Source organism: Drosophila miranda, assembly GCF_003369915.1.
Source record: "Drosophila miranda strain MSH22 chromosome Y unlocalized genomic scaffold, D.miranda_PacBio2.1 Contig_Y1_pilon, whole genome shotgun sequence".
In the NCBI taxonomy this organism is placed as follows: Eukaryota; Metazoa; Arthropoda; class Insecta; order Diptera; family Drosophilidae; genus Drosophila; species Drosophila miranda.
The window spans coordinates 18,382,329-18,454,417 of record NW_022881603.1 but is presented as its reverse complement, the minus strand read 5'-3'; the positions used below and the strand labels follow the sequence as shown (position 1 = coordinate 18,454,417).

General features: G+C 43.4%; 1 protein-coding gene across 1 annotated transcript; it reads left to right on the top strand.

Annotated features, from left to right (window-relative positions):
• Positions 1-51,387: 51,387 nt before the first annotated feature.
• LOC117192023 (prominin-like protein) lies at positions 51,388-55,091 on the top strand. The gene is made up of 8 exons (XM_033396742.1): positions 51,388-52,154; positions 52,220-52,348; positions 52,421-52,613; positions 52,693-52,837; positions 52,890-53,037; positions 53,099-53,439; positions 53,505-54,619; positions 54,686-55,091. Exons 7-8 carry the CDS (start codon positions 53,810-53,812, stop codon positions 54,899-54,901), a joined length of 1,026 nt encoding a protein of 341 aa, XP_033252633.1. The 5' UTR covers positions 51,388-52,154; positions 52,220-52,348; positions 52,421-52,613; positions 52,693-52,837; positions 52,890-53,037; positions 53,099-53,439; positions 53,505-53,809; the 3' UTR covers positions 54,902-55,091.
• Positions 55,092-72,089: the final 16,998 nt, after the last annotated feature.

The following is a 72,089-nucleotide window of genomic DNA, read 5'->3' as shown; positions in this document are numbered from 1 at the left end:
AGACAGGAACAAGATTTGTTCGTAGAGTTTGTGGCGAGGATAAAGATAAGAAACTCATGCGTGGAATTGTTTAATGAATATAAAGGCATTTGCATGTCAAGTATTGACGAAGTTGAGAAGGAGTTTTCAATTGATGTTGGTCATCTCAGTCAAGCACATGCTAGAGAGGTTAGGGTAGGAAAGTACCAACCTCAGAGAAATGTAGAAGCGCCGATAAAAATGAAAATTGTATTAGTGGATGAGATACCAGTTTTCCAGCATCCGAGACGATTACCGTTGCGTGAACAGGAAATCGTGGACAAGCAAGTGGAAGAGTGGTGGGCTCAGATGATTATAAAGCCAAGTACATCGGAGTATGCATCACCAGTAGTGTTGGTACCCAAAAAGAACGGTAGCAAGAGACTATGCTGTGATTACCGAAAGCTGAATGAGAAAATAGTTCGCGATAACTTTCCAATGTCACATATGGATACAGTGTTAGAGAAACTGCAGGGTGCAAAGTATTTCACCACGTTGTATTTAACGAATGGTTTTTTCCATGTGCCTGTAGAAGTCGAGTCTCAAAAATATACGTCTTTTGTGACTCAGAATGGTCAGTTCGAATTTTTATATGTACCATTTGGAATTTCTAATTCTCCAGCGGTGTTTACCAGATGTATAATGGCTGTGTTGAGAGATTTGGTAAAGAATAATGAAGCAGCAGTCTATATGGATGACGTTATTATTTGTAGTAAAGATATAGAAGAGGGTTTGTTAAAGTTGAGAAAAGCACTGAAGATAGCGGAAATGAATGGGCTACGTATAAATTGGAGAAAGTGTCAGCTGTAACGACAAAAGGTTAATTTTCTGGGGTATATAATAGAAAAGAATACGATAAGACCAAGTGATGAGAAGACGAGGGCAGTCGAAAAGTTCCCAGTGCCAGTTGATAAAAAAGCAGTGCAGGGTTTCATAGGATTGACTTCTTATTTCCGAAAGTTTATTGAGGGTTATGCTGTTATTGCAAAACCAGTGACAGATCTGCTGCGGAAGGATGTTAAATTTGAATTGAGGGAGATACATCAGGTTGCGTTTGAACAACTAAAGGTAGCATTGATTAGTAGACCTGTTTTAGAAATATACAACCCGAAGTTGGAGACAGAAATCCATACTGATGCATCAAAATGGGGGTATGGAGCCGTGTTACTGCAAAAGAGTTTGGAAGACAGCCAATTCCATCCAGTTCAATATATGAGCCGTAGGACTAAGCCATGTGAAGAGAAATATCCTGCTTATGACCTTGAGGTTCTGGCAATTATCGAAGCTTTAGCGAAATGGCGTGTATACGTTTTGGGTATAAAGTTCAAAATTGTCACAGATTGTAATGCATTTACAATGACGATCAAAAAGAAAGACGTTCCTTTGAGAGTAGCACGTTGGGCCATGTACCTACAAGATTTTAATTATGTTATAGAACATCGCTCAGGAACGAAGATGAGGCACGTTGACGCGTTGAGTCGTGTATCTTGTTTTATGGTGACCGAAAGTATAGCTCATCGTTTGAAAGAAGCTCAGCTAACCGACGATTGGGTTAAGGCTGTTAAAAGTATTGTGGAGGACAAGGAATATGAGGATTATTATATTCAGAATCAGATTTTGTTTAAGGATCCGGATAAGGAGCTCATCGTAGTACCAGCTCAGTTGGAAAATGAGATTATATCAATAGCACATAAGCAAGGACATTTTTCAGTTAAAAAGACACAAGATATCATTGAAAAGTCGTATTATATTCCGAAGTTAAAAGACAAAGTATGGCGCGTAATAAATAGTTGTGTCGAGTGTATCATTGTCAATGAAAAGACAGGAAAACGTGAGGGTTATTTGCAACCAATAGACAAGGGTGATAGGCCGTTACAAACGTATCACATTGATCACGTTGGACCAATGGAAATGACTAAAAAACAGTACAATTATATACTGGTTGTCGTTGATGGATTTTCTAAGTTTGTTTGGTTATATTCTACACGTAGTACAGGTGTTGAAGAGGTCGTTAAGTGTTTGGAAATTCAGGGGACTAGTTTTGGTAATCCGAACAGAATAGTGACGGATAGGGGTGCAGCGTTTATGTCCAATTTGTTTCGTGAATATTGTGAGAGAGAGAAAATACAGCATTTAATGATTGCCACAGGCGTTCCACGTGGGAATGGTCAAGTCGAAAGGATGCACAAGATAGTGGTGCCTATGTTGTCGAAATTGTGTCAGGGTAATTCCGGTAGTTGGTATAAGCATCTAGGAAAAGTACAGCAAATGATCAACAGTGTTGAGCCGCGAAGTACCAAGGTAACACCTTTCAAGATATTGACTGGGCTAGACATGCGTATAGGAATGGATCCAAAAATAAAAGAAATATTGGAAGAATCACTTATCGAAGAGTTGAATAAGGACCGCGAAAAAATTAGAAAGGAAGTAGTTGAAAACATTGCACGGTTACAGCAGGAAAACAAGAAGAGTTTTGACTTAAAAAGGAAACTAGATAGACAGTATGAGGTTAATGAGCTAGTAGCTATCAAGCGTACTCAGTAAAAGGAAAGTATCTAGGGCCGTATAAGGTGGTTAGGGTAAAGAATCATGGAAGGTACGAAGTCGAGAAGATTGGGGATACTGAGGGTCCCTATAAGACCTCTACAGTTTCAGAATATATGAAACCTTGGCTAGACCCATCCGAGGCGAATGGTCCGTCAGGACAGCCGAATGTAGGAAACGAAGGAAAGAGAGAGAAACGAAGCGGTCGTGTTTTCGTCGTGTCGTCGGGATAGAGCAGTAATCGGCTCTGAGAGAGCCGATAGCAAGAGAGAGAGATCAGTCAGTTGTCAGTTCGGCCACGCATCAGACGTACACGCATATAATTAGTCACAAACATACTTGTAAAACTTGGAGCTGTTATAATTTTTAGTCCAACATACTTATCAAATAAATGTTACTCGTTGCCATCAAGCAACTTAAACTACTACATTGATGTGTGCCTGAAAGACCAATCGCCGATTATTGAATCTGTTTTCCAACAAATCTAATGCCACAGCATAATTGCCATCTGAGATTTCCAGCGACCGAACAGTCTCCAATGCCGAATCCCGCAGACAGGAACGCAAATGCTGGAGCTTTTCTATGTTTGTTAAGTCCGGATGGCTGTCGATGATGGTGGCAAACATTGAATAAAAGTCCGTCCAGTTCGCATACCCGCCGCTAAACGTCGGCAATTGTATAGGAGGCAGGGATGGTACTTGTCTACGGTGAGGTAGAAATTGCGAGCCGGCAAACTCAACCGTAGTATTTCCTCCAGCCAAGGTAGAATGAAACGGCATGCGGCCGCTACTCTTAGCCATTTCCCTCATAATCGCCGCCTTCAGCGAGCTTGCAAGTGACTCAAAAATGTCACACAAACCACTGTGAATTTCGCTTCGATCCAATTCCTCAAGCTCGCCGTGAAACATCTCAAATTTGCTGATCAACTTCTCGACTTGCTCGTGCTTTACCACGAGCATGTAGTAGTCACAGTCTGACGACTCATTCTGCCAAGCGGTAGCTAACCTTTTCATGTTCTCGCATAATTCCGTTGACTTAAGCTTCAAAAAAGACACCCTGTTTTGCTCACTGGTCATTGGAATTTCGTTAGCAGCATTAATTTCCATGGTAGCGGCAGCGTTAGCAGAAAGACCAACGTCTCTAGCGGGAAGATGATCGCAAAGAGTAACACGAGCAATAGACGACAAGAACCGAGCCCAGCAAGCGAACAGCTATGTACGAAATGTATATACAAAGGCGACCGGTGTAAGAAACGTTTCTTGCGGGAAGATGACCGAAAAGAGAAGCGCAAGCCAACAGCTCCGTGCACTACCGAATATGCAGGGGAGGCCGGTGGATATATGTATGGATAACTTATGTGGTCGATGACACTGGTTGAGATGGCAATTAGTTAAGATCTTTGAATGCTATATTAGTTTGTGATTGCACCGATGGATTATTTATTGCACAATCACGTCGGGGTCACCAAATGTTAAGCTATTAAGCGTTTTTAACAACTTTTGCAATTTGAAGTAAATGAAAGTCGAGAGGCTGTTTATAATTCACAATTTATTTGCATATGTAAACCAACTTATCGCGTATGTGCATATGGGGATGATTGGGGCAAACGATTGATGCAAGGATGTTAGTCCAATAGCTGCGACGATTAGCTCAAGACTGCCCATGCAAGGGCTGACGGGCCAAATTGCCGGGCCCTATGCAGCAAGCTTAGACGCGAGCGAGAGCGTATGATAGCCCGAAAGCGTTAGAGCTGCTCGGGGACGCTGTTAAGCCGAGTCCGAGAGATTGCGACATAAGGAGACGAAAGAATTCCTCTGCATGCGCATATGCGGTAGTAAATGATCTTTGCAGTGGGGGCATTGGAAACGACAACACCAAAATGCATTTCCTTTGGGCCGCACCACTGGCAATAATCTAAAATATTTAATCTGCTTGACCCGACATACTCCCCCCGTTGGGGCCTGACTTTCAACAGCATCTTTAAGGGGCAGCAGGCACAGCTTGTTGACGGCGCGCTTGGAGATTCCAGATGACGTCTTCAGCACAGCAACTCGGGCACCGCCATCTCGTCCAGGCAAAAGCTCGACCACTCTCGCCAGTGGCCACTTCATGGGAGGAAGATTCTCATCCTTGACAAGAACCAAAGCTGCGACTGCTAAACTAGGCTTCGCAGTGCGCCACTTTGAGCGCTACTGCAGTGACGTTATGTACTCCTCCTTCCACCGGGACCAAAAGAGCTGCTGCAGGTACGAAACGCGCTGCCAGCTGTCCAGGCGATCGAAGTTTAGCTGCGTGACGTCAGGCTCAGCGAACGAAGCAGGAGGGCCACCATTCAAGAAATGCGCTGGAGTTAGAACATCTAGATCGGCAAGGCTCTCTGAAATTGAAACTAAAGGTCTTGAATTAATCACTGCCGTGATGTGGCACAACAGCGTCCGCAGCTCATCAAATCCAAGAACCGAGTTGCCTATCGCACGGTAGAAGTGGTACTTGGCCGTCTTCACTGCAGCCTCCCATAGACCACCAAAATGTGGGGAGCGCGGAGGAATGAAATGCCAGCCTATAGCCTCGACCAAGCAAAAATCCAGCAGCGCCTTCTGATGGTCATCGCTGAGGACCAGGCGCTTCAATTCCATCAGCTCATTCTTAGCGCCGACAAAATTGGTTGCGTTGTCTGACCAAATTTGCCGCGGCTTCCGTCTGGTACATATGAAGCGCTTTAGTCCATGTAGAAAAGCAACTGTGGATAAGTCCTTTATAAGCTCCAGATGAACAGCCTTGGTAGCGAAAGAAATGAAGACGCAGACGTAGCACTTGATTGGAGCCTTTTTGCGTGCCTCCGGTTTGTATAAATACGCCCCACAGAAGTCCACGCCTGTGATCTCAAAGGCATGAGAACCATCGAGCCGCTCTATTGGAAGATCCGCCATAATATGCTCCAATACCCTGGGCTTCAGTCGAAAGCATCTTACGCACTTGTTTACTGCCTTGTTTACCGTCTTCCTCCCCCAATAGGCCAATATTGGGATCGAATTAGTCCAAGCAAAGCTCGAGGACCAGCGTGCAGATTCCGCTCATGAAAATGGGAGATTATTGCAAGAGTCAGTGGATGGCTGCTGGGCAAGATGATGGGATGACGGCCATCAAAATCCAACGAAGAGTTTTTCAGTCGACCATCTACCCTGAGAAGTCCAAACTGATCCATGAATGGCGATAACGATGCGATTGAGCTTGATGAGGAGACTGCTCCCCTTGCCCGCAGTGACTTCATGTCTTCCCATAGCTGAGTACGCTGGACTAGTCGTAGCAATACCTGGGTTCCATGTTCAATGTCTGAGACACTGAGTCGGGGCGCTGAATTCGGTTGCAAAACTTGTGAATGTATCCGAAAACGCGTTGCAAAGAAGCAAATGAATTCGCATACTTGGAATCAGCAATAATGTCCATGTAGGGCGATTTGACCAGATGAGCCTTCCGACGAAGTTCAAGGGCTGGCTTATCAGGTAGCACAGTGGGTGGCTAGTCATCTGAGGAGCCGCAAAGAAATGGAGGACCATGAGCCCAAAGAGGTGACTCATTCAGCTCAGTCGGATGAGCCCCTCGAGACAGAATGTCGGCTGGGCTTAAAGCTGTGGGAACATAGCGCCATTCCATTTTTTCGGTCATTTCCTGAATCGTTGACTCTCTATTCGCAACAAAAATATTAAATCTTGACGGCTCGTGCCGAATCCAAGGGAGCGCAACGGCAGAATCACACCAACAGTAACACCTTCCCTTGAATACATTCATTCCAGCTATCTCAGATATGAGCCTAGCCAGCAACTCCGCTCCACAAAGCTCCAACTTTGGTACTGTAAGTGTCTTCAAAGGAGCCACACGAGATTTGGCACAAAGTAAGTGACTGCTGAAATGCTGACCCTTGGACACGACATAAATGCATGCACCATAAGCCTCGATGCTGGCATCGCAAAATCCGTGAATTTCCAGCGTAGAGTCTGGCCGAGGAAATTCAAGTCGACGAATCTGACCAAAACTGGTGCATATTTCCTGCCAGTGCGACTGGAAGGCTTTCATCCCAGGACAACTTCTCTTGGCACAAACGCTGGAGAAAGATTTTGGATTTAGTAATTACGGGACCAGCTAGTCCGAGAGGATCGTAGAATCGCGCTATGGATGACAAAACAGAGCGCCTGCAGGAATTCAAAGAAGATTGAAGGGCCGAGAACGAAAATAATAGTAGATCAGAAACCGGATCCCACGAAAGTCCTAAAGTTTTAGTCACATGGCTGCCATCGTCGAACTTCAAAAATGTTTCCTTGTCCTCTTCCGGAACTCCATCCAGCACAGCAGGGACGTTCGAACACCATTTCCTCAATCTGAACTGACCTCTAGACAAAATTCCAGTAGTTTGCTCCCGAATCCGGATAGCCTCCTCCTGCGAGCTGGCTCCAGATATCAAGTCATCCACGTAGAAGTCACGGCGAAGGATTTCAGCTCCAACTGGAAACGCCATCTGCTCGTCTATTGCCAACTGATGCATCGCTCGCACAGATAGATAGGAGGCAGGCTTCGTCCCATAAGTAACGGTGTCCAATTGAAACACACGCAAGTCTTCTACCCTGGAGTTTCTCCACAGAATACACTGCAAGTTGCTATCCTCGGTCGAGACTCTTACACAACGATACATCTTACAGATATCTCCCGTAATCGCAACGGCGTATGACCGAAATCGAGCAAGAATATGAAACAGTTTGGGTTGTATTACGGGACCAGCCATTAAAACGTCGTTCAGGGAATATCCAGATGAGGTTGAAGCGGATCCATCAAAAACGACGCGAAGCTTGGTCGTAGAACTATCTTCCTTCATGACGCAATGGTGAGGCAAAAAATATCGGCAGTTGCTGATTGACTGGGTAGGAACCTGAGACATATGGCCTAAATCAAGGTACTCCTTTATAAATGCTGCATACTGAGATTTAACATCAGGGCGACGATCTAACTTTCCCTCAAGGGTCAGGAATCTACGAAGCGCTTGATTGTAAGATTCTCCAAGGAGATCCAAATTATATTTTGCTGGCAGCCGAACACAATAATCGCCTTTATGTAGTCGACGGAAATGCTGCACAAAGTGGGCTTCACAATCTAGCTCTTCTTTGGTAGACTTTATTATTGGTTCGATGCAATTTTCTACCTCCCGAAACCTCCGAAGAAGCACCTCAAGCCGATCCTCTGGACTATTATCCTCAGCAGCTACGGCCCGAGCGCGAGAGACCATCAACGAGGAACCTTTTAAACGCGAACAACTTCCAGACACGACCCATCCCAAGCGCGTTTTCTGAATTGAAGGCAATCCTGGCAGTAGCTTGACCTGACCAACACACAGGAGCTCGAAAAACAGACTTGCGCCAATTAGCAGATCGACGCGCTGCGGCTTATAAAACTCCGGACCAGCTAGTGGTATGTTAGATGGAATGTTGCAGTTTTGAGTGTCAATTCCAAAGCTTGGCTGTCGATCGGTTATGCTAGAGGCTACAATGGCAGTGATGAGAGTTGAGTAATCCGATGAGCGAGAGTGCAGGCTAACGTTGACCGAAAATCCATCCGTGACGAAGCTAGAGTCGCCTATTCCCGAGACTGCAGTCGATGATTTCATTTTTCTAAGCTGAAGCTGATTCGCGAAACGAGAAGTTATTAGATGCAACTGGGAGCCGGAATCCAGCAACGCTCGGCAGGGAACTAAAACTCCGGAACGATTTTTGACTAAGACCGTGGCCGTGGCAAGTAAAACAACACCATTCCTGAGATCTTGGGCAATAAGGGCAGACGAGGTAGCCGCTGAAGTAGAGGGCGCAGTGGTCTGCTCAGACGGCGTAGACTCAGACAGTGCAGACTGAGATGGAGTATACGGCGCTGATTTCCCTTGGACTGCGGTATCTTCAGGGCTACCAAAATAAAGGAGGGTATGGTGTCTACCCCCGCAGGTACGACAGTTGCTCGAGGTGCACTGAAGGAATCGATGCCCTGTTCTGAGACAATTTATACACAACGAAAGCCGCTTGGCTTCTTTATGGCGATTTGTGGGGGACAGCGCTTTAAACTTCAGGCAGTGCTGGACCTCGTGAGCACCATCGTTGCACAGCGCGCAGCGTGCTACGGTTTGGTTCGTTGTAACCAATGTGGACCTAGAATTATTATGCTTTCTACTTCTGCCCACCTGATTGCTCAACGCATAGCTTGCCATAGAAAAGTCCATAGCCTCCAATGATCTGCATCGCTGCTCCAAGCACGAGGCCATAGATTCCCACGACGGAATTAAGTTTGCGAATGCGGGGTCGTTGAATCGTTCCTCCCACTTCTCTTGGCCCGCTGGATCCAGTTTTCGGAGAATTTCCTGCACGACGATGCATCCTGCGATCTGCTCAGTGGTGCCCAAACCCGGTGATAGGTTGCGGTGTGAATTGAACTTGTCTGAAAGCTCCCGAAGCATGACCACTGACCCAGGTTCCACAGCCTGGAGCGCCAAGATCTCATTGATGTAGGAAACGAAGGAAAGAGAGAGACACGAAGCGGTCGTGTTTTCGTCGTGTCGTCGGGATAGAGCAGTAATCGGCTCTGAGAGAGCCGATAGCAAGAGAGAGAGATCAGTCAGTTGTCAGTTCAGCCACGCATCAGACGTACACGCATATAATTAGTCACAAACATACTTGTAAAACTTGGAGCTGTTATAATTTTAAGTCCAACATACTTATCAAATAAATGTTACTCGTTGCCATCAAGCAACTTAAACTACTACAAATTGGGGGCTCGTCCGAAAATAAGCCCAAGACAACAACATTTGCAAGTGAGATTTGTGCGTGTATTTGGAAATTTTGGCGAACACGTGACTGGTGACACAAGAGATCGGTCGCGGTGCGAAATTGAATTGCAGTCTGGCCTATAAGTGCGAGAGAGACACTTGTCGAAGAAGGCGTATTAGTGTGAGCAGACATTCAAGAGAGCTGGAGCGACAAAACTACGGCAGACGGCAGCAAACACAGCAAGAATCAAAACCTTCGTTGTTGTTGTTGTGCATTGCGTCTGAGAGGCTAGAGCTACAAGGAGACAAGCGGCACAGAGACGACAATCTGAGCGCGTTCGTTCCAAAGAGAGCAGAAGCGACAAAACGACGGCAGACGGCAGCAAACACAGCAAGAATCAAAACCTGCGTTGTTGTTGTTGTGCATTGCGTCAAAGAGGCTAGAGCTACAAGGAGACAAGCGGCCCGGAGACGACAATCTGAGCGCGTTCGTTCCAAAGAGAGCAGAAGCGACAAAACGACGGCAGACGGCAGCAAACACAGCAATAATCAAAACCTTCGTTGTTGTTGTTGTGCATTGCGTCTGAGAGGCTAGAGCTACAAGGAGACAAGCGGCACAGAGACGACAATCTGAGTGCGTTCGTTCCAAAGGAAGCAGAAGCGACAAAACGACGGCAGCAAACAGCAAGAATCAAAGAACATTGATTGTTGTTGTGTTGCACTGCGTCGGACGGAGACTACAACTACAAGAAGAGACAAGCAGCAAGGAGACGACCATTTTGTAACAGCAAAAGCAGCGACGATTCGGGAAGCGACAACGAGTTAACGGCGAACAGCGAGAGCAAGGCAAGGCAACAAAGAGAGGACGGCAACAGCGACATCGACAGGCAAGCGAGATCTGGATGTGGTGGTGTGTGTGCGTCAAATTTGGAGTCTGGAAAGTTCTGCGCAGAAGCGAGAGTTAACAAGGGTAAACCCATAGTAAGGTGAGCGTTAACAGAGAAGCGATCGTTAACAGTGACGACTTTAAAGGCGTTTTCGGAGTCGATGTTAACTGGAAAATTGTTAACAGTCCAGCAGTAATAAGGTTGTTTAAGTTGATTTAATTACATTTTCTTAGATATAAGCTAATATCAATTATTTTGTATTTAAATCGTCACGATGCAAGTTGAAGAGATAATGACACTGAGAGTCGCAGATTTGCGAGAGAAGTTAAGAGAGCTTGCGTTGCAGACGACGGGACGAAAGCGCGATTTGCAAGATAGACTATTAATACATCACGGCTTTCCAGTTGAGGATGAAGAAGAGTCAGAGAATGAGTCCGTAGTAACAGCAGTGGATGATACCGTAGCAGTTCAACCAGGTACGCGACAGGCAGAGTATAAATCTTGGTTTACGCTAAAAGAAGTGGAAGGTAGTGTGTCACAATTTTCTGGTTCTAATAACCCCGACATCAATCAATGGATAGAGGAATTAGAAGAATGCGCAGCTACTGTTCAATGGAGTCAATTACAATTACTCATTTATGCCAAGCAGTTGTTAGTTGGTGCAGCAAAATCTTTCGCTCGTAGTTTGCGTGATATTCGTAACTGGAATTCGTTGAAGGCAGCTCTGTTGGATGAGTTTAGTGTTAAACTGTCGTCCGTAGAAGTACATAGAATGTTGCAAAAGCGCCAGCAGAAAAAAGGAGAGTCGTTGCATGAGTTTTTGTATGCGTTAATGGAGATAGCCAAGCCAATTAAACTAGATGATGAGAGTTTAATCGAATATTTTGTGGATGGTATACCAGACGCTAGGGCAAGTAAGGCAATGCTGTACCAAGCTAGAAACTTAAAGGAGCTTAAATTTCAGATCGATGTTTACCAGAAAGCTAGAGGCGGATCCAAGTCGATGAGTAAGAATTGGCCGCTGAGTAATAAAAGTGAGAGTTCGGTGAAAGGGTCGATGGCAGAGATTTTTAGGAAATGTTTTAAGTGTGGAGACAAATCGCATTTGAGGAAAGATTGTCCTAAAAATGATTTTTGTTGTTTCAAATGTGGCCAACCAGGACACCGTGCTGCAAGCTGTAATGTCAAGGTCGAAACCAGACAAGAAAAGAGATCGAATACGAACATTATTCGAGATGAGGAAGTCGTTGATAAGCCGTCAGGTATTTTCACTCCATCAGGTTTGGAATTAAAGGATATTAAGTACGCGAATTTGGTATTCCAAGGTTTGATTGATACTGGAGCAGATTTGTGTTTAATTCGCAGGAGGGTATTTTTGAAATTTGGAAATCTTGAACTGATCGGCCAGGAGAAATTTTTAACAGGTATTGGAGATAGTCAAGTTGTAACTTTTGGTAGCTTTTCGATACCAGTGAAAATCGATGAGATTGAAATGGAGGTAGAATTTCATGTCATTCCAGACGAGGATATTGGTTTTGAAGCCATTTTAGAAAGGACTATTCTGGATCATGTGGACATGCAAGTTTCTAAGACAGGAACAAGATTTGTTCGTAGAGTTTGTGGCGAGGATAAAGATAAGAAACTTGATCAGGTAGCATCGTCCTCATGCGTGGAATTGTTTAATGAATATAAAGGCATTTGCATGTCAAGTATTGACGAAGTTGAGAAGGAGTTTTCAATTGATGTTGGTCATCTCAGTCAAGCACATGCTAGAGAGGTTAGGGTAGGAAAGTACCACCCTCAGAGAAATGTAGAAGCGCCGATAAAAATGAAAATTGTATTAGTGGATGAGATACCAGTTTTCCAGCATCCGAGACGATTACCGTTGTGTGAACAGCAAATCGTGGACAAGCAAGTGGAAGAGTGGTGGGCTCAGAAGATTATAAAGCCAAGTACATCGGAGTATGCATCACCAGTAGTGTTGGTACCCAAAAAGAACGGTAGCAAGAGACTATGCTGTGATTACCGAAAGCTGAATGAGAAAATAGTTCGCGATAACTTTCCAATGTCACATATGGATACAGTGTTAGAGAAACTGCAGGGTGCAAAGTATTTCACCACGTTGTATTTAACGAATGGTTTTTTCCATGTGCCTGTAGAAGTCGAGTCTCAAAAATATACGTCTTTTGTGACTCAGAATGGTCAGTTCGAATTTTTATATGTACCATTTGGAATTTCTAATTCTCCAGCGGTGTTTACCAGATGTATAATGGCTGTGTTGAGAGATTTGGTAAAGAATAATGAAGCAGCAGTCTATATGGATGACGTTATTATTTGTAGTCAAGATATAGAAGAGGGTTTGTTAAAGTTGAGAAAAGTACTGAAGATAGCGGAAATGAATGGGCTACGTATAAATTGGAGAAAGTGTCAGCTGTTACGACAAAAGGTTAATTTTCTGGGTTATATAATAGAAAAGAATACGATAAGACCAAGTGATGAGAAGACGAGGGCAGTCGAAAAGTTCCCAGTGCCAGTTGATAAAAAAGCAGTGCAGCGTTTCATAGGATTGACTTCTTATTTCCGAAAGTTTATTGAGGGTTATGCTGTTATTGCAAAACCATTGACAGATCTGCTGCGGAAGGATGTTAAATTTGAATTTAAGGAGATACATCAGGTTGCGTTTGAACAACTAAAGGTAGCATTGATTAGTAGACCTGTTTTAGAAACGTACAACCCGAAGTTGGAGACAGAAATCCATACTGATGCATCAAAATGGGGGTATGGAGCCGTGTTACTGCAAAAGAGTTTGGAAGACAGCCAATTCCATCCAGTTCAATATATGAGCCGTAGGACTAAGCCATGTGAAGAGAAATATCCTGCTTATGACCTTGAGGTTCTGGCAATTATCGAAGCTTTAGCGAAATGGCGTGTATACGTTTTGGGTATAAAGTTCAAAATTGTCACAGATTGTAATGCATTTACAATGACGATCAAAAAGAAAGACGTTCCTTTGAGAGTAGCACGTTGGGCCATGTACCTACAAGATTTTAATTATGTTATAGAACATCGCTCAGGAACGAAGATGAGGCACGTTGACGCGTTGAGTCGTGTATCTTGTTTTATGGTTACCGAAAGTATAGCTCATCGTTTGAAAGAAGCTCAGCTAACCGACGATTGGGTTAAGGCTGTTAAAAGTATTGTGGAGGACAAGGAATATGAGGATTATTATATTCAGAATCAGATTTTGTTTAAGGATCCGGATAAGGAGCTCATCGTAGTACCAGCTCAGTTGGAAAATGAGATTATATCAATAGCACATAAGCAAGGACATTTTTCAGTTAAAAAGACACAAGATATCATTGAAAAGTCGTATTATATTCCGAAGTTAAAAGACAAAGTATGGCGCGTAATAAATAGTTGTGTCGAGTGTATCATTGTCAATGAAAAGACAGGAAAACGTGAGGGTTATTTGCAACCAATAGACAAGGGTGATAGGCCGTTACAAACGTATCACATTGATCACGTTGGACCAATGGAAATGACTAAAAAACAGTACAATTATATACTGGTTGTCGTTGATGGATTTTCTAAGTTTGTTTGGTTATATTCTACACGTAGTACAGGTGTTGAAGAGGTCGTTAAGTGTTTGGAAATTCAGGGGACTAGTTTTGGTAATCCGAACAGAATAGTGACGGATAGGGGTGCAGCGTTTATGTCCAATTTGTTTCGTGAATATTGTGAGAGAGAGAAAATACAGCATTTAATGATTGCCACAGGCGTTCCACGTGGGAATGGTCAAGTCGAAAGGATGCACAAGATAGTGGTGCCTATGTTGTCGAAATTGTGTCAGGGGAATTCCGGTAGTTGGTATAAGCATCTAGGAAAAGTACAGCAAATGATCAACAGTGTTGAGCCGCGAAGTACCAAGGTAACACCTTTCAAGATATTGACTGGGCTAGACATGCGTATAGGAATGGATCCAAAAATAAAAGAAATATTGGAAGAATCACTTATCGAAGAGTTGAACAAGGACCGCGAAAAAATTAGAAAGGAAGTAGTTGAAAACATTGCACGGTTACAGCAGGAAAACAAGAAGAGTTTTGACTTAAAAAGGAAACTAGATAGACAGTATGAGGTTAATGAGCTAGTAGCTATCAAGCGTACTCAGTATGGTACTGGATTAAAGCTAAAAGGAAAGTATCTAGGGCCGTATAAGGTGGTTAGGGTAAAGAATCATGGAAGGTACGAAGTCGAGAAGATTGGGGATACTGAGGGTCCCTATAAGACCTCTACAGTTTCAGAATATATGAAACCTTGGCTAGACCCATCCGAGGCGAATGGTCCGTCAGGACAGCCGAATGTAGGAAACGAAGGAAAGAGAGAGAAACGAAGCGGTCGTGTTTTCGTCGTGTCGTCGGGATAGAGCAGTAATCAACTTCTCGACTTGCTCTTGCTTTACCACGAGCATGTAGTAGTCTGACGACTCATTCTGCCAAGCGGTAGCTAACCTTTTCATGTTCTCGCATAATTCCGTTGACTTAAGCTTCAAAAAAGACACCCTGTTTTGCTCACTGGTCATTGGAATTTCGTTAGCAGCATTAATTTCCATGGTAGCGGCAGCGTTAGCAGAAAGACCAACGTCTCTAGCGGGAAGATGATCGCAAAGAGTAACACGAGCAATAGACGACAAGAACCGAGCCCAGCAAGCGAACAGCTATGTACGAAATGTATATACAAAGGCGACCGGTGTAAGAAACGTTTCTTGCGGGAAGATGACCGAAAAGAGAAGCGCAAGCCAACAGCTCCGTGCACTACCGAATATGCAGGGGAGGCCGGTGTATATATGTATGGATAACTTATGTGGTCGATGACACTGGTTGAGATGGCAATTAGTTAAGATCTTTGAATGCTATATTAGTTTGTGATTGCACTGATGGATTATTTATTGCACAATCACGTCGGGGTCACCAAATGTTAAGCTATTAAGCGTTTTTAACAACTTTTGCAATTTGAAGTAAATGAAAGTCGAGAGGCTGTTTATAATTCACAATTTATTTGCATATGTAAACCAACTTATCGCGTATGTGCATATGGGGATGATTGGGGCAAACGATTGATGCAAGGATGTTAGTCTAATAGCTGCGACGATTAGCTCAAGACTGCCCATGCAAGGGCTGACGGGCCAAATTGCCGGGCCCTATGCAGCAAGCTTAGACGCAAGCGAGAGCGTATGATAGCCCGAAAGCGTTAGAGCTGCTCGGGGACGCTGTTAAGCCGAGTCCGAGAGATTGCGACATAAGGAGACGAAAGAATTCCTCTGCATGCGCATATGCGGTAGAAAATGATCTTTGCAGTGGGGGCATTGGAAACGACAACACCAAAATGCGTTTCCTTTGGGCCGCACCACTGGCAATAATTTAAAATATTTAAGCTGCTTGACCCGACAGATACCTATGCTAGTTCTTGTGTACAGCACCAGATTTTCGGGTAAATGAACTTTAGTATTATGCATACTGTACAATGGCACTCGCGTTATGTTTGTTGAGCTAAACCTCTTTCTATATACATAGATACGATATACTATACTATACTATAAAATTAAAAAAATATACATACCGATCCACAAAATCGAACCGAACAAACACAAGAAATCATGTAATTACGAGTATGTATTTATGTATGTTTAATTAACGTTTAACAGCCGAGTGAAGAAAATAAGTCAAAGAAAACAACAACCAAATCGGACACCTATTGTCTTACCTTTCCCCAGCTGTGTTTACTCGAACTGAAAGACTCTTCTTCCTTTCCAGACTCGTCTCCAGATAAATAAATCCGTAATCCCGTCGCACAAAACACTGACAATGCGCTACGCGTTGGGGATCGTGTTCTTGAGACTCTGCTTGGCTGTTCAGCGAAATGGAACGGCCTCCTCACCACCCAAGCCCCCAGCAGCACAATCCATATCTCTTCCCGATTCACTTGGGCGAGCTCCAGCGCCATTCAGACCGGCTCCAAGACTCACCAGAAGACCCCAGTTGCACTGAAAGCAACGAGACGTTTATCAGTTAACCAAAGACCGAGCCTTAGACGGACGACACCAAAACCAAGATCTCAACCAATGCGCACAACCAGAAGATCCTCAGTAGCCACCACCACAAGACAGGCGATTCCCAGCATCAGAACGACAAGGTCTCCCACAACTGCCATACGGACAACGCGGACGTTTCTGATTTGGTCGCGAATGCCCACAAGACTCTTACCGACGCGACCGAACGTACGACCTACAATCCGTCCAACCTTGAGGACCAGATCACCGATCCGTCCACGGGTGCCATCCAATGGTCCAATGGTTCCGAAAGTGCGTCCATCCCAGCCAACAACCCCAGCACGGGCCAGATCTCCTCTGAAGTCCACAACAAGGCGTTCGGAATTCATATTCAAGGAGCCGACAGTTGCGCCCTCAAGAGCTTCCACAAGCTCACTTGTTCCAGGAACAACGCGACCCACAAGGACTCTCGTATTTTTGTTCCCCGACCGAACACCCATCACAGGCAATACCCCAAGGACACCCACGCACCGTCCAACAACTGGCATTTCAAAAGGCAATCGATTGATTGGATAAGCCAATGAAAGCCAGTAGATGTTCTGGACTCAAGGGATATAAGGATATGTCATCTTAAAGCCTTCTTCGTGTGTGCTTCGCTTTCAGAGTGGGAATCACGGTATCTACATACATATATACTGGGTCATCACGCGATGTGGAATTCTTAGTAACTTTTCAAACCCCGACACATGACTGTAACTTTTCATTTCATTCTCTTTTAAAAGTGGACTGGAAAAGTCATATAAATAAAAAATGAAGGTGATAAGTACATGCCTCAGGAAATACTCTGTATTCATCATCATCCTATATCCAAAGGATTCAATATAAAAGATACTTACGATTCATTGTGGATCAATGGATGGTTTTTTCTGCAACCTGCACATGACGACGTGTGTATCCAAAGTGCCAGCTTACCTCTGTTCCTACAGCTAAGTGGTAGGTGGAAAAAAATAGTTGTGGCATTCCGGAAGCGCTTCAAGTTTGGCCAAGCTCATTCGTCTCTGCGATTTGTTGGCATTTCAACGGGCTGACGTGCTGGCCGGTTGGCCTCGAAGGGGGGCGGCTGTGGGATTGAGGGTGGTTCTGTTGGCTCTGGGGGCGTGGCGCATTGCCTGCTCATGCAATGATAAATGAAGTTTTAGTGGCTTTTGACCCATTTAATAAATTGTTAAAGTTGAAAAATGTGCAAGAATATTGCAAAGTTGCTCGCTCTCCCTATTCTTTCCCCTTCTCTGGAACTGCCCTCTCCCCATTAATTTTTATACCCGATACTCAAAATGAGTATTGGGGTATATTAGATTTGTGGTAAAAGTGGATGTGTGTAACGTTCAGAAGGAATCGTTTCCGACCCCATAAAGTATATATATTCTTGATCAGCATCAATAGCCGAGTCGATTGAGCTCTGTCTGTCTGTCCGTCCGTCTGTCCGTCTGTCCGTCCCCTTCATCGCCTAGTGCTCAAAGACTATAAGAGCTAGAGCAACGATGTTTTGGATCAAGACTTCTGTGATATGCCACTGCTACAAAAATATTTCAAAACTTCGCACCGCCCACTTCCGCCTCAACAAAGGACGAAAATCTGTGGCATCCACAATTTTAAAGATATGAGAAACCAAAAACGTAGAATTGTAGAGAATGACCATATCTTTAAGACTGCGGAATCTGAATTGGATCGTATTATTATTATAGCCAGCATCAAGAAAACAATTTCATTTTTTCTCGCCCTGTCTCTCTCTAACACACACGTAGCATAGGCGGCTTTGCTTAGAGTAAAACATTAGCGCCTAGATCTCAGAGACTACAAAAGCTAGAGCAACCAAATTTGGTATCCACACTCCTAATATATCGGACCGAGACGAGTTTGTTTCAAAATTTCGCCACACCCCCTTCCGAACCCGCAAAGGACGAAAATCTGGGGATATTCAAAAATCTCAGAGACTATTAAGGCTAGAGTAACCAAATTTGGTATCCGCACTCCTGTTATAAGAAAATATAAAACGTGTATCTCAAAATTTTGCCCCACCCTTTTCCGCCCTTTCTATCAGATTGCTGAATCTGGATCAGATCAGATCATTTTTATAGCCAATAGGAACAAATCAATTTGCAGTGGCTACGCAGCGCCCGACGTCACGCTCAGACTGATTTTCTGTCTCTCTCGCACGCACTCTTTGTCGTGTCGTTTAATATTAGCGGCGTCTGCCGGAGGAGAGCCATACTGACTTAGTATCGGGTATAACAGTAGAGTTGCGGTGTCCGCAGCAACTCACAACGTTCCCCCTCGTTATACCCGATACTCAAAATGAGTATTGGGGTATATTAGATTTGTGGTAAAAGTGGATGTGTGTAACGTCCAGAAGGAATCGTTTCCGACCCCATAAAGTATATATATTCTTGATCAGCATCAATAGCCGAGTCGATTGAGCCCTGTCTGTCTGTCCGTCCGTCCGTCTGTCCGTCTGTCTGTCCCCTTCAGCGCATAGTGCTCAAAGACTATAAGAGCTAGAGCAACGATGTTTTGGATCCAGACTTCTGTGATATGTCACTGCTACAAAAATATTTCAAAACTTCGCCCCGCCCACTTCCGCCCCCACAAAGGACGAAAATCTGTGGCATCCACAATTTTAAAGATATGAGAAAACCAAAATAGCTGCGATGATTAGCTCAAGACTGCCCATGCAAGGGCTGACGGGCCAAATTGCCGGGCCCTATGCAGCAAGCTTAGACGCGAGCGAGATCGTATGATAGCCCGAGAGCGTTAGAGCTGCTCGGGGACGCTGTTAAGCCGAGTCCGAGAGATTGCGACATAAGGAGACGAAAGAATTCCTCTGCATGCGCATATGCGGTAGCAAATGATCTTTGCAGTGGGGGCATTGGAAACGACAACACCAAAATGCGTTTCCTTTGGGCCGCACCACTGGCAATAATTTAAAATATTTAAGCTGCTTGACCCGACAGATACCTATGCTAGTTCTTGTGTACAGCACCAGATTTTCGGGTAAATGAACTTTAGTATTATGCATACTGTACAATGGCACTCGCGTTATGTTTGTTGAGCTAAACCTCTTTCTATATACATAGATACGATATACTATACTATACTATAAAATTAAAAAAATATACATACCGATCCACAAAATCGAACCGAACAAACACAAGAAATCATGTAATTACGAGTATGTATTTATGTATGTTTAATTAACGTTTAACAGCCGAGTGAACGATAACACACTGGGCATTGATAAATGCATTTTAAATTGGCTTTTTTTTTTTTTTTTTTTTTTTTTTTTTTTGGTGTGTTATCGGTCAAGTCTAGTATTTGCGTGGTATTTTTTGGTGATACCACATGTCAAGGGGAATTATGGGAATGGCAAATAGATTGGGAAGAAGAGGACGGAAAAAGGTTAAACTAATCAGAAACTACGAAAAATATACAATTAACTACAGAAAAAACTTTATTAATTTACAAAAACTTAATTCTAATATCACAGGTAAGTAACTAAAACTATGGACAAACTATCTACGGACATGCAAAACTACAGAAACAACAGAATTGACATCTACAACAAAAACATTGATGTAGACAATATAAAATAATCGATAATTTACATACATTTACAACATATAAACATATTAATTATATCTATTTTATTTCTAACAGGAGGACAACTACAACGAAGCACCAGCGGGCATAACAAACGCAATGCGAACATTACGCTGTATACCGGCCGGCTCTGTTGTCCCCCTGTGTGTTGTTTATTGGCTGGGGTTGAGTTTGCGTTGGCGTGCATCGTGGGCAAAGATGGTGTTGATGGCAAGCGGCTCTGGTCCGGCCGCGCACGCTGCATCTGTCTGGTGGAGATGGCGCATCCAATCGAGTGGCACTGGTCCGGCCACCCGAGATGCGATCGTGGAATGGAGTGGCATTGACATCGGTGTGTGATGCCAACGATTTGTGTTATTGGCCGCATCCAAGTGGCTGCTGGTCCGGCCACCAGGATGCGTTGTCGATTTAATTGTTGGCCGCATCCGAGTGGCACTGGTCCGGCCACCCAAGATGCGCTGTCAGGTGGATTGGCCTGGCCTCCTCGGCCACGTTCGACGTCGGTTTTATTTGCGATTTTTGAGTGGCTGCTGGTCCGGCCACCCAGGTGAGGAGGTGTTTGTTTTGGCGTTTGATTTCAATTTATGTTTATCTGCAGGTACCGTCGGCGATTTGGATGTTGTTGCTGGCGACCCTTGTCTGGTTTGTGTTGGCGTAAGAACTGCAGGTGAGTATTTTGTGTGTTTTTATCGGCAGCCTCTCTCCTGGTTCTTCTTCCTTTGCAGGATTTGCTGGCGTCCGGCGGCTCAACACGGCCATCCCGCCCTCACATAAATGGCATGAGAGACGGGTGTGACCCAGTGGAGCGGCAACAGGCGCCAGCATCTGCGTCGTCGTTGGAATGGCAGCTGTCTTCTTGGAGTGGCGTGACGTCATGATGGTGTGGTGGCAGCGTCATCAAAAGGGGCCTCCTTTTCCTTCCCTTTGGCAGGAAATTGTCAATGTTGGTGGCGAGGCAGCCTCTTGATTATCAGCTCTGTCTGGTGATTGGCAGGTACGTGTGATTTTTGAGTGTTTTGGCCGTTTTTCGTTGGTGTCCGTATTGACGTCTTTTTTCTTTGTTGCAGTGGCTGTCTCTGGATCAACGATTGGGCGCATTAACAGGCACCGCCCGATCGCATGCTTTCGCTTGCGCTGCCGATTTGGGCCCTCCACACTTGGCCCAGACCCTCCAGATCGTCGAATGGATCGTGGTCGGTCCACTCGTCGTCATCATCGTCATTAATTGCTTCGCAGTCCATATCGGGTTCGGATTCCGATATGGCATATGGCGTATCGCATTTAAGAGTTTTTGGCTCAGTAGCGATAGCTCTAGATAAAACAAAGAAATCAAAGTTCGCACAGAAAGGCTTAGAGTATATAATGGTGGGCTACTCGGATACGGCCAAAGCATACCGTTTGGTCAGTAAAGAAACCAGGAAACTCGTAGAGAGTAGGGATGTCATTTTTGTAGAACCTGAAGGGGGCAAACTAGATGCATCACGTTCCAATGACATGGCATCAATTCAGGTTCAACAAAACCAGGACTATGAACCCGAAATGGATAGCGAGCAATTTAAAGATCCAGAAAATGAGCCAGAAAATCAGGAGGAGATTAGGTCTAGTAATGACATTCTTGTAATTCCAGAACCAATAAGAGGACCAGGACGCCCAACCATAGTACGGACGGGGAAACCAGGGCGACCAGGGAAGCAGTATCATATGCTCAATGCGATACTGGCAGCAGACGTACAAGTTCCACAAAACTACGCACAAGCTGAACGGTCTACTGAAGGCGCGATATGGAAAGCATCAATGAAGGACGAGCACGTGGTCGCTTACTAAATTGCCTAGCGGGAAAAAGTCCAGATGGGTTTACGCAGTTAAGTCCAATCCGGATGGAAGCGTGAACAGGCTCAAATCACGTCTGGTGGCGAAAGCCACCGCTACGGGATCGACTACAAGGAAACATTGGCACCAGTTGTACGCCACGCAACTATCAGGTTGATAATTGCACTTGCAGTCGAACATGGTCTCCACCTACATCAAATGGATGTTGTCAAGGCGTATCTCAACGGCGAATTGGAAGATGAGGTTTTTATGAGACAACCTGAGGGCTTCATCAGCGAAGTTCACCCAAATCACGTTTTGAGGCTTCACAAAAGTATATATGGCCTAAAACAATCAGGAAGTGTGGAACTCTACGTTGGATGCAACGCTGAGACGCATTGGTTTTATAGCAGCAGCATTGATGTGGTTGCAAGCCTATGCAATACTTTTTAGGTATTGAGGTGAAACGTGAAGGCAGTACGGGTGCGATTTCAATCAGCCAACGGAAGTATATTAGAGAGTTGCTCGAAAAGTACAATTTGAAAGATTGTCGACAGACGTCCACGCCTCTTGAAGCTGGTTACCAGGTGGCATGCAACAAAGAGGACTGCCGCAGGGTCGACATCACATCGTTCCAAAAGCTAATTGGAGAGTTATCTTATCTTGCTGTTATGACTCGTCCGGACATTGCGCATTCGGTGAACAAATTAGCACAACGTAACAAGGATCCTCATTCCGAGCATGAAGCGGCAGCCAAGCACATCCTTCGATATTTGGCAAAAACTATCGACTGGGAGATATGCTACACAAAGCAAGGAAAGGCAATTGAGTGTTTTGTTGATGCAGATTGGGCAAGTGATATGACGAACCGAAAGTCATTCACTGGCTATGTATGCATGTTGGCAGGAGGAGCGGTTTCTTGGGAGTCAAGAAAGCAATCGACGGTTGCCCTCAGTTCCACGGAGGCAGAGTACATAGCCTTATCATCTGCAGCAAAAGAGGCGATATACTTTCGCAGCCTACTGATTGACTTGAAGCTGATGTCCAAGGAGTCAGCTATTCAGATGTACGGCGACAACATTGGAGCACAGCAGCTTGCTAGAAACCCCATGTTTCATGCACGTACAAAGCACATCGACGTCAAGATACATCATATTCGAGAGGTTCTCAAGAGAGGTGAAGTCAACATTTCGTATCTGCCAACCGATGAGATGATAGCAGATGTCCTCACAAAGAACTTAGCCAAGGTTAAGCACCATAAATTTGTATTCGCATTTGGTTTAAAAGATCGTTTATAAGTGCTTGACATGTTATTGAATATTAGTTAAGTATATTTAAAGTTTGTAAACATGCGTTGTGTTGAGGAGGAGTGTTCAAAGTGACCGCTACGATAATAAGATATTGATCTCTAACAACACTGCGCATGTGCCCTGCTGCATATCGATGTTCTCATATCGATATTCTTCTTTCGGCGTCTGTCTCTTGCGTATGTTACTCGGAAGCACATATAATTCTGTATACTGATCTTCTGCTGTCTTACAAATAAAATAACTTTAACACTTATTGATTTAATAAGTACAAATTTGATTAATTTATAGCCGAAGTAAAATAACATTATCAATATCAAAATGATTAAAAATAATGTTGTTAATGGTAAGGCCGTATTACCTAATGTTATAAGGGAATTTAGGTTAGGTTAGGTTCAGGCGGTAGGCTGGGGGAGTGATGAAACCCTCCCAAGCTCACTTGGACCTGTAGAAGGTCCGTTGTGGTGCCGCATGGGCGTGTGCCCCTTCCCTGTGCCTAAAAACCGTGGAGAAACAGGCTGTTGCAAATTAAGGGCAGTCCCATCCGGAGGCTTGGATGAATCTGGACAAGGTCCCCGGTTTGATTTCGGACAGGTCCGAAATGTCTGTGAGGAAAGCGGCCCCGAGAATACGAAGACGACGATTTCCAAGGGCCGGGCAGTGGCAGAAGAAGTGGGGGACCGATTCCTCCTCTTCCTCGTCACGACAACTCCTGCAGAAGTCGTTATGAGGGATTGACAGTCGAGAGGCATGACTGCCGATCTGCCAGTGTCCCGTAATGGCTCGAGTAACTGCAGAGCACTGTGCTCTGCTGAGCCTATACAGCTCGGCTGAGCGCTTCTTCGATCGATATGGCCATATCAATCTTGAGATTTTACAGGAAACGGTTTGCTGCCATCTCCTATTGGCATTTTGCTCGAACAATTCGTGCGTGAGGAGCCTGCACGTAGCCAGAGGCATCGCTACCTGCTTCCTCTCCATAAGGAGAGGAATTGTAGTACCCTGCCTTGCTAGCTCGTCGGCGGCGTCGTTCCCCTTGATGTCCCTGTGGCCTGGGACCCATATAAGGAAGAGGTCTAGCTGATCTGCGATCTCGTGCAGAGATCTGCGGCAGTCATTTACAGTCGCTGAGTTCGACGATATTGAGCCTAGAGCTTTAATAGCTGCTTGGCTGTCCGAGAAAACGCACACTAAGTGCGTGTCTAGAAGTAGTTTGGAGACGATGGAAATGGCCTCCTTGATGGCTACAACCTCCGCTTGGAACACACTGCAGTGGTCCGGGAGCCAGAAGCAATGACTGATGTTCAGCTCGCTGCAGTAGACTCCGCCTCCCACGCGGCCGTCTAACTTTGAGCCATCAGTGTAGAAAATAACCGCATTTGCGGGTCCTGGTTCGCCCATCTCCCAGTCCTCCCTAAGTGGGATTGATACCTGGAAAGGCGTCGAGAGGTGATCACTAGGGACACAATAATCTGTCCTCTCTGGTAATTGCGGGTGTCTCGTCAGGATTCCCGAGTGCCCAACCGCGGACGCTTTCCACAGTCTGGCTTCTCTCATTCTGAGTGCGGAAAGTATTGCCACTTTCTTTCCCATGAGATCTATGGGGAGGAGGTCCAGCACAGTATCCAGGGCTTCCCCTGGAGTAGTGCGTAGCCCGCCAGTTGTGCATAGCTCTGCCATGCGTTGAACTCTGCTGAGTTTATTGAGGCATGTCCTTTTGTCTAAGGCTGGCCACCATACTACCGCTCCATAGAGCATGATCGGTCGTATGATGGTGGTGTAAAGCCACCGAACTATATAGGGGGTCATTCCCCATCTTAGTCCGATGGCTTTCCTGCAAGTATAGAGGGCTACTGTGGCCTTCTTTACTCTATCCTCTATGCTCAATTTCCAATCGAGCTTTCTATCGAGGATTATACCAAGATACTTGGCGTTGTTGCTGAAGATTAGCGCTTCCCCACATAGTCTTGGGGGAATCAGTGCCGGAACTTTGTACTTCCTAGTGAAGAGCACCAGTTCCGTTTTAGACGGGTTGACGCCTAGACCGCATTTGTCTGCCCATTTTGACATCTTCATGAGTGTGCTTGTCAGGCACTCACACAGCGTCTGCGGGAATTTACCCGAGAATGCTATAGCAACATCGTCCGCATACGCGGACGTATCGTATCTTTAAAAATGTGGATGCCACAGATTTTCGTCCTTTGTGGGGGCGGAAGTGGGCGGGGCAAAGTTTTGAAATATTTTTGTAGCAGTGACATATCACAGATGTCTGGATCCAAAACATCGTTGCTCTAGCTCTTATAGTCTTTGAGCACTAGGCGCTGAAGGGGACGGACGGACGGACGGACGGACAGACGGACGGACGGACGGACGGACGGACGGACAGACGGACAGACAGACAGGGCTCAATCGACTCGGCTATTGATGCTGATCAAGAATATATATACTTTATGGGGTCGGAAACGATTCCTTCTGGACGTTACACACATCCACTTTTACCACAAATCTAATATAACCCAATACTCATTTTGAGTATCGGGTATAAAAATTGTGTATCGTCGTCACAGGCATGGCAAAAGCTAAATAAAATTCACAGGCCAAGCGGACCAGCAAGGGTAGTGCTTTTAATTAAACAATTGTTGACGTTAAAAATGTCGGATGGTATAAGTGCACAGGAATATTTGCGGAAATTCCAGGCTTTAGCAGAGGTCAACATAAAGGTTGATGAAAAGATCTTATCAGTTGTGTTGCTAAATGGTTTGCCTAAATCGTATGAAAGTTTTGTTGTTGCGATTGAGACGCGAGATGATTTGCCGAGCTTGAGCATGCTAAAAATAAAAATTTCTGAAGAAGCGAATAGGCAGGAAGATAGCATTAGCAAGGAAATTACAAGTAGCGCGGAACTACACGTCAGTTATGACAACAACAATTTTAAGAAAAACTTTAAGAAGGGCAAAAAGTGTTTTAAATGCGGAAAGGAAGGGCATTTTAAATCGGAATGCCGTGCTAAAAGCAAGCAGGAAGGAGCAAACAACAAGGGCGCAAACAGTAAAAGCGGGGAAAGATTGGGTACAATGCTTTGCGTAACCGAATATGCTAAAGTGGAACCAGAAAAATAAGTACCAATCCTAAGTTTAGCTAAGCCAAATGACCAGATGTTAAATGCATGGTGCATAGACAGTGGCGCAACGGCGCATCTATGTTGTGACAAGGAACGCTTTGTGTCGTTCACGGAAGATAATCAAAAAGTATTTTTTGCCGGCGGTAAAACACTTATTGCTGAAGGGCATGGAACTGTTCAAGTAAAGTTCGGTGATAGATCCGTTACGCTGGAAAAGTACCAGATTATCTTGGTACCAGATTTGCAGTACACAAAACTATTAAAACATGGAAAAAAAAGTTGTGTTTGAGAAAAATCAAGCGATGATTTTTGAAAACGGAAAAATAGTTATAAAGGCACATCTGGAAAATGGATTGTTTATGGTTCAGGACAATCAGGAAAAGTGTATGAACATTGTAAATGTTGAGGCAGATGCATTCAAATGGCACAATAGGTTCGGCCATGTACATTTTGACGCATTAAAGGAAATGGTTAACAAGGAGATGGTAATAGGTCTCAAGGGCATATACAAGCCAAAACAAGTGTGTGCAACATGCGCAAAAAGTAAAATTTGCGTGCAAACATTTCAATCGAGCACAAACAGGTCAAAGGGCGTTCTAGACTTAATACATACTGATGTATGCGGTCCAATGTAAAAGCAGTCAATGGGAGGCAATCGATATTTCGCCACATTTATTGATGATTGTTCAAGATATGTATCAGTAAGTTTCCTAAAAACCAAAGATCAGGTTTTCGAGGCTTTTAAATAATTTAAAAGTCAAGTTGAGTGCCAAACTGGGAGAAAAGTCAAGGTTTTACGAAGCGACAATGGCCGAGAATACATATCAAACGTTTTTGATAATTACCTAAACCAAAATGGAATAAAGCGAAACTTAACAGTGCCATATACACCTCAACAAAACGGAGTTGCAGAAAGGGCCAACAAAACATTGGTAGAAATGGCAAGAAGTATGCTGCTGCATGCTGGGTTAAGTGAATGCTATTGGGCAGAAGCGATTCGAACTGCCACGTATTTGCGAAATAGAGTGGCAAGCAGCTGCTTCAGCTGGGTGACAGCTTTTGAAATATGGACAGGTAGAAAGCCAGTTGTATCGCATTTAAGAGTTTTTGGCTCAGTAGCGATAGCTCTAGATAAAACAAAGAAATCAAAGTTCGCACAGAAAGGCTTAGAGTATATAATGGTGGGCTACTCGGATACGGCCAAAGCATACCGTTTGGTCAGTAAAGAAACCAGGAAACTCGTAGAGAGTAGGGATGTCATTTTTGTAGAACCTGAAGGGGGCAAACTAGATGCATCATGTTCCAATGACATGGCATCAATTGAGGTTCAACAAAACCAGGACTCTGAACCCGAAATGGATAGCGAGCAATTTAAAGATCCAGAAAATGAGCCAGAAAATCAGGAGGAGATTAGGTCTAGTAATGACATTCTTGTAATTCCAGAACCAATAGGAGGACCAGGACGCCCAACCATAGTACGGACGGGGAAACCAGGACGACCAGGGAAGCAGTATCATATGCTCAATGCGATACTGGCAGCAGACGTACAAGTTCCACAAAACTTCGCACAAGCTGAACGGTCTACTGAAGGCGAGATATGGAAAGCATCAATGAAGGACGAGCACGTGGTCGCTTACTAAATTGCCTAGCGGGAAAAAGTCCAGATGGGTTTACGCAGTTAAGTCCAATCCGGATGGAAGCGTGAACAGGCTCAAATCACGTCTGGTGGCGAAAGCCACCGCTACGGGATCGACTACAAGGAAACATTGGCACCAGTTGTACGCCACGCAACTATCAGGTTGATAATTGCACTTGCAGTCGAACATGGTCTCCACCTACATCAAATGGATGTTGTCACGGCGTATCTCAACGGCGAATTGGAAGATGAGGTTTTTATGAGACAACCTGAGGGCTTCATCAGCGAAGTTCACCCAAATCACGTTTTGAGGCTTCACAAAAGTATATATGGCCTAAAACAATCAGGAAGAGTGTGGAACTCTACGTTGGATGCAACGCTGAGACGCATTGGTTTTATACCGACTGTCAACGAACCCTGTCTGTATTGTAAGCCAGGTAAAAATATGTGTCTAATAGCTGTCTACGTAGATGACATTATTTTGGCGTGTAAGGACCTAGATGATATATCTGATATCAAAATAAAGATCGCAGCAGAATTTGATGTGGTTGACATCGGGCCTATGCAATACTTTTTAGGTATTGAGGTGAAACGTGAAGGCAGTACGGGTGCGATTTCAATCAGCCAACGGAAGTATATTAGAGAGTTGCTCGAACAGTACAATTTGAAAGATTGTCGACAGACGTCCACGCCTCTTGAAGCTGGTTACCAGGTGGCATGCAACAAAGAGGACTGCCGCAGGGTCGACATCACATCGTTCCAAAAGCTAATTGGAGAGTTATCTTATCTTGCTGTTATGACTCGTCCGGACATTGCGCATTCGGTGAACAAATTAGCACAACGTAACAAGGATCCTCATTCCGAGCATGAAGCGGCAGCGAAGCACATCCTTCGATATTTGGCAAAAACTATCGACTGGGAGATATGCTACACAAAGCAAGGAAAGGCAATTGAGTGTTTTGTTGATGCAGATTGGGCAAGTGATATGACGAACCGAAAGTCATTTACTGGCTATGTATGCATGTTGGCAGGAGGAGCGGTTTCTTGGGAGTCAAGAAAGCAATCGACGGTTGCCCTCAGTTCCACGGAGGCAGAGTACATAGCCTTATCATCTGCAGCAAAAGAGGCGATATACTTTCGCAGCCTACTGATTGACTTGAAGCTGATGTCCAAGGAGTCAGCTATTCAGATGTACGGCGACAACATTGGAGCACAGCAGCTTGCTAGAAACCCCATGTTTCATGCACGTACAAAGCACATCGACGTCAAGATACATCATATTCGAGAGGTTCTCAAGAGAGGTGAAGTCAACATTTCGTATCTGCCAACCGATGAGATGATAGCAGATGTCCTCACAAAGAACTTAGCCAAGGTTAAGCACCATAAATTTGTATTCGCATTTGGTTTAAAAGATCGTTTATAAGTGCTTGACATGTTATTGAATATTAGTTAAGTATATTTAAATTTGTAAACATGCGTTGTGTTGAGGAGGAGTGTTCAAAGTGACCGCTACGATAATTAGATATTGATCTCTAACAACACTGCGCATGTGCCCTGCTGCATATCGATGTTCTCATATCGATGTTCTCATATCTATATTCTTCTTTCGGCGTCTGTCTCTTGCGTATGTTACTCGGAAGCACATATAATTCTGTATACTGATCTTCTGCTGTCTTACAAATAAAATAACTTTAACACTTATTTATTTAATAAGTACAAATTTGATTAATTTATAGCCGAAGTAAAATAACATTATCAATATCAAAATAATTAAAAATAATGTTGTTAATGGTAAGGCCGTATTACCTAATGTTATAAGGGGATTTAGGTTACGTTAGGTTCAGGCGGTAGGCTGGGGGAGTGATGAAACCTTCCCAAGCTCACTTGGACCTGTAGAAGGTCCGTTGTGGTGCCGCATGGGCGTGTGCCCCTTCCCAGTGCCTAAAAACCGTGGAGAAACAGGCTGTTGCAAATTAAGGGCAGTCCCATCCGGAGGCTTGGATGAATCTGGACAAGGTCCCCGGTTTGATTTCGGACAGGTCCGAAATGTCTGTGAGGAAAGCGGCCCCGAGAATACGAAGACGACGATTTCCAAGGGCCGGGCAGTGGCAGAAGAAGTGGGGGACCGATTCCTCCTCTTCCTCGTCACGACAACTCCTGCAGAAGTCGTTATGAGGGATTGACAGTCGAGAGGCATGAGTGCCGATCTGCCAGTGTCCCGTAATGGCTCGAGTAACTGCAGAGCACTGTGCTTTACTGAGCCTATACAGCTCGGCTGAGCGCTTCTTCGATCGATATGGCCATATCAATCTTGAGATTTTACAGGAAACGGTTTGCTGCCATCTCCTATTGGCATTTTGCTCGAACAATTCGTGCGTGAGGAGCCTGCACGTAGCCAGAGGCATCGCTACCTGCTTCCTCTCCATAAGGAGAGGAATTGTAGTACCCTGCCTTGCTAGCTCGTCGGCGGCGTCGTTCCCCTTGATGTCCCTGTGGCCTGGGACCCATATAAGGAAGAGATCTAGCTGATCTGCGATCTCGTGCAGAGATCTGCGGCAGTCATTTACAGTCGCTGAGTTCGACGATATTGAGCCTAGAGCTTTAATAGCTGCTTGGCTGTCCGAGAAAACGCACACTAAGTGCGTGTCTAGAAGTAGTTTGGAGACGATGGAAATGGCCTCCTTGATGGCTACAACCTCCGCTTGGAACACACTGCAGTGGTCCGGGAGCCAGAAGCAATGACTGATGTTCAGCTCGCTGCAGTAGACTCCGCCTCCCACGCGGCCGTCTAACTTTGAGCCATCAGTGTAGAAAAGAACCGCATTTGCGGGTCCTGGTTCGCCCATCTCCCAGTCCTCCCTAAGTGGGATTGATACCTGGAAAGGCGTCGAGAGGTGATCACTAGGGACACAATAATCTGTCCTCTCTGGTAATTGTCTGGCTTCTCTCATTCTGAGTGCGGAAAGTATTGCCACTTTCTTTCCCATGAGATCTATGGGGAGGAGGTCCAGCACAGTATCCAGGGCTTCCCCTGGAGTAGTGCGTAGCCCGCCAGTTATGCATAGCTCTGCCATGCGTTGAACTCTGCTGAGTTTATTGAGGCATGTTCGCAGCAGTTCGTTCACTGCCACGTTCCATAGGAGGGGCGAGAGGACTCCGCCCTGCGGGGTGCCTCTACTGACAAATCTGGTGGACGTTGACGTCCCCAGTGATGCCTCAACCGTCCTGCATTGTATCATCTGATCGATCAGGCTCACCGTCCGGGAGTCAACCCCCAGGTCCGTCAGTGCACCCGTGATGTCGGTCGGGAGGATGTTATTAAAGGCGCCTTCTATGTCGAGGAAGGCTACCAGGGTGTACTCCTTACAGTTGAGGGACGCTTGTATGATCGATGTGATCGTGTGTAGGGCCGTTTCGGTGGATCTTCCTTTCCGATAGGCATGCTGGGAGTCTGAGAATAGACTAGGCGGAATATTTACCGTGAGATGCATCCCCAAAAGCCGTTCCATCGTCTTCAGAAGAAAGGACGATGGACTTATGGGTCTGAAATCTTTGGGGGCAGTGTGCGAGGACTTGCCTGCCTTGGGGATGAAGACGACTTTGGTATGAAGCCAGGTTTCCGGGATATATCCATGGGAGAAGATTCCCTCGTATGTCCTTTTGAGCCAATTAGTGGCTTTTTGTCCAGCGTGAATCAGTTGGGCAGGGATGATGCCATCTGGTCCCGCAGACTTGTATGGTTTGAAGCTTTTTATTGCCCAGGAAATGTTCTCGTGGCTTAGCAGGTTCATGATAACACTTGAGGCAACGGAGGGAGCCGGGATGTAGTGTGGTCTGTTTTCATCGCAGCCGGGAAAGTGGGTGTTAAGGAGAAGATTTAGCGACTCATTGCTGGACGTTGTCCATGATTGGTCGGCGTTCTTCAGGTAGCCCAGAGTGGGTGTAGTCTTCGAGAGAACTTTGCGCAAGCGCGAGGCTTCCGAGTTATTCTCAATGTCGCTACAGAACTTACGCCATGAGGCGCGTTTGGCTTTCCTTAGTTCTTTATTGTAAACTGACAGACTGGCCTTGTAATCGGCCCAGTTCTGCTCAGCGTTTTCAGCCTTAGCTTTATTGAAGAGTCTTCGAGAGGCTTTCCGGAGTTCCCTCAGTTTCGGATTCCACCATTCAGGTTTCTTCCGGTCTCTGCTCTTGCTAGAGGGGCAGGATTTATCGAGCGCCTCATTGCGTCGGTAAATAGTTTAAAAAGATGAGTCGTGGCTTCCCTGGAGATCTCCTCCTCAGGTGGAGTCTCAGGGAGAATACGACAGAGGTGGTCTGAGTACCGAGCCCAGTTTGTCCGCGTAAGGTTCCGAAATTGAGCTGGTCTCGGTAGTGAAAAAGAGAATACGGTTTCCACGTACGTGCTTTTCCAGGACCCTCCAGGATACGATGTTCCCGTGTAACTCATGAGAGGCAAGTGTGAGGTCCAGGACCTCCTTGCGGTTTTTAATAATGAAGGTGGGATCACTCCTCCTATTTAAAAGGACCATCTGAGTGGTCAGTAAATAGTTGAAAAGGTACTCACCCCTTTCGTTGGTGTCAGTGCTTCCCCACTGGCAGTGGTGTGCATTGGCGTCGCACCCTACGATTAGGCCGGTGTCCTTGGCCTCGCAGTCTGTGATTAGCGCCCTGAGCGCCTGTGGAGGGGGGTCTGGTTGGTCGTGACCCATGTACGTGGAGCAGATTCTCAGTGAGCACCCCTGGCCTTCGAGACTCACTGCTGTTTGGTCTTCATTGCTGAAATTTGGGAGCAAAAATAAGTGCAAATCTCTTTTTGCAAGGATGCAGGTGCGAGTTTTACCTGCGGAGTCAGCTACATATAGCTTATAGTCAGGAGTCCTCAGACCAGAGACCCTGTTTCCGATGATCCAGGGCTCCTGAATGAGGACTATGTCGGCTCCACCCTTGGCTAGGTGGAGCAAGAGAGCAGCGCATGCTGCCTTACAATGGTGGAGGTTTATCTGCAGGAGTATCAGTGACATTCCTGAGGTTCACCTCCACCATTGTCCTGTCGTGGTCGCTCTCCGAAGAGTCCAACTCCTCCGATGTGCTTGAGATCCCTAGTGAGATCGCTCACGTCTGACACGTAACCATCTAGGATGTCATCCGACACCACTGATGCCACGTCTGACACCGCAGGCTTGATCTCCATGCTAGGGGTCTCCGGGGGCTCCTGGTCTGGCTCGACCGTCGGTTGCATGCATTTGGAGTCGGACTTGTACGGTACTACGACTAGCTTCTTGTAGCCGTAGTCCACAGCGCCCTCCGTGTCGTGGAGAAGTCTGACCGACTCCTCGTTCAGGACGAGGATGATTTGGCGCCTCTGCCCGTTGCTCTCCTCTACGTTGGCCACCTTCCAATCGGCTGTGGGAAGGTGGGTGTTGCAGACTTGCAGAATCCGGAGAATCTTATCCGGCTCTGCAGGCTTCGCCGAGACCCACGCTCTGGCCCTCGGCTTGCTGGGGATGTCCTCCCACTTCACGACCTCCAGCTGGGCTCCTGGGTATACCTCCTTCAGCGATGCTACCGCCTTCGCGTAGAGGGCCGCCGAGCGAGCATCTTGGCAGGCGATGGCTTTCACCCAGCCTTGGAGCCACCCGGCGTCCTCACACTTGGGCGGTGGTCCTCCATTCTCCTCCAACTCCTGGAGGAAACGGTCCTGGAGCTCGTTTTCCACGAGGTGCCACTTGTCCCTAGGGATCTGCCCGTCTTTAGAGCCCCTGTCTAGGACTCCAATCAGGGTTTTTCCCCTCGCCACCTCGGCAAACGAGCGGTTGCTCAGTGTCTTCGTCCTCTTGGCCTGTTGGACTTGTCTGGCGGTGTCCTCCGCCGAGCGTTGCCGCTTGCTTGGGGCTTTGGCTGTGGCCTTGCCAGCTTTGGCTGGCTGGTAGTCGGGCAGGACTGTCTTGGCCCATCGCCGCGATTCGATTCCCTGTACAGACGCCAGGAACACCGGGTCGTCGTTGTTTAGGATGAAGGCCGCACGTCTTTTGTCTTGGAACTTGGGCCTATCTTTCGAGGCAGAGGCGCCGCCTGCCGGGGTTGTCAAGGGGTCCCCGGTCCCAAGGGGTCCGCCAGCCGCGATATCGCTCTGCATGGTCGCCCCCCCGGTAACCGGGTCGCCCTTGGGGCCCCCCGACGTGGATTGGCCCGATTGGCTTTTCGGTCCTCTCCTCACAGCGCCTGCTGCCTCGAGACGGTGGACCGACTTAGTCTTCTTCCCCGTCTTTTTGGGCACTGCTTTCCCAGATGCGTTTGTAGAGGGATGGTCTTTTCCCTCCGGCACTTAGGAGGAGTGCCGTGCTCCTTTGCGGTGTTTTTTGTTTTAATATTTAAATTTGGCATATTTGATCCCACGAGTAGGCGGGAAGGGCGTTAGTCGCCCGGGGCATAGCCCGCGTGCCCCGGGAAGCCTTATTAAATCTGGAGGTCGGCAGGTATCCAGAGTCCGCATATAAGCGACCGAGCACCCCCTCGGCCATGCATCCCTCGGCATATGACAGTGTCACCTTGGGTTGGGGTTATTTCACTGAGAGTTTTCTTCGCCCGACTACAATTAGCCAGCATCCTGGCAGAGACATGACCGTACCAGGACCTGTTTCCAGCCGCCCTCACGGGGAGAGTATAGTCGCACTTCCGCCGGTGTGTACAGTTACGGCGGGTGCCGGTTCGCTCGTGCCCACCTGTATCCTATGACGCGGAGCACATTCTCCTTGGATCCAGGGCAAGCCATGAACCCGAGGCGCCTGTGCCCCGTTCCGAGTCTACAGTTGTGACCCGACATATAAGGGGATTTAAAATATTAACATTATCAAAAGAAAATTGTTTATCATTCGATTGTACATAATCAACTAATTCAAAATCGCTATATCTATGATGCGATATGTATTTTAGAATTTTACCCTTATCATATATGTGGGTTATATTATTTATTATAATTGTGTTGTTGAATATAAGGAGATACGAACCTACCAAAGTAGTATTGTCTACGTTATTTTTGCCTGAGACTAATATGGCACCATCCTGAATGATGTCTATTTCTTTGTTTTTTTCCCTTTTTTTAGTGCAGTTGGCTTTAAAGCCATTAAGTAAATTGGTGAAACAGGTCTTCTCTAAATTTATTTGTGCGTAATTGTTAAAAGTTTCACTTTTAAAATTATTCATTAAATAGTATTTCTCCTTACATTCACAAACTTTTTCACTTATAACTAACATTCCATCATTTTGTGAGATGGCTCTTGCATGGTAAAACTTGCAAATATCATTAATTTGAGGATATTTTATATGATTATTAAATCTGCATTTCGAATTATTTTAACCGTTGCAATGTCCAGTAGATCAGACAGTTCAACAGGTTGTTTTTCATGCTTATAAATGTCCTCTATTTCATTTTTATTTAATATTTTTGTATTGAAAATGTTTACTTTTAAAAGGGTTATGGTATCAACTAAATTTAGTAGGTCAAAAGTTATTAATTTTAAACGATGCTTTCTCAGTATCGTTTCTTCATTGAAGATGACATTTTTTAATGAATTTGATAGCAATTCAATTTCTTTGAAAAATTTGGAATTTATTATAAATTGTTTATTATTATTTTCAGTTAATTCATTTACTTTATTTTGTATTTTCAAAAAGTCGTCATCATACCTAATTCATTAATTCCCCTTTCATTCCGTTTTGGAACTAATTCTGAAATCATTAATTTTTATAGACTTAAGTCCATTGATATTTCCCACTCATCGTCTGAATTAATTGATTTGTTGACATATTTGGATTCTATATCAATTATCTCTCTATAAAAACTCAAATTAGTAATATGGAATAGTTCGGCGTATGTTTCATAAGTATAAACGTCTCTGTCGTCTTTGAGCAATAGATAGTCACTATGCGTATAGTCAATTACTTCCGAAGTCGTCAATATAACAAAAGTCAGTATAAGTATATTCGCATACATTTTTCTGGAAAAATGGAAAGCATTTCCTTAATATTTAATGTTATCTTTATGTATAATTCTGTTTCTATTGTTGATTATAATTTTATTCGGTCGATTTTCCTTCACTACCTGCTTTTTGTATCGGGATTGAAGTTTATTTCTTTCCCCGAATTTCTTCTCATAAACTACTTCTCCTATTTTATATTCTTTTTCTCTTCTATCTTTGTTATGTAGCTTAAGCATTTTGGTCTGAGCTTCCTTAAGTAATATTGGGTTATTTTTGTGCTCTATTTTGTTATACAATATGTCATATGGCATTTGATTGGTCGTTGAATGTATCGTCAGATTATATTTCAGTGCCGCCCTTATTATTATGTCCGAATAATCTGTTAGATTTAGTTTATCTTTGATGCACTGCGCTATTTCTGTTAGTGTGGAATGTACCCTTTCTACCTGACCATTTGAGGTGCTGTGTCTGGGATCAGCATAATAAATAGTTAAGTTACTTCTTTGTATGAATGATCTAAATTGTGCTGAAGTAATTAATGATGTTGCTAACGGAAAGTGTTGCAAAATTTCCACTACCTTATTTTTAATGTTTAATTTACTTGGATTTCCTTGACCACCAAGTATTTGGAATAATAATCTATACAAGTTATGAATGTTAGGTTTTGGGCATAGTATATGTCTAAGTGTAATTGATCTCCTTCTTTTGCTGGAATGGGAGCTTCCCCAATTGGAATTTTTACAGGGTGTCTGTGATATTTGTTTTTGTTACAGATCTCACAATTTTTTATATATTCTTTTAATTTTTTGTGTAGGTTTGGCCAATAATACAACTTGGTTATTTGTTTGTAATTTTCGTCTAGTCCTCTATGGGCTCTGCAATGTGTTTCTTCTATAATTATAGCTTTATCTTCTGAATTTACTACATCTTGGAGGAACTTTCTCGTGAAGAGAAATTTATTTATGAAGTTTTCCTTTAGCTTATTTTGGATAAGGTATAAATCTTCTAAAGTGCAGTGTATTCCTGTGGTTAAGTTAGGCTGAATAAATTCTTTTAAAATGATTAGCAGATTGTCAACAGTATCAAATTCAATAATATGTCGGGTATTTTCATAAGCTCTTACTAACTCATGAACTGTGAATCTCCCTTGCGATAATAGTAGCTGCTGTTTAAATTGGTTTAAAGGCTTGCTAGTCTCTTGAATGACGTTTTCAAAACTACTCTCTGCTGAACGCTGAGTATTTATGTCTGATTCTGATTCTGTCTGGTCGACATCACTATCTGTCATATGATTTATTTTAATCCGAGATAAAGCGTCCGCTACTACGTTAGTTGAGCCTGGTTTATAATTGATTTTTGGTGTGAAACTTTCTATGAAGTAATACCAATGATTCATTTCAACATTTGGATTTTTTTGCGACATTGCAAAGGACAAAGGTTGGTGATCTGTATGTATTTCAATTCCACTCACTCCGTATAAATAATTTCGCAAATTTTTTAATGCCCATACAATAGCTAATAATTCCTTTTTATTAGTAGCATATAATTGCTCGGTTTTACTTAAAGTTTTAGAAATAAATGTTATGGGATTCCCATCTTGTGACAAAACTGCACCTATTGCTATGTCCGATGCATCTGGTGGTTAATGTGAATTTGTTATTGTAATCTGGTTGTACTAATTCAATATGTGCTATTAAACTGTCCTTTAAATTATTAAATGCTACAATTGCTGGTTCATCCAGCTGTATTAATGTTTTCTTGGATGCCCTTCGTGAAACTTTCCCATTTACTCCACTCAGATATTTTGTTAATGGTTTGGCAATTGTGGCATAATTTAGGACAAATTTTCTGTAATACCCTGTTAGTCCTAAGAAGTTACGTAGCTCTCTGATATTATAAGGAATTGGATAGTTTTGTATTGTTGAGATTTTGTCTGGATCTGTTTTAATGATATTATGGGAAACAATGTATCCCAGAAATTTGGTTTCCAATTGAAAGAATTTAGACTTCTCTAGGGAAATTTTCATATTAGCATTTTGCAAAATCTGTATTATATGAATAAGATCTTTATAATGTTGTTCTATAGTTTTTGAAAATATTATTATATCGTCCATATAGACGTGACAAGTTTTCCCAACTTGTTCTCTAAGTATATCGTCCATTGCCCTTTGGAAAATTCTGGGAGCGTTCGTCAATCCCATAGGCATTGTTAGAAATTCATATTTACCGTTATTTATGGAAAAAGATGTTTTTTTCAATATCTGATTCCCTCATTAAAATCTGATAGAAAACCTGACTCTAAGTCGATGGCCGAGAAATACTTTGCCTTACCTAAATTGGCAAGGATTACTGAAGGATCTTGCATAGGGTATCTATCCGGTATGGTGTTTTCATTAAGTTTATTAAAGTCTATTACTAATCTATGTTTAGGAGTTCTGTCCTCATTTACTCCCTTCTTTGGTACTACTATTACCGGTGAATTATATGGGCTTTTACTAGGTCTGATTATACCTTCATCTAACATTTTACTTATTTCGTTATTAACGAAATCGTTAACCGAATAAGCGTATGGATACTGTTTGCCATATACCGGTCTATCATGTTCAGTGTTAATCTCTCCTTTTATATCCGTTCTGAACGGTAACTGTAAATCTATATTGGCATGGTCTTCTTCGATGATAGATACCATTTTCTCTCTGAGATTTTCTAAATTGTCTTCTTTGTAGGTTATTGTGTTATACAATTTCATTTTTTTCAATTCAGAATTTGCCTAATTTTGTATGTCGGATATTTCTACGACGGCGCGTTCAGGATTTTTGCATCCCAAACTTTTAAATCGTTCATTGTCGGATAATTCAACGACGGCGTGTTCAGGATTCTTTAATCCCAAACTTTTAAACCGTTCATTGTCGGATAATTCAACGACGGCGTGCTCAGGATATTTTAATCCCAAACTATTGACGGATAATTCTTCGTCGGCGTGCTCAGGATTTTTTGATCTCAAGCTATATAAACTTCCTTCTACCTTTACTGAATCACTTTTCATTTCTTTTTCTTCTTCAAAATATTTTTTTATTATATATTCCTTCAATGGAAGGATGGTTTTTCCTTCTATAAAGGTTAATTTGTTTAAAGAAAGAACCTCATCATATATAAGTTTATCTTCATTGTCTTTATAACTTAAAGTCCCCTTTCCTGTATCAATAACAGCTCCGATTTTCTTTAATAGGTTAAATCCTATTAGTAAATCCGCCTCCGTTCCATCTATTTCGTAAAACACTTGTTTTCTGTTAAAAATAGTTATATTATGGAAATATTTAATTATCGAAAACCCATTTACTGTAGCAACTTTCTTATAAATTGATAATTCTTTTTTATTTTCGTAAATTCACTTTTTTATATAACAGGAAGTTGCTCCCGTATCTATCGAAACTTTTTATTCTTTGTTTAATTTTTTATCTACTCTTTTTAGGTAGGGCAGACCTACTTCGGGGGCTGATCTAAAAAATGGTCCTCTTCAATGTTATTTATCCGCATTGCTTTATTAGGCGGTTGCTCCGACGTTTCCTTTGGTTTTCGTTTCTGCGCTGGATTTGCGTTAGATTGATTATTTGGTACTACGTTTGCTCTAAATTGCTGAGCTTGGTTATAATTGTTATTATTTCTCCGATAATAACCATTAGTATTCTCCCGATAATATCTATTATTATTATTATTATTATTTCCCCTGTATTGAGTGCTGTTCTGTCGGTTCTGGATTTGTATTGATTCGTCTACATCCATTGGTTCTGGGGCCTGATTTTGTTGTCTATTACCCAAGAAATAGGGTTGTCCCCATGACATGTTATTCCTCTGAAAATCCCTTTTTTGGTCGAATGGTGAACTATTAATCCTTGTTTGCCGTTGGTTGAATCTTAATGTATTGTAATTATTTTTCACTGAATTTCTGGGGCCACTGAATTGGTAGGCAAATTGGGCCCGTATGTTATTTGATTGCAATTCCTGTACCTTTGCCAAGGCATTCGGTAAATCTGGAGGATTCAATGAGAATAGGATTTCTGCAATACCGCCGTTTAGGCCAGTGACAAAAATGCATAAGGCATTGTCTCAAATTTTTTTATTTGATTCTTTTGTAATTTCATTGTCTACGTTATTTTTGCCTGAGACTAATATGGCACCATCCTGAATGATGTCTATTTCTTTGTTTTTTTCCCTTTTTTTAGTGCAGTTGGCTTTAAAGCCATTAAGTAAATTGGTGAAACAGGTCTTCTCTAAATTTATTTGTGCGTAATTGTTAAAAGTTTCACTTTTAAAATTATTCATTAAATAGTATTTCTCCTTACATTCACAAACTTTTTCACTTATAACTAACATTCCATCATTTTGTGAGATGGCTCTTGCATGGTAAAACTTGCAAATATCATTAATTTGAGGATATTTTATATGATTATTAAATCTGCATTTCGAATTATTTTAACCGTTGCAATGTCCAGTAGATCAGACAGTTCAACAGGTTGTTTTTCATGCTTATAAATGTCCTCTATTTCATTTTTATTTAATATTTTTGTATTGAAAATGTTTACTTTTAAGAGGGTTATGGTATCAACTAAATTTAGTAGGTCAAAAGTTATTAATTTTAAACGATGCTTTCTCAGTATCGTTTCTTCATTGAAGATGACATTTTTTAATGAATTTGATAGCAATTCAATTTCTTTGAAAAATTTGGAATTTATTATAAATTGTTTATTATTATTTTCAGTTAATTCATTTACTTTATTTTGTATTTTCAAAAAGTCGTCATCATACCTAATTCATTAATTCCCCTTTCATTCCGTTTTGGAACTAATTCTGAAATCATTAATTTTTATAGACTTAAGTCCATTGATATTTCCCACTCATCGTCTGAATTAATTGATTTGTTGACATATTTGGATTCTATATCAATTATCTCTCTATAAAAACTCAAATTAGTAATATGGAATAGTTCGGCGTATGTTTCATAAGTATAAACGTCTCTGTCGTCTTTGAGCAATAGATAGTCACTATGCGTATAGTCAATTACTTCCGAAGTCGTCAATATAACAAAAGTCAGTATAAGTATATTCGCATACATTTTTCTGGAAAAATGGAAAGCATTTCCTTAATATTTAATGTTATCTTTATGTATAATTCTGTTTCTATTGTTGATTATAATTTTATTCGGTCGATTTTCCTTCACTACCTGCTTTTTGTATCGGGATTGAAGTTTATTTCTTTCCCCGAATTTCTTCTCATAAACTACTTCTCCTATTTTATATTCTTTTTCTCTTCTATCTTTGTTATGTAGCTTAAGCATTTTGGTCTGAGCTTCCTTAAGTAATATTGGGTTATTTTTGTGCTCTATTTTGTTATACAATATGTCATATGGCATTTGATTGGTCGTTGAATGTATCGTCAGATTATATTTCAGTGCCGCCCTTATTATTATGTCCGAATAATCTGTTAGATTTAGTTTATCTTTGATGCACTGCGCTATTTCTGTTAGTGTGGAATGTACCCTTTCTACCTGACCATTTGAGGTGCTGTGTCTGGGATCAGCATAATAAATAGTTAAGTTACTTCTTTGTATGAATGATCTAAATTGTGCTGAAGTAATTAATGATGTTGCTAACGGAAAGTGTTGCAAAATTTCCACTACCTTATTTTTAATGTTTAATTTACTTGGATTTCCTTGACCACCAAGTATTTGGAATAATAATCTATACAAGTTATGAATGTTAGGTTTTGGGCATAGTATATGTCTAAGTGTAATTGATCTCCTTCTTTTGCTGGAATGGGAGCTTCCCCAATTGGAATTTTTACAGGGTGTCTGTGATATTTGTTTTTGTTACAGATCTCACAATTTTTTATATATTCTTTTAATTTTTTGTGTAGGTTTGGCCAATAATACAACTTGGTTATTTGTTTGTAATTTTCGTCTAGTCCTCTATGGGCTCTGCAATGTGTTTCTTCTATAATTATAGCTTTATCTTCTGAATTTACTACATCTTGGAGGAACTTTCTCGTGAAGAGAAATTTATTTATGAAGTTTTCCTTTAGCTTATTTTGGATAAGGTATAAATCTTCTAAAGTGCAGTGTATTCCTGTGGTTAAGTTAGGCTGAATAAATTCTTTTAAAATGATTAGCAGATTGTCAACAGTATCAAATTCAATAATATGTCGGGTATTTTCATAAGCTCTTACTAACTCATGAACTGTGAATCTCCCTTGCGATAATAGTAGCTGCTGTTTAAATTGGTTTAAAGGCTTGCTAGTCTCTTGAATGACGTTTTCAAAACTACTCTCTGCTGAACGCTGAGTATTTATGTCTGATTCTGATTCTGTCTGGTCGACATCACTATCTGTCATATGATTTATTTTAATCCGAGATAAAGCGTCCGCTACTACGTTAGTTGAGCCTGGTTTATAATTGATTTTTGGTGTGAAACTTTCTATGAAGTAATACCAATGATTCATTTCAACATTTGGATTTTTTTGCGACATTGCAAAGGACAAAGGTTGGTGATCTGTATGTATTTCAATTCCACTCACTCCGTATAAATAATTTCGCAAATTTTTTAATGCCCATACAATAGCTAATAATTCCTTTTTATTAGTAGCATATAATTGCTCGGTTTTACTTAAAGTTTTAGAAATAAATGTTATGGGATTCCCATCTTGTGACAAAACTGCACCTATTGCTATGTCCGATGCATCTGGTGGTTAATGTGAATTTGTTATTGTAATCTGGTTGTACTAATTCAATATGTGCTATTAAACTGTCCTTTAAATTATTAAATGCTACAATTGCTGGTTCATCCAGCTGTATTAATGTTTTCTTGGATGCCCTTCGTGAAACTTTCCCATTTACTCCACTCAGATATTTTGTTAATGGTTTGGCAATTGTGGCATAATTTAGGACAAATTTTCTGTAATACCCTGTTAGTCCTAAGAAGTTACGTAGCTCTCTGATATTATAAGGAATTGGATAGTTTTGTATTGTTGAGATTTTGTCTGGATCTGTTTTAATGATATTATGGGAAACAATGTATCCCAGAAATTTGGTTTCCAATTGAAAGAATTTAGACTTCTCTAGGGAAATTTTCATATTAGCATTTTGCAAAATCTGTATTATATGAATAAGATCTTTATAATGTTGTTCTATAGTTTTTGAAAATATTATTATATCGTCCATATAGACGTGACAAGTTTTCCCAACTTGTTCTCTAAGTATATCGTCCATTGCCCTTTGGAAAATTCTGGGAGCGTTCGTCAATCCCATAGGCATTGTTAGAAATTCATATTTACCGTTATTTATGGAAAAAGATGTTTTTTTCAATATCTGATTCCCTCATTAAAATCTGATAGAAAACCTGACTCTAAGTCGATGGCCGAGAAATACTTTGCCTTACCTAAATTGGCAAGGATTACTGAAGGATCTTGCATAGGGTATCTATCCGGTATGGTGTTTTCATTAAGTTTATTAAAGTCTATTACTAATCTATGTTTAGGAGTTCTGTCCTCATTTACTCCCTTCTTTGGTACTACTATTACCGGTGAATTATATGGGCTTTTACTAGGTCTGATTATACCTTCATCTAACATTTTACTTATTTCGTTATTAACGAAATCGTTAACCGAATAAGCGTATGGATACTGTTTGCCATATACCGGTCTATCATGTTCAGTGTTAATCTCTCCTTTTATATCCGTTCTGAACGGTAACTGTAAATCTATATTGGCATGGTCTTCTTCGATGATAGATACCATTTTCTCTCTGAGATTTTCTAAATTGTCTTCTTTGTAGGTTATTGTGTTATACAATTTCATTTTTTTCAATTCAGAATTTGCCTAATTTTGTATGTCGGATATTTCTACGACGGCGCGTTCAGGATTTTTGCATCCCAAACTTTTAAATCGTTCATTGTCGGATAATTCAACGACGGCGTGTTCAGGATTCTTTAATCCCAAACTTTTAAACCGTTCATTGTCGGATAATTCAACGACGGCGTGCTCAGGATATTTTAATCCCAAACTATTGACGGATAATTCTTCGTCGGCGTGCTCAGGATTTTTTGATCTCAAGCTATATAAACTTCCTTCTACCTTTACTGAATCACTTTTCATTTCTTTTTCTTCTTCAAAATATTTTTTTATTATATATTCCTTCAATGGAAGGATGGTTTTTCCTTCTATAAAGGTTAATTTGTTTAAAGAAAGAACCTCATCATATATAAGTTTATCTTCATTGTCTTTATAACTTAAAGTCCCCTTTCCTGTATCAATAACAGCTCCGATTTTCTTTAATAGGTTAAATCCTATTAGTAAATCCGCCTCCGTTCCATCTATTTCGTAAAACACTTGTTTTCTGTTAAAAATAGTTATATTATGGAAATATTTAATTATCGAAAACCCATTTACTGTAGCAACTTTCTTATAAATTGATAATTCTTTTTTATTTTCGTAAATTCACTTTTTTATATAACAGGAAGTTGCTCCCGTATCTATCGAAACTTTTTATTCTTTGTTTAATTTTTTATCTACTCTTTTTAGGTAGGGCAGACCTACTTCGGGGGCTGATCTAAAAAATGGTCCTCTTCAATGTTATTTATCCGCATTGCTTTATTAGGCGGTTGCTCCGACGTTTCCTTTGGTTTTCGTTTCTGCGCTGGATTTGCGTTAGATTGATTATTTGGTACTACGTTTGCTCTAAATTGCTGAGCTTGGTTATAATTGTTATTATTTCTCCGATAATAACCATTAGTATTCTCCCGATAATATCTATTATTATTATTATTATTATTTCCCCTGTATTGAGTGCTGTTCTGTCGGTTCTGGATTTGTATTGATTCGTCTACATCCATTGGTTCTGGGGCCTGATTTTGTTGTCTATTACCCAAGAAATAGGGTTGTCCCCATGACATGTTATTCCTCTGAAAATCCCTTTTTTGGTCGAATGGTGAACTATTAATCCTTGTTTGCCGTTGGTTGAATCTTAATGTATTGTAATTATTTTTCACTGAATTTCTGGGGCCACTGAATTGGTAGGCAAATTGGGCCCGTATGTTATTTGTTTGCAATTCCTGTACCTTTGCCAAGGCATTCGGGAAATCTGGAGGATTCAATGAGAATAGGATTTCTGCAATACCGCCGTTTAGGCCAGTGACAAAAATGCATAAGGCATTGTCTCAAATTTTTTTATTTGATTCTTTTGTAATTTCACTGTCCTTTCCGTGAGTCATTATTGTCTTATTAATTAACAAGGTCATTTTCTTGTTAACCTCGTTATAGAAATCTATTATTGAAAGGTTCCCTTGTCGGAGAACGCTTAGCTCCTGTTCTATTATATAAATTGGTCTCTTGTCACTGTAAACAAAGTCAAGTTGTGACAGTATGGCATCGAAATTTAAAACTGTCCCGTGGTTGGTCAGTGCGTCATGTGCTGGTCCTGTTATTTTGTTTCTTAAAATTGTTTAGGCAATATAATATTGCTTACTTCCTTTTTTATATAATTTTACTGCAGTTTCTGCAGCTTCCCTCCATCCTACGTACTGGTTTAATCCACCATTGAAAATTGGTAGGGATTCTATTACTTTTAATGTGGTTGTGGAGATAATGTTTTTTATCCCCAATCGGCCGACTAATTATTTCGAATTAAATAAAACTCGGCGCAGAAATAAAATTACGATATGTTCTTTAATGCGTGACATCCAAATTGCAAGTGTGGCTTGCCTGCCCTTTACATTGCCGCTCCGATCGCTAAGCGCAGCTTCGCTCGGCCGACGTCGTTAGGCAGACGCAAAGCGGAGATAGCGAAGAGCGAGCTGGCAAAGAGCGTTTAGCAGGGCAAGCAAGCGCAAAGCTTTAACAAACAAATGAGTGACATAGACATAAGTAACAAACAAAATAAGCGGCTGAGGGCCAAGAATTAGGTGCTATTTGGCAAGCAGCTAATCGGCTGGGTTCTGCTCCGAACATTCACCCCCCGTTGGAAGGCAAAGGCTTTCAACAGATCCATCCTGAAGGGGCAGAACCGCTATTTTTCCAACGGCCCTCTTGAAGATGCTTGCTTGGGCGCAGCTGGCGGCTACGCTGGGATGATCGTCGAACGCAGCAATCGGCGCTTCTTTACGAAGACGGCTTGTCGTGATTACGTCTTGATCATCGGGAACCTCTGTAATTGCAGAGAATGGCAGGAAATTTGGCAATGTAGAAACTGTTGAAAGTTTAATTTCATTTGGCGTGGATATGTAGGTTGATATGTATGTGGGTCGAAAATCGTCAATAGAGATGCACGAGGAATTTTCAAAAGCGGCTAAAGCTGCACGCTTATTCTCCGAGCTATCAATGCTTCCTGATACTATCCAACCAAGTTTTGTCTCCTGCAATGTTGGCAATTGGGCTGATAGTCGAATCTGTCCGACGCACATTAAATCGAAGAACAAACCAGAACCTATCAACAGATCGATACGTTGGGGCTTGGAGAAATTAGGATCAGCTAGTTTTAGATTATTCGGCATTGGCCAATCCTTTGCGTCTACGCCGAAGTTAGGCTGCATTTCCGTAATTGAGTTGGTACAACTATTTGTACAGACTTGCTCGAAGGTAGAATGGAATCTCCGATTCCAGAGATGTGAACATAAGACGAGCGATGATCCAAGTGCAACTGATCAGCAAGTCTAGATGTTACAAAGTTTGCCTGTGATGCAGAATCCAAAATGGCACGACATGGGATAAGTGCTCCATAACGATCTGTTACATGGACGAGGGCAGTAGGTAGCAACACGTTCTGGCTAGGCTGAGATTTCTGGATCGAGGGGGGAGGGCTAGAACACCCGCTTGCTAGAAGCACAGTCGCGGCCTCTTGCTGGATCGATTCCTCGGCCGGTGAAGAGGAAGATGAAGCACCAGTTCCCGATGGAATGTGGAGTAGCGTGTGATGTTTGGCCTGGCAATGCCTGCAAAGTCCTGACCTGCACCTCTGCACTTCATGGCCTTTATTGAGGCAGTTCAAACACAAGCGGCTCTTCTTCACTTCTTTGTATCGTTCAAACGCAGAGAGATTCAGGAATTCCTGACATCTAGTTATGTAATGCTCGGAGGAATTGCTATGGTTACATATGGGGTTAGGATGGTCGTTACTGGAGGTGATAAGGGTGACAGGTTTGTCTTCTCCCACCTTCTGGCTAGGAATTGTTACCATAGCCGATCCCAATGATGAAAATCAGCAACCCATCGGATATCTCCTGCGGGGTCGCCAAGGTCTGAAGTGCACGCAAGTGCGAATTGATTTTGTCGCTGAGCGCGCGCAAGCCGATAGCCGAGCCCTTCTCCACCCCTTGCAGCCCGAAAATAGCCTTGACGTGTTCCTGAAAATGTAACAGTTTATTATCGAATCGCAACATTAGTAAATTCAACGCCTTGTCGTAATTCTCCTCAGAAAGTTCCAAGGAACGAATCGTATCCAGCGCAGCACCATCTAGACATCCACGAAGACATTGGAATTTTTCGATGATTGGTATACGATGGTCTTTGTGCACCATTGTCGAGAACATCGAGTGGAATTCTGGCCAATCCATGTAGTTCCCACCGAATCGCGAAAGCTGCAACTCGGGCATTCGAGAACGGCATATACTATTATAGGCGAACAACGACGAATTCCCCTCGAGAGTATGCCGAGCCGTTGAATTGGCAACATTTACCGTGCGAGCAGCCATCAACTCCTAACCTTGACATAAACATTCGAAAAGTCCAGCCGGGCATCATGGGCTAACTGCAGGAAATCCAGCCTTTCAAGGCTCGTTTGAGCGGCATCGAAATCCGCATTCATTCGCTCGATCTGCCCTAAGCGAGCTTGAAGTTCTGCCTCATCTAACTCGGCAAGCTCTTCCTTGGTGAGAAAGCGATCCATGGCCTTTAGTTGGCTCGCGATGGACTCGGCCTTGTGATTGCAGAAATCTACATCACTCGGCATTGCTGCGTTCGCGACATTGGTAGGCTCAGGTGCTGCCATGTTGAGGTTTTAAAAGAGTCACTCAGCACGACCGAAAAAGACACCCTGTATACGTATAAACGTGGGAACCGAAAGCAAAGGGATTACAGCTAATGCCTTTAGCTGTGCGGCTGTGCGAGCTGTCCGATTCCGCTTTGTACTCCGCTTGTGTGTATTAGTGAGTTCGCTGCACTGCACTGACCGAATTGTTGCGACAGAGAAATTAATAGCCAGCAATGCGTGTATGTAGATGTATGTAAGTATGTTTTAGCACCGAATTGTGCTTAACCGCCGAAAATTTGCTAAGGCTAACGAATGTCGATCGCGAATGATTATTAATTGACACTGCAACTCAGAGATCACGTCGGGGTCACCAACTTTTATGTGGAGATAATGTTTTTATCCCCAATCGGCCGACTAATTATTTCGAATTAAATAAAACACGGCGCAGAAATAAAATTACGATATGTTCTTTAATGCGTGACATCCAAATTGCAAGTGTGGCTTGCCTGCCCTTTACATTGCTGCTCCGATCGTTAAGCGCAGCTTCGCTCGGCCGACGTCGGTAGGCAGACGCAAAGCGGAGATAGCGAAGAGCGAGCTGGCAGAGAGAGTTTAGCAGGGCAAGCAAGCGCAAAGCTTTAACAAACAAATGAGTGACATACTTAGACATAAGTAACAAACAAAATAAGCGGCTGAGGGGCAAGAATTAGGTGCTATTTGGCAAGCAGCTAATCGGCTGGGTTCTGCTCCGAGTAGTGGTGTCATCTTTGATTGTCTCATCTATTGTTTCTGCCTGATAATCTGAAACCTGATCGGACTTAGATTCTATTTGTTGTTTTAAATTTACTATTTGCTCCTGTGTTTGTGAAATTTGAAGTGCTAGCAATTGTTTGACCAGATCTGCAGTGAGATCGGTCCTTGTCTGTGTCCACCTTAAATTTTTCTTATATGTTTGTTTTTATATTCTTGACCACCGCTGGGCTTAAATCTAATTGAACTTATATATTTAGTACTACAACTTTCGCTCACTAACTATCCGGTAGGGGTCGTCCTTCTTAGGCTCTTCCTTCTTGGTTTGGCTGACAATTCTTCGAACGGGTCTTCCTTCGTAAATTTCTTTGTTTAACTGGGTCTTCTGGGGGTCTTCCTTCTCTGGTTTAGCTGGTAGTTTCACTTTCTTTGTTTTTTGTTTTGATTTGTTTTGTTTAAAGATTTTTTTTGTTTTTTTTTTTGTATTTTTGAATTGTCTTGATTAGCTTTTTTTGTATTTATTTTTGCACACCCTAAGCTCCGGTTTGTTTGCTTTTTATCTCACTTTTTCTTATCTAATATCTCACAGTCACTCCGCGTTTTTATATTGAAGGATTTATTCCATTAATTAATTGTCCTTCGGGTTTCGGCACGACGCAACACTTTTATTATTCGGAGCTTTTTATACAGCGTCGCCCCACGTTGGGCGCCAGTTAAATAACAGCGGTAGCGGATTTCGTTTTTCAAAAGTTTTTATTTAACTTCTAAGTTTACAGATATAGATTTAAGTTGAGGGTCACAAAGGATTCCGGACAAAGGGTTTGCGCGATCTTAGTTTTTAGTTCGACTTTTCGGTGTCGCTTCTGGATCAAGACTGACTTGAACTTTTTGATCTTTACATCGTCGATCCCTTTCGGGAATAGTTTGATTTCGCCATCCCGAGTATTGGATTTCGTCATCCAAAGAGAGAACTGTAAAATGCCCAAAGTGCAGGATCTGCAGAAAGCCGGGTGTGAGATTGTTTATGGGAAGCCGGGTGTGGGCAAACATTGTTTTTCCATTTAGGCGATTGTCAAAGATTGGGATTGTGGCGGGAGCCATTGAGATTGTACATCTTAGAAATCAATTTAGAAAGCCAAAGATTGTTTACAACTCGTATAAGAGCTCAATAGAATTGGGTACGTTAACTTACATGCATTTATTTAAATTTCTTTGTCCTGCTGTTTAAGGAGTGTTAATATTAGGTGCGGCATTCCAGCGCTTGGCGAAGCTCGTTTACTCCCTGCCTCACTTTGTATTACTGCTTCTTGCCATTAGCTACCAATCCCCCCCACCCGCGTTCTGCTTATTTTGCCAATGTATTCATTGTCTGTGAAATTGTTGTGTGTGTGTGTGCTTGTGGTTCCATGCCGTCGCATAATATCTTTCTTAGCTGTCTCTACTTTCGCCATCCCACTCGTTTTCAATCTCCCTATATCCCACACCCTCTAACCAATACCCTATGGCATTTCCCCATCCCCAATCCTGGTGAAGAATGCAGCTTGCGGTTTTTCACATGCGACAGCTTTTAAGTGGCTGCCGTTTGTCTCTCGCGCTAGATTGCTTTGGATAAGTAGATATATACCTCTGATTCCGTATGGTAATAGATATGCACGATTATACATAGATATATGTATGTGGCCCAAGATTTACACAAATTTTAATGCGATTATAAATCGTCTTCTGTCATCATGCCAAGCAGCAACCTTTATCCACTCCGGAATTTGCCTGGAATGCATTCAATGCGATTATATTTATAGATTTGTTAATCTATCGTGTGGCTTGTGGTGGAACAATCGTGGCTCTGAAGATCTCGGGCTCTCTGGCTCAGGCAGAATTTCGAAGGAATAAAGGGTAGAGCTTTAACACGATTCGAAGTGGCGCAAAGCACTCATGACAGCATCAACCACTGGCACAGTTTCCGGCTGCCATTCATTCAACACAACACCCCTTCCGCTTTGCTCGCCATTTTTGCCAATTTTCAATCTCGACCTGCCATTATTGGTCCATGCGACGGTGAACTCCATTATCATTGTCATTAGGGGCCTTTTTGTGCCTGTGCCTATATGGCGGCTTCCTGCACATTCCGTTCCCCCAGCACGCACTTAGCTCTCTTATGGTTCCTGTTGCTGCCAACAACCTTTCACCTTTGCTGTTGTTGTCTTCTGTCTGCTGGTGCCTCGGCAAAAGCCCAAACAAAAGAAAAACAATTTTCATGCGTGACTGGGAAAAATCAAAAGAAAGGGGCAGCGGGCACACGAGAATGGCGGAACAATGCCTATTTTAGTGAGATAAGAAAGCAAGCAGCAGTGGCAGCAGCAGGAGCTTTTCAAAGCAATTTCCAAGTGGCCCCGAGAGTCAGGTTCAGGCCCAGGCCCAGGCTCTGGTCCAGGTGCAGGTAAAGAACCAGAGTCAGGTGCAGGCTCAGGAACAGGGACCCACCACTCACTCATCTCTTAAGTGGGTGCCGCTCGTTGCCTTTTAATACCCTTAGAGAGGATTTTGCTTGACGATACGCTCAAAAGGATATTCCTTTAGGACTGAAAAATTCCTGAGACTGGATAGAATCACATATTGCGGTCATTCCTAAGGATGTTGGGGCTTCTTACTGGTGTAGCTGTAATAATATTTGATCAGAAATGTAATCTGAGAATCTGAGAACTTTTAACCAAAGGCTTTCACGGATAAGGACATTCTTATGTGTCTCAGGAGCAATCAGCAACCGATTGTAGAAAAGAAAACCAAACCAGCTTCAGATTTAAGTGTCATTGGTGTCATTTAAGTGTCCCTATGTATATCACTCTGCTCAACACAAAACAAGTACTCAAGTGTGTTTCCTACATTTGTATATTTACACATAGGACCACGACCACACAACCAAAAAGACAAGGATCTGCGCTACGAGAAGTATTCGAAACTGAGGTTTTGTTGACACAAGATGACATCAGCGGTACATCGGCGATGGAAGCCCCATAACCCGGTGTACGTTCTGGTTCTGGCATTACTAATGATGCCAGTCCTGCCTCAGCTGCCCGATGGAAACGAAGCGTTTGGTAGACGAGATCCAAGACAAGACAAAACCGCGGCGGCTGGTGGGGATGAGGCGGGTGGTGGTGATGAGGCGGGTAATGACACAGATGAGTCATCCTGGTGGCGCCCGGGCTACGAGGGCGATGGCACGACGCACGAACAGCTTGGACAGCTGCACTGGCCTCCTGTCGAGTACACAAAGTACAAGGGGCGTCCCAACTACACTCGGGATTTTACCTCACAACTTTTACAACTTTACGAAAAGTCTCTTCCGGCTGGTGTTCAGCGACGATCCGCCGCTGCCACAGAGTGAGTATCACCCACGAACTGACTCCACCATCCGATGCTTCAATTGGGCTCCTGTGCAATAAAATATATTATGGTGTTGGGCGATGACGTGCTGGCCCTGGGCCCCAAGGTGGAGCGGAACGATTGGACCGATCTGTTGGCTCGCTACTGGTTGCTGCTTTTCTTCGTGTTATTCTTCATGGCCGGCATCATTCTCATCCCGTGTATCGGGTAAGTGAAGACTCATTCGCTATGAGGAAGATACGACATTTGAATCCTATTGCCGTTTCCTGCAGTGTATGCTATTGCTGCCTCTGCTGCTGTCGACGGTGCAAGCAGGGATGTCCGACATGCACTGTCGCAAGGGATTTCAAGCGGCGCATCTGTTGCGGCATATGCCTAGCGATACTTATCTTGGGCCTATGGTGAGTCTTGGTCTGGGTCTGGATCTGGATCTGAGTGTAATAGCCCTAGTAATGTGTTCGGAATGTCCGCAGCTTTGGCGTCTACATTGCGTTTGTGTCGAACAAGTTTTTGGATCGGGGATTTGACGATACTTCAATGACAGCGAGGCGCGGCGCGGCAGCGAGGACACTTGCTCCTTTCTGAAGGATGTGGCTAATCACCTCACGCATCTTTTTTTGAAAAACTTTATGAAATTGGAGACGCACGTTATCGATTTATTGGAAAGTAAGCTCATTCAGAATTGCCATCCCTTTGTGCCTTGTTGCCCCCCTCGCATTTGACGCCTCCTTTCCCCCTTTTGTAGATGCGGATAAACACATCTTCCGACAGCAATGCGCTGGCTGAATTAGAGCGCATCTTAGACAACATGCCAGAAGCTCTAATCATCATGCGTAATCTGGATATGTTGGAGAAGGAATTACGCTTGTATGGGTCCCAATATCGAGACTGTAACTATGCAAATAACATGTTGGCCAATTCGAACTTATCCTCTCCTTACAGGTCTTCGAGGAGTGAAAAGAGACATCAACCATGCATGCGCCGTTTTATGCCAAAGAACCGACACCTGGTCTTTCAACCATTATAACGAAATTCCGGAATTAGGCTATGCGAGATGCCTATGCCTATGCTATGCCTACACTATGATCAGGTATTATCTTTCTATTGAGAAATACGTGACACCCTTCCGCTACTGACTACGTTTTTTGCAGATTCCTAATACAACTGTCTATGTGGAGGGTATCGAAACGATTATTAAAGAGAAATATTTTGAAATACCGAAGAGTGCCATGGTTCGCCTAAAAGAAGTAAGTGACAAAATCCGGAAACAGATGGAACTCATCATCGCGCCATTGAAGCGAGATATCGGCAGGGGGCATGGTACCCTTTTTGGATATGCCTCAAAAATACGCAACATAATTGAGGCGAGGCAGTGATCAGTGATATTCACCTCCATACTAAGCGTTGCACAAAGACTTACGACGATGTCTACGAAAAGCTTGGCCAAGATCGCGATAATATTTACGAAATGACATGCATCTCAACCTTCATAGTAAGTAAACTTGCCTTTCCTTGGCCTCATACCTCGCTTATACGAGCAAAGTGCTTGCATCGCAGCTTATTATAATCCTGATATTGGCACTCTTGTGCGGCTGCATCGGGCCAAGTCGGACGGCAGCTGGTGACCTTGGATTCTGCTGCAAGTCAACGGGCGCCTCCTGTCTGCTAATGTGAGTGCGCTGCCTTTAGAGGTTTATCTCTTTCGTTATCTTTTATGCTTCTGCATATTTCACGGCCATGATTCTAATATTTTGTATTTACTCGTTCGTTACGCTGGTTGGACTGTTCTACTTGCTCATCGGGGTGGTTACCTATGAGGGAGCCTGCGCCGGGTGCTGGACGCAAAGCTAGATGTAAGCGGAATGTTGTCGTCCACAGGTGAAGATTTCGTTTTGCCTCCTATGCGTATGTCGAATGCCATCAGGAACTGCCAGGCAAATGAGTCCATCTTTCACCTGCTGCAAGTGAATAAACTGTTCATTGTCGACGACTTGACACGCCTGCAGTTGTCACTCGATGACCCCAAAGAAACTAAGCAGCTTACCGACAATCTGTCAATGCTGTACCTCTTGACTGCCGAGGAAAAAAAGCTACTTCGTGAGATGCGTGACAGCAATCTCTCCACCTACCACGGCAGCTCATACCTACCACATCTGTGCACTCGTTATTCAACTAACCCTGTGGTACCCAATATTGCGAATCAGTTGCGAGATTATTATACGTACCATGATGGTGACCCGTCCGACTATAAGGGATATAGCACCTACCATTATTACTACTGGAATGCTCACGTGTCTTTCCATAACAGTCGCATTGATGTCGAAAAAATGTATAACACATATAACGACAGACTAGTACAGACAACGAATACGATGAAGCGCGAGGTTAAGAAGATCAGTGAACTTATTTTGTACGAAAACTTAGATTTTGGCGATTCAATTGATATATTGCTCTCTAGGATATTAAGGGCTGAGAAGTTTATCCAAGAACGAGGCAAGGAGTTTATCAACAATCTTGCCCAGAATCTTACCGACGCCATCAACAGCCAGATCCACGATTACATAGATATGATAATTAGTGAATCCAACAAGAATGTCGGACGTTGCCAGCACCTCGCCTACATTTACTACCGTGGCGTTCGTTTCGTTTGTGAGCGCCTAGTGAATCCTCTAGTGAGTACAGACATCACATCACACCGCATACTAGTTTCGAGCTGATCTTCTTGTTGTCTTATGCAGAATAGTGCCTGGGTGGGCTTGCTGCTGTGCTCCTTTCTCTTCCTGCCGATACTCTACGTATGCCATCGTCTGATGTGCTTGTACCTTGTAATATATCCTGGGGGAACAGTGACAGATGGCCACGATTGTCAAAGGTGCAGAGCTCGAGCATATACCCCACGTCCGCTTGGTACTGATTTCCCCGTTGGCATTCCCCACCCCCAAGACGTTTTCTGAATCAGCAGCCAGCAGTGGTGCAGATGCATGTGGAGAAGCGCAAGCGGAAGAAAGCGTAGAAGGATCGCTCCCCCCATGTTGTTGCTGTTGAATTCTAAATGAATTGTGGACAATTCTGATCCAATTTTATAATTTGTTATGCTTCCCAAAATACACAATGTTTTCACATTAGCCATAAAAAAGATCAAATACCGAATGTGTCCGGACATACGAGTATGATTCGCAGTACGGGTACGAACGTCATTAGTGTCATTCGAGAACCGTAGAACAGTCGCATCATATTTGTCGAGATATCCCTTTATTTTGTACGGGCCAATGAGAAGCCGGAGATGGTTATATCAAAATAGATTGTTGTGTTTCGCAATCCATCATCATAGACGATCTCTTACACTGAGATGAAAAGTGCTGCCACTTATACAGAAGTTAAATAGAATTCGCTTTGATTTAAATATATTTATTACGTATGCAAATGTTTATTGTAATGTTCAAACATGAACACATTATTGTACTTAAAAAACGAGGGGGAACGTTGTGAGTTGCTGCGGACACTGCAACTCTACAGTTATACCCGATACTAAGTCAGTATGGCTCCCCTCCGGCAGACGCCGCTAATATTAAACGACACGACAAAGAGTGCGTGCGAGAGAGACAGAAAATCAGTATGAGCGTGACGTCGGGCGCTGCGTAGCCAGTGCAAATTGATTTGTTCCTTTTGGCTATCAAAATGATCTGATCTGATCCAGATTCAGCAATCTGATAGATATGGTCATTATCTATGATTCTGCGTTTTTAGTTTTCTCGAATCTGTAATATTGTGGATGAAACAGATTTTTGTCCTTTGTGGGGGTGGAAGTGGGCGGGGCGAAGTTTTGAAATATTTTTGTAGCAGTGACATATCACAGAAGTCTGGATCCAAAACATCGTTGCTCTTGCTCTTATAGTCTTTGAGCACTAGGCGATGAAGGGGACGGACAGACGGACACACGGACGGACGGACAGACAGACATGGCTCAATCGACTCGGCTATTGATGCTGATCAAGAATATATGTACTTTATGGGGTCGGAAACGATTCCTTCTGGACGTTACACACATCCATCTTCACCACAAATCTAATATACCCCAATACTCATTTTGAGTATCGGATATAACAAGATTCTATACACGTTCACTTACCGATCCCTAAATTTAACTGAAGATATTTATGAATGCCCGGATGTGGGCGGAGAAAATATCTGTAAGTCCATAAAAATACGACTACAAAGGGTAGAAAACACTTATACAATATATGTAGTCGCAAAATATCACTTATGTATGCATGCAATCATGTAACGATGTATCCTTTTCGTGGGTCTAGCCATAATAATAGAAGACATAATTGTACCTGTCTAGACTTTTCTTTAAGTTCTAGACAGTAGATATTTCCAACCTTTGTTCAAAAAGCACGTATATACTCGTAAATCTAAGTGTCACTATTCGGGCCTCAAGGCTTTTTTCTCTGGGTGCTCTAGATAGCTTCTAAATCCTGTCCACGGCTTGCACCATTTTTGATGGCCTCGCCAAGGACATGCCATTAACAGAAATTACATATACCTCTTGCGCAGGACACATCATAACGGAATGAAGTCCAGAAGGTGGCTTAAGGTGCCACGGCCAGTACGGAATGTGTGGTGAATGGCGAAGCAATTAACGCATGCAAAGGCTGCCTACCGATTTCAACGAGCTCATTAAGCGCTTAAGCAAAAATGACAATAGCAGGCTAATTAGTTGGAAACCGAATGGAAGGATTCATGGACGGTAGATGGTGGCTGGCTCGAAGTGAGTACTTTGGTGCAGAGTGCGAACAAAGTTGCCGCCGCTCGTGGCACTTGGCAATTGCCACTTGGCGACGATGGCGCAGGTCCCTCCGCCAAACCTTGGTCCAGTTTTGGTTTCCTTCTCTCTTCTGCGTCATCCGTTTCGTTTTGTTTCTGTATGGAACTGCTCCTTGCCCACCTGGCCAAATACTTGTCGAAACTTTTATAATTATGTTCGAGCAATGGACTAGGACTTCGACTCCGTCTCGCAGTCAATGTCTGCTCATTTCTTTGGCAAGCTTTGGCCGGGCCGCAGTGAATGTTGAGTCATTCCTCCTTCCGCTTTCCACAGTTTTCCGAGTGTTCCGGCGTTTTTTTCCCTTTCTTTTCAAGTGCTGCTCGTGGGCGTGGCAACAAGTTAATTATGCGCCTCTTTGCCTACGACGCCTACGCCTTGTTAATTAAATATTGTCCAGCGCCAAACAAAAAGGCTATAGTCGACATTTCGCATAACCAAAAATCGAGAAATCTTTCCATAAGAAAATATTAAAAACAAGAGTCGCACTTTTTCTTTGGTTTCTTAATTTTTTGATGCATAAATCCTGGATTGGTTCCATGTTCCATTAGAGTACTCTGTATCGTGGCCAAGTTCCATTTTTATACCCGATACTCAAAATGAGTATTGGGGTATATTAGATTTGTGGTAAAAGTGGATGTGTGTAACGTCCAGAAGGAATCGTTTCCGACCCCTAAAGTATATATATTTTTGATCAGCATCAATAGCCGAGTCGATTGAGCCATGTCTGTCTGTCCGTCTGTCCGTCCGTCCGTCTGTCCGTCTGTCCGTCTGTCCGGCCCCTTCAGCGCCTAGTGCTCAAAGACTATAAGAGCGAGAGCAACGATGGTTTGGATCCAGACTTCTGTGATATGTCACTGCTACAAGAATATTTCAAAACTTTGCCCCGCCCACTTCCGCCCCCACAAAAGGCAAAAATCTGTGGCATCCACAATTTCGACGATACGAGAAAACTAAAAACGCAGAATCAAGAAAACAATTTCATTCTTTCTCGCTCTGTCTCTCTCTAACACACAGGTTTCATGGTCGGTTTTGCCAATTGCAAAATATGAGTTCAAGGATCTCAAAACCCGTAAGAGCTAGAGCAACCAAATTTGGTATCCTCACTCCTGTGATATCGGACCTTGACCGTTTCGTGTCCAAATTTCGCCACACCCCCTTCCGCCCCCACAAAGAACTCTTTGGCTATCGTTTTTTGCGCATTTTCAAATAAATGAGCAGCGTTCAACGTGCGCTGATTAATACAGTTCGAGTTGCCACTCCTGCCTTCACAGAACTGTGCAGAGGTGATTAATCAAACGGCAATCGGACTTTACAACTGTGAAAATTAAAAGTTGAGCTCCGAGAGATGCTCTCGAGATGGCTCAATCTTGATTTCTCTGCCATCTTGCTTTTAACCAACTTAAAACAGATTGTGTCTGAGTCTGGCGAGTGTGGGTGGTAAATTTAATAAACTAAAACCATTTGCAGTTCACTGAACTGACAGTAAATAAATTTAACCTAATTCGTACATGTCAATAACAACAGCACATCAAGACAAGAGATGCCATCCCTTGCCGCCGTCTGTCTGCTGCCTTCTGCCTTTTGCTTTGCTTCTGCTCGAAAGAATGCTCCCAAGAAGAAGGAGACGCCGAAGGAAGCACATATTCGTACAAAAACATTTTGCCATTGCCCAGACGTATGGGGACACCGCACAGTGGGCTGAAATGTTTTGGGACTAGACCAGTGCTTCCTTTTGTTTATGCCCCTAGTCTGACTTTTGCCTTCCACTGTGCCTCTGCCGCTCTGTTAATGATAAAACTGACTGTGGACCCTACCTCCCTTCCCCCCTTCCCACCTTCCTCTTTGTGTGTGTGTATATCTGTTTGTCTGTGTGTGTGCGCGTTTGGCGTTTTGCGTTTTGAGTCCTGGGCACCACATGCTTCTGATGGCTGCAGTTAATCCACTTAATGACCCCGATGATTTTATTGATGAGCGCCAGCGTCTGGCCCCAGCGCCTAACGCTAACATATGCCACCGCCTTCGCCCCAGATGATGAAGATGCTTCTCCCAGCCCTCCTTCATTTCCTGGTCCTTTTGCCTCCTGCTCTCCTGATGTCGCCTGTGCAGTGAGGCGTGCCCGGTTGTCCTTCGTCCAGGATGGATCCCTGGCTATTCCTCTTCCTTGGCATGTTTGCTTCCTGTTGATTTTTCGGCACCTAAATTAGTGCCAGTGGGTTGGGTGGTTGGGGTTGGGATTGGGGCTGGGCTAAACTGCTGGGATTTTTCCCTTTGATCAAATACCACTGCTGTCAGCCACGTCCTGCGACCGCGCTCGTGTTCATGTATGGGAGCGTGGGACCAGTGTCCTGTTTGTGTTATTTATGCGATGGCATTAAAATACAATTTGTATGCCAGACTTATCCTTTGACTCCCGCATCGCCACCGCCACTGCCACTGCCATCGCCACTGCCATCTCCACCTCCATTTCCAATCCCAATCCCATTGCCATTGCCGTTGCCACTTTCACTGGCATCATCATCATCATCCGCATCCGCATCCGTACGCGCATCCACGAGGTAGCGTCGTCTGGGGGCCAGCTTTGGAGCATCTTTATTGAGTGTAAATGCGCGTGGCGAAAGCATATTTATTTACGTTGAGCTGCTTATTTATTTGGCAAATGGTTTTGCATTTGTCAACAGCAGCGGGAAAAGCAGCACCACCAGAAGCTACAACCGAGTGGCGAAAGACACTGGAACGTGAAATGGAGCCGGCGACAGCTTGCATTACAATTTGGACCACGGCCCCACTGGGGCTGGATCCGGCAAAAGGGGGGAATCCACAAATTTAATTGGTATCCGCACTCCTGTTCGATCTTACTATAAAACGTGTACCTCAAAATTTCGCCTCACCCGCTTCCGCCCACACAAAGGACGTAAATCTGTTGCATCCACAATATTGCAGATTCGAGAAAACTAAAAACGCAGAATCATAGATAATGACCATATCTATCAGATTGCTGAATCTGGATCAGATCGGATCATTTTTGTAGCCAAAAGCAAGAAATCAATTTTCAGTGGCTACGCAGCGCCCGACGTCACGCTCAGACTGATTTTCTGTCTCTCTCGCACGCACTCTTTGTCGTGTCGTTTAATATTAGCGGCGTCTGCCGGAGGAGAGTTATACTGACTTAGTATCGGGTATAATCGTAGAGTTGCGGTGTCCGCAGCAACTCACAACGTTCCCCCTCGTTTTTGTGTATTTTTGGCGCTATTTAACAGTTCGTTTAACTGCCATAGACAAGCTTCAAAGAATAGTTTGTTAAATGTGGTGTCCATCTAACTATTTCCCAGGCCATTTCCGAATAAGAATGGAAGGCATTGAGAGTGATCTATAGTTAATCAGAGCTACGTGGGATATATTTAGCCGCTGATAGTTGAAGTGGTTTCGAAATAGTAACGTATATAAATAGGTATAAATACTGGGATGCACAAAAGGGAATAGTTAGAAAAGTACCAAAAAGGGATATTGTTCTCCGTTGTATGTTACTCAAATTCCGCCGCAATTCAAGTCAAAAGGTAAACGAAGGAGAGGTTTTTATACCCGATACTCAAAATGAGTATTGGGGTTTATTAGATTTGTGGTAAAAGTGGATGTGTGTAACGTCCAGAAGGAATCGTTTCCGACCCCATAAAGTATATATATTCTTGATCAGCATCAATATCCGAGTCGATTGAGCTATGTCTGTCTGTCCGTCTGTCCGTCCGTCCGTCTGTCCGTCCCCTTCAGCGCCTAGTGCTCAAAGACTATAAGAGCTAGAGCAACGATGTTTTGGATCCAGACTTCTGTGATATGTCACTGCTACAAAAATATTTCAAAACTTCGCCCCGCCCCCCTCCGCCCCCCCAAAAGAAGAAAATCTTTGGCATCCACATTTTTAAAGATACGATAAAACCAAAAACGCAGAATCGGTGAGGATGACCATATCTTCTACAGTGCAAAATCTGAACCAGATCGAATAATGATTATAGCCAGCATCAAGAAAACAATTTCATTTTTTCTCGCCCTGTCTCTCTCTAACACACACGTAGCATAGGCGGCTTTGCTTAGAGTAAAACATTAGCGCCTAGATCTCAGAGACTATAAAAGCTAGAGCAACCAAATTTGGTATCCACACTCCTAATATATCGGACCGAGACGAGTTTGTTTCAAAATTTCGCCACACTTCCTTCCGCCCCCGCAAAGGACGAAAATCTGGGGATATTCAAAAATCTCAGAGACTATTAAGGCTAGAGTAACCAAATTTGGTATCCGCACTCCTGTTCGATCTTACTATAAAACGTGTACCTCAAAATTTCGCCTCACCCGCTTCCGCCCACACAAAGGACGAAAATCTGTTGCATCCACAATATTGCAGATTCGAGAAAACTAAAAACGCAGAATCATAGATAATGACCATATCTATCAGATTGCTGAATCTGGATCAGATCGGATCATTTTTGTAGCCAATAGGAACAAATCATTTTGCAGTGGCTGCGCAGCGCCCGACGTCACGCTCAGACTGATTTTCTGTCTCTCTCGCACGCACTCTTTGTCGTGTCGTTTAATATTAGCGGCGTCTGCCGGAGGAGAGCCATACTGACTTAGTATCGGGTATAACCGTAGAGTTGCGGTGTCCGCAGCAAGTCACAGCGTTCCCCCTCGTTATACCCGATACTCAAAATGAGTATTGGGGTATATTAGATTTGTGGTAAAAGTGGATGTGTGTAACGTCCAGAAGGAATCGTTTCCGACCCCATAAAGTATATATATTCTTGATCAGAATCAATAGCCGAGTTGATTGAGCCCTGTCTGTCTGTCCGTCCGTCCGTACGTCCGTCCGTCCGTCCGTCCGTCCGTCCGTCCGTCCGTCCGTCCCCTTCAGCGCCTAGTGCTCAAAGACTATAAGAGCTAAAGCAACGATGTTTTGGATCCAGACTTCTGTGATATGTCACTGCTACAAAAATATTTCAAAACTTCGCCCCGCCCACTTCCGCCCCCACAAAGGACGAAAATCTGTGGCATCCACGATTTTTAAAGATACGATAAAACCAAAAACGCAGAATCGGTGAGGATGACCATATCTTCTACAGTGCAAAATCTGAACCAGATCGAATAATGATTATAGCCAGAATCAAGAAAACAATTTCATTCTTTCTCGCTCTGTCTCTCTCTAACACACAGGTTTCATGGTCGGTTTTGTTAATTGCAAAATATGAGTTCAAGGACCTATAAGAGCCAGAGTAACCAAATTTGGTATCCACACTCCTGTGATATCGGACCTTGACCGTTTCGTGTCCAAATTTCGCCACACCTCTTCCGCCCCCGCAAAGGACGAAAATCTGGGGCATCCACAAATCTCAGAGACTATTAAGGCTAGAGTAACCAAATTTGGTATCCGCACTTCTGTTAGATCTCACTATAAAACGTATATCTCAGAATTTCGCCCCACCCCCTTCCGCCCCCACAAAAGACGAAAATCTGTTGCATCCACAATATTGCACATTCGAGAAAACTAAAAACGCAGAATCATAGATAATGACCATATCTATCAGATTGCTGAATCTGGATCAGATCGGATCATTTTTGTAGCCAAAAGCAAGAAATCAATTTTCAGTGGCTACGCAGCGCCCGACGTCACGCTCAGACTGATTTTCTGTCTCTCTCGCACGCACTCTTTGTCGTGTCGTTTAATATTAGCGGCGTCTGCCGGAGGAGAGTTATACTGACTTAGTATCGGGTATAATCGTAGATATGCGGTGTCCGCAGCAACTCACAACGTTCCCCCTCGTCTTTCTCCGGACTCTTCGGTGCCTGCAATTATCGACAAATTTAATTAATGCACCAAGTGTGACAATGTCCAGTGGAAGAGTGGGTGTGTCTGTGGTAAGCTGTGTGGCATGGGCAATATTAACGTTAATTCTTTAAAGCCCTCCAATAATTAGCACCATGGCCAACATGTTTGGCAGCACTTCAAGAATCAACCAGTGGAAGAAACTGCCGTGCATGGTGTTAATCTGTTCAATCTGTTTTTATAGGTAGTAATTGATATTATTTATAATATTTCAAAGAGCTAAGGAGCTTAAGGAGCTCTTTAAGATAACCAATTTGAAAAGCACCCCAACCTTTTGATTTATACTATATACACTATATATGTTTCATAATATCTTAATATCTTAATATCTTAATCTTAGCTGCCTGAAATGCTTCTAAATGAAACGGATAAGACTGGAGAAGGAATTTGTGCTTGAATTCAATTTTCAACTGCTTAAATACAATTTATGGCCAGCGAATTTCGTTTCCCAAGCATATTCGTAGTCGTATAAACTACTCTCCCCACTAAGAACTCTGTCAAATATTGAAACAACTTTGTTCCAGTTTCAAACATCACGCTCTACAGATTTTGACTATACAAAGGCGAGGTGGGGGGAGGCGCTTATGGGGCGGGTGGAGCAGAACGAATTTCGAATTCAATTTGCCAGCGATTATTCCGGGGAAAAGTCGCCTCAGCGCAAAAGCGAAAGCTGTTTGCGATTGGCACACATGTCGTATGCGAAATTTCAATTTAATTGATTTCCAGCGCAAACGCTCGATGTGGCAGCCTTCCGTTTCCCCTTCCCATTCCTCTGCCCAATGCCTAGCAAACTTCTGCGAAAAGCTTTTGGCCAGGACGCACTCAGTCATTTTTTATTTGCCGCTTTGCCAGCTTAACTTTGACTGCCACAGCCATTTGTTGTAGTGGTTTTAACCAAAAAAGAATAAATAGAAAGTATCGAATATGAAGGAATATTTCGACTTGAAGGGGCACCTTCAAGTACTTCAAGTACAGGGCGTACTCTGCTTTTAGAGAGAGAGAGAGAACAACCAACTCTCATTTAAGAGCAGCATTTAATAGGGAAAGGCAGCTAAGACCCATACACCACCAAATGGGGGATTTATTGAATCGCTTCGAATATGTTGATGGCACCAGTAGGGTATACCCTTGCAAGCTACGAATATCGTGTATTAAACGACTAGAAATCCCTTTCAACCGAACCTAAATGATTTGATCCCATCCCAACCGAACCGAACCGGGCCATAATCCTCTTTGGCTATCGTTTTTTGCGCATTTTCGAATAAATGAGCAGCGTTCAACGTGCGCTGATTAATACAGTTCGAGTTGCCACTCCTGCCTTCACAGAACTGTGCAGAGGTGATTAATCAAACGGCAATCGGACTTTACAACTGTGCAAATAAAAAGTTGAGCTCCGAGAGATGCTCTCGAGATGGCTCAATCTTGATTTCTCTGCCATCTTGCATTTAACCAACTTAAAACAGATTGTGTCTGAGTCTGGCGAGTGTGGGTGGTAAATTTAATAAACTAAAACCATTTGCAGTTCACTGAACTGACAGTAAATAAATTTAACCTAATTCGTACATGTCAATAACAACAGCACATCAGGACAAGAGATGCCGTCCCTTGCCGCCGTCTGTCTGCTGCCTTCTGCCTTTTGCTTTGCTTCTGCTCGAAAGAATGCTCCCAAGAAGAAGGAGACGCCGAAGGAAGCACATATTCGTACAAAAACATTTTGCCATTGCCCAGACGTATGGGGACACCGCACAGTGGGCTGAAATGTTTTGGGACTAGACCAGTGCTTCCTTTTGTTTATGCCCCTAGTCTGACTTCTGCCTTCCACTGTGCCTCTGCCGCTCTCTTAATGATAAAACTGACTGTGGACCCTACCTCCCTTCCCCCCTTCACTCCTTCCTCTTTGTGTGTGTGTATATCTGTTTGTCTGTGTGTGTGCGCGTTTGGCGTTTTGCGTTTTGAGTCCTGGGCACCACATGCTTCTGATGGCTGCAGTTAATCCACTTAATGACCCCGATGATTTTATTGATGAGCGCCAGCGTCTGGCCCCAGCGCCTAACGCTAACATATGCCGCCGCCTTCGCCACAGATGATGAAGATGCTTCTCCCAGCCCTCCTTCATTTCCTGGTCCTTTTGCCTCCTGCTCTCCTGATGTCGCCTGTGCAGTGAGGCGTGCCCGGTTGTCCTTCGTCCAGGATGGATCCCTGGCTATTCCTCTTCCTTGGCATGTTTGCTTCCTGTTGATTTTTCGGCACCTAAATTAGTGCCAGTGGGTTGGGTGGTTGGGGTTGGGATTGGGGCTGGGCTAAACTGCTGGGATTTTTCCCTTTGATCAAATACCACTGCTGTCAGCCACGTCCTGCGTCCGCGCTCGTGTTCATGTCTGGGAGCGTGGGACCAGTGTCCTGTTTGTGTTATTTATGAGATGGCATTAAAATACAATTTGTATGCCAGACTTATCCTTTGACTCCCGCATCGCCACCGCCACTGCCACTGCCATCGCCACTGCCATCTCCACCTCCATTTCCAATCCCATTGCCATTGCCGTTGCCACTTTCACTGGCATCATCATCATCATCCGCATCCGCATCCGTACGCGCATCCACGGGGTAGCGTCGTCTGGGGGCCAGCTTTGGAGCATCTTTATTGAGTGTAAATGCGCGTGGCGAAAGCATATTTATTTACGTTGAGCTGCTTATTTATTTGGCAAATGGTTTTGCATTTGTCAACAGCAGCGGGAAAAGCAGCACCACCAGAAGCTACAACCGAGTGGCGAAAGACACTGGAACGTGACAGCTCCGACAGCTTGCATTTAAATTTGGACTACGGCCCCACTGGGGCTGGATCCGGCAAAAGGGGTGAATCCACAAATTTAATTGGTATCCGCACTCCTGTTCGATCTTACTATAAAACGTGTACCTCAAAATTTCGCCTCACCCGCTTCCGCCCACACAAAGGACGTAAATCTGTTGCATCCACAATATTGCAGATTCGAGAAAACTAAAAACGCAGAATCATAGATAATGACCATATCTATCAGATTGCTGAATCTGGATCAGAAGCAAGAAATCAATTTTCAGTGGCTACGCAGCGCCCGACGTCACGCTCAGACTGATTTTCTGTCTCTCTCGCACGCACTCTTTGTCGTGTCGTTTAATATTAGCGGCGTCTGCCGGAGGAGAGTTATACTGACTTAGTATCGGGTATAATCGTAGAGTTGCGGTGTCCGCAGCAACTCACAACGTTCCCCCTCGTTTTTGTGTATTTTTGGCGCTATTTAACAGTTCGTTTAACTGCCATAGACAAGCTTCAAAGAATAGTTTGTTAAATGTGGTGTCCATCTAACTATTTCCCAGGCCATTTCCGAATAAGAATGGAAGGCATTGAGAGTGATCTACAGTTAATCAGAGCTACGTGGGATATATTTAGCCGCTGATAGTTGAAGTGGTTTCGAAATAGTAACGTATATAAATAGGTATAAATACTGGGATGCACAAAAGGGAATAGTTAGAAAAGTACCAAAAAGGGATATTGTTCTCCCTTGTATGTTACTCAAATTCCGCCGCAATTCAAGTCAAAAGGTAAACGAAGGAGAGGTTTTTATACCCGATACTCAAAATGAGTATTGGGGTTTATTAGATTTGTGGTAAAAGTGGATGTGTGTAACGTCCAGAAGGAATCGTTTCCGACCCCATAAAGTATATATATTCTTGATCAGCATCAATAGCCGAGTCGATTGAGCCATGTCTGTCTGTCCGTCTGTCCGTCCGTCCGTCTGTCCGTCCCTTCATCGCCTAGTGCTCAAAGACTATAAGAGCTAGAGCAACGATGTTTTGGATCCAGACTTCTGTGATATGTCACTGCTACAAAAATATTTCAAAACTTCGCCCCGCCCACTTCCGCCCCCACAAAAGACGAAAATCTGTGGCATCCACATTTTTAAAGATACGATAAAACCAAAAACGCAGAATCGGTGAGGATGACCATATCTTCTACAGTGCAAAATCTGAACCAGATCGAATAATGATTATAGCCAGCATCAAGAAAACAATTTCATTTTTTCTCGCCCTGTCTCTCTCTAACACACACGTAGCATAGGCGGCTTTGCTTAGAGTAAAACATTAGCGCCTAGATCTCAGAGACTACAAAAGCTAGAGCAACCAAATTTGGTATCCACACTCCTAATATATCGGACCGAGACGAGTTTGTTTCAAAATTTCGCCACACCCCCTTCCGCCCCCGCAAAGGACGAAAATCTGGGGCATCCACAAATCTCAGAGACTATTAAGGCTAGAGTAACCAAATTTGGTATCCGCACTCCTGTTAGATCTTACTATAAAACGTGTATCTCAAAATTTCGCCCAACCCCCTTCCGCCCCCACAAAGGACGAAAATCTGTTGCCTCCACAATATTGCACATTCGAGAAAACTAAAAACGCCGAATCATAGATAATGACCATATCTATCAGATTGCTGAATCTGGATCAGATCAGATCATTTTTATAGCCAATAGGAACAAATCAATTTGCAGTGGCTACGCAGCGCCCGACGTCACGCTCAGACTGATTTTCTGTCTCTCTCGCACGCACTCTTTGTCGTGTCGTTTAATATTAGCGGCGTCTGCCGGAGGAGAGCCATACTGACTTAGTATCGGGTATAACCGTAGAGTTGCGGTGTCCGCAGCAACTCACAACGTTCCCCCTCGTTATACCCGATACTCAAAATGAGTATTGGGGTATATTAGATTTGTGGTAAAAGTGGATGGGTGTAACGTCCAGAAGGAATCGTTTCCGACCCCATAAAGTATATATATTCTTGATCAGCATCAATAGCCGAGTTGATTGAGCCCTGTCTGTCTGTCCGTCCGTACGTCCGTCCGTCCGTCCGTCCGTCCGTCCCCTTCAGCGCCTAGTGCTCAAAGACTATAAGAGCTAGAGCAACGATGTTTTGGATCCAGACTTCTGTGATATGTCACTGCTACAAAAATATTTCAAAACTTCGCCCCGCCCACTTCCGCCCCCACAAAGGACGAAAATCTGTGGCATCCACATTTTTAAAGATACGATAAAACCAAAAACGCAGAATCGGTGAAGATGACCATATCTTCTACAGTGCAAAATCTGAACCAGATCGAATAATGATTATAGCCAGCATCAAGAAAACAATTTCATTTTTTCTCGCCCTGTCTCTCTCTAACACACACGTAGCATAGGCGGCTTTGCTTAGAGTAAAACATTAGCGCCTAGATCTCAGAGACTACAAAAGCTAGAGCAACCAAATATGGTATCCACACTCCTAACATATCGGACCGAGACGAGTTTGTTTCAAAATTTCGCCACACCCCCTTCCGCCCCCGCAAAGGACGAAAATCTGGGGCATCCACAAATCTCAGAGACTATTAAGACTAGAGTAACCAAATTTGGTATCCGCACTGTTAGATCTTACTATAAAACGTGTATCTCAAAATTTCGCCCCACCCCCTTCCGCCCCCACAAAGGACGAAAATCTGTTGCATCCACAATATTGCACATTCGAGAAAACTAAAAACGCAGAATCATAGATAATGACCATATCTATCAGATTGCTGAATCTGGATCAGATCGGATCATTTTTGTAGCCAAAAGCAAGAAATCAATTTTCAGTGGCTACGCAGCGCCCGACGTCACGCTCAGACTGATTTTCTGTCTCTCTCGCACGCACTCTTTGTCGTGTCGTTTAATATTAGCGGCGTCTGCCGGAGGAGAGTTATACTGACTTAGTATCGGGTATAATCGTAGAGTTGCGGTGTCCGCAGCAACTCACAACGTTCCCCCTCGTTTTTGTGTATTTTTGGCGCTATTTTACAGTTCGTTTAACTGCCATAGACAAGCTTCAAAGAATAGTTTGTTAAATGTGGTGTCCATCTAACTATTTCCCAGGCCATTTCCGAATAAGAATGGAAGGCATTGAGAGTGATCTACAGTTAGTCAGAGCTACGTGGGATATATTTAGCCGCTGATAGTTGAAGTGGTTTCGAAATAGTAACGTATATAAATAGGTATAAATACTGGGATGCACAAAAGGGAATAGTTAGAAAAGTACCAAAAAGGGATATTGTTCTCCGTTGTATGTTACTCAAATTCCGCCGCAATTCAAGTCAAAAGGTAAACGAAGGAGAGGTTTTTATACCCGATACTCAAAATGAGTATTGGGGCTTATTAGATTTGTGGTAAAAGTGGATGTGTGTAACGTCCAGAAGGAATCGTTTCCGACCCCATAAAGTATATATATTCTTGATCAGCATCAATAGCCGAGTCGATTGAGCCCTGTCTGTCTGTCCGTCTGTCCGTCCGTCCGTCTGTCCGTCCCCTTCAGCGCCTAGTGCTCAAAGACTATAAGAGCTAGAGCAACGATGTTTTGAACCCAGACTTCTGTGATATGTCACTGCTACAAAAATATTTCAAAACTTCGCCCCGCCCACTTCCGCCCCCACAAAGGACGAAAATCTGTGGCATCCACATCCACATAAAGATACGATAAAACCAAAAACGCAGAATCGGTGAGGATGACCATATCTTCTACAGTGCAAAATCTGAACCAGATCGAATAATGATTATAGCCAGAATCAAGAAAACAATTTCTTTCTTTCTCGCTCTGTCTCTCTCTAACACACAGGTTTCATGGTCGGTTTTGTCAATTGCAAAATATGAGTTCAAGGATCTCAGAACCTATAAGAGCCAGAGCAACCAAATTTGGTATCCACACTCCTGTGATATCGGACCTTGACCGTTTCGTGTCCAAATTTCGCCACACCTCTTCCGCCCCCGCAAAGGACGAAAATCTGGGGCATCCACAAATCTCAGAGACTATTAAGGCTAGAGTAACCAAATTTGGTATCCGCACTCCTGTTAGATCTTACTATAAAACGTATATCTCAAAATTTCGCCTTACCCCTTTGCGCCCCCACAAAGGACGAAAATCTGTTGCATCCACAATATTGAGGATACGAGAAAACTAAAAACGCAGAATCGTAGATAATGATCATATATATTAGACTGCTAAATCTGGATCAGATCAGATTATTTTTATAGGCAAAGGGAACAAATCAATTTGCACTGGCTACGCAGCACCCGACGTCACGCTCAGACTGATTTTCTGTCTCTCTCGCACGCACTCTTTGTCGTGTCGTTTAATATGAGCGGCGTCTGCCGGAGGGGAGCCATACTGACTTAGTATCGGGTATAACTGTAGAGTTGCAGTGTCCGCAGCAACACCTAACCACAACGTTCCCCCTCGTCTTTCTCCGGACTCTTCGGTGCCTGCAATTATCGACAAATTTAATTAATGCACCAAGTGTGACAATGTCCAGTGGAAGAGTGGGTGTGTCTGTGGTCAGCTGTGTGGCATGGGCAATATTAACGTTAATTCTTTAAAGCCCTCCATTAATTAGCACCATGGCCAACATGTTTGGCAGCACTTCAAGAATCAACCAGTGGAAGAAACTGCCGTGCATGGTGTTAATCTGTTCAATCTGTTTATAGGTAGTAATTGATATTATTTATAATATTTCAAAGAGCTAAGGAGCTTAAGGAGCTCTTTAAGATAACCAATTTGAAAAGCACCCCAACCTTTTGATTTATACTATATACACTATATATGTTTCATAATATCTTAATATCTTAATCTTAGCTGCTTGAAATGCTTCTAAATGAAACGGATAAGACTGGAGAAGGAATTTGTGCTTGAATTAAATTTTCAACTGCTTAGATACAATTTATGGCCAGCGAATTTCGTTTCCCAAGCATATTCGTAGTCGTATAAACTACTCTCCCCACTAAGAACTCTGTCAAATATTGAAACAACTTTGTTCCAGTTTCAAACATCACGTTCTGCAGATTTTGACTATACAAAGGCGAGGTGGGGGGAGGCGCTTATGGGGCGGGTGGAGCAGAACGAATTTCGAATTCAATTTGCCAGCGATAATTCCGGGGAAAAGTCGCCTCAGCGCAAAAGCGAAAGCTGTTTGCGATTGGCACACATGTCGTATGCGAAATTTCAATTTAATTGATTTCCAGCGCAAACGCTCGATGTGGCAGCCTTCCGTTTCCCCTTCTCATTCCTCTGCCCAATGCCTAGCAAACTTCTGCGAAAAGCTTTTAGCAAGGACGCACTCAGTCATTTTTTATTTGCCGCTTTGCCAGCTTAACTTTGACTGCCACAGCCATTTGTTGTAGTGGTTTTAACCAAAAAAGAATAAATAGAAAGTATCGAATATGAAGGAATATTTCGACTTGAAGGGGCACCTTCAAGTACTTCAAGTACAGGGCGTACTCTGCTTTTAGAGAGAGAGAGAGAGAACAACCAACTCTCATTTAAGAGCAGCATTTAATAGGGAAAGGCAGCTAAGACCCATACCCCACCAAATGGGGGATTTATTGAATCGCTTCGAATATGTTGATGGCACCAGTAGGGTATACCCTTGCAAGCTACGAATATCGTGTATTAAACGACTAGAAATCCCTTTCAACCGAACCTAAATGATTTGATCCCATCCCAACCGAACCGAACCGGGCCATAATCCTCTTAGGCTATCGTTTTTTGCGCATTTTCAAATAAATGAGCAGCGTTCAACGTGCGCTGATTAATACAGTTCGAGTTGCCACTCCTGCCTTCACAGAACTGTGCAGAGGTGATTAATCAAACGGCAATCGGACTTTACAACTGTGCAAATTAAAAGTTGAGCTCCGAGAGATGCTCTCGAGATGGCTCAATCTTGATTTCTCTGCCATCTTGCATTTAACCAACTTAAAACAGATTGTGTCTGAGTCTGGCGAGTGTGGGTTGTAAATTTAATAAACTAAAACCATTTGCAGTTCACTGAAATGACAGTAAATAAATTTAACCTAATTCGTACATGTCAATAACAACAGCACATCAGGACAAGAGATGCCATCCCTTGCCGCCGTCTGTCTGCTGCCTTCTGCCTTTTGCTTTGCTTCTGCTCGAAAGAATGCTCCCAAGAAGAAGGAGACGCCGAAGGAAGCACATATTCGTACAAAAACATTTTGCCATTGCCCAGACGTATGGGGACACCGCACAGTGGGCTGAAATGTTTTGGGACTAGACCAGTGCTTCCTTTTGTTTATGCCCCTAGTCTGACTTTTGCCTTCCACTGTGCCTCTGCCGCTCTGTTAATGATAAAACTGACTGTGGACCCTACCTCCCTTCCCCCCTTCCCACCTTCCTCTTTGTGTGTGTGTATATCTGTTTGTCTGTGTGTGTGCGCGTTTGTCGTTTTGCGTTTTGAGTCCTGGGCACCACATGCTTCTGATGGCTGACCCCGATGATTTTATTGATGAGCGCCAGCGTCTGGCCCCAGCGCCTAACGCTAACATATGCCGCCGCCTTCGCCCCAGATGATGAAGATGCTTCTCCCAGCCCTCCTTCATTTCCTGGTCCTTTTGCCTCCTG

What these genes read in the sequence shown, in the direction of transcription:
- LOC117192023 (XM_033396742.1), top strand. Translation starts at nt 53,810, where the DNA reads ATGTTGTCGTCCACAGGTGAAGATTTCGTTTTGCCTCCTATGCGTATG. An exon ending in AGCGCCTAGTGAATCCTCTA is followed by an intron (nt 54,620 to 54,685) that starts GTGAGTACAGAC and finishes TGTCTTATGCAG; the next exon opens with AATAGTGCCTGGGTGGGCTT.